General features: G+C 34.6%; 1 long non-coding RNA gene across 1 annotated transcript; it reads left to right on the top strand.

Moving 5' to 3' along the window:
* Nucleotides 1-28,165: 28,165 nt before the first annotated feature.
* Nucleotides 28,166-36,520, top strand: LOC105376085 (uncharacterized). The gene is made up of 3 exons (NR_188607.1): nt 28,166-28,465; nt 32,490-32,573; nt 33,810-36,520. It is a non-coding gene; the product is annotated as an uncharacterized LOC105376085 (long non-coding RNA).
* The last annotated feature ends 35,569 nt before the right edge of the window (nt 36,521-72,089 follow it).

Raw genomic sequence — 72,089 nt, forward strand, 5'->3', positions numbered from 1 at the left:
TCTAGGCAGTGTTTACTGTAAACACACTATTTGTTGTATTAATTTCATAGAAAAAAGAAATGAAGAGATTAACCTCCAAAAAAGAATGCTTTCACAGTCTTAACTATCTTATATACAACATTTTTTAACTTAATGGGGTAGTACAAAGGAAATAATGATGTTTGCAATTTTTAGTGTGTTTATATTCAATAAATTCATTGTAAATGTATCTAAATATTTATAGCTGTATTGTTTTCGGGAAATATATTTTCCCTTAAAATTTTTAGAATTAGACATAAACAATTACGGTCAACTTTTTCTCAATCCTCAATCTTGGTTACTCATTAGCCTCACAGGGAGGATATAAAACACACACACACACACACACACACACACACACACACACACACGCACGCACACAAATGTTGTAATCCCAACCTAGGAAAATAAATCAATCTCCAAGGTGGAAATGAGTCAATGCTATTGTTTTATGCATCTTCCCCTCCCCACCAGATTAGTTTTATAATTCATGCCTTCTTCCCTTTTCTCATTGCTGACATCAAACTGTGATGTCTTTCTAGGCCTGTAAGAATATTTCCAGATACCCACCCTATGCAGCCTTTTCTTTTTTTTTTTTTCTTTCTTTTTTCTTTTTTTTTTTCTTGAGACGGAGTCTTGCTCTGTCGCCCAGGCTGGAGTGCAGTGGCGATCTCGCCTCCTGGGTTCATGCCATTCTCCTGCCTCCTGGGTTCATGCCATTCTCCTGCCTCAGCCTCCTGAGTAGCTGGGACTACAGGTGCCCACTGCCACGCCCGGCTAATTTTTTGTATTTTTTAGTAGAGACGGGGTTTCACCGTGTTAGCCAGGATGGTCTCAATCTCCTGACCTTGTGATCCGCCCACCTCGGCCTCCCAAAGTGCTGGGATTACAGGCGTGAGCCACTGCGCCCGGCCTCTTTTCTTAATAATTAATACCTTCATCTCCAGTCAAAACATTTTTCCTTCATTTGCACTTCCCTAGTCTTTGAAATCTTTCTTTATTTAGCATGCTGTTTGTTGTCCCTCTGCTATTTAATTGTAGGCTTTTTAGGTGTGATTTCCAGTTCATTTGTATATACGTTTCCTAGCATATAAAGCATTGACGAGGTCTTTAACAACTATCTGCTCGATTGAATTGAATTTAGAATTTACAAATGAATACACTATGAGCTACAATACGGAGAAAAGCAGATTTAATTTTCAAGGCATTCTTTTGTCTTTGATTCACTTAGAAAATTTTACTCACATTATTCCTTTCTTGAAATTCATTAGGTAATAAGTCTATTTTTGAAATAGTCTTTACATTTTTATATATTTTTCTTTTGATGGGGAATACCTCTCTTCTTGTATCTTAAGACCCATCTTAAGTTTACGTTCTCTATGAAGCTTTTCCTTACCCCTCTCTGCCTTCCCTTCATTTCCAAGAAAATCGATTTCTTTTGTGCTTCTGGAGCACATTGTACAAATTAGTCATTGTCTTTTTTTTTTCCCTTTTAAACAAAGAGTGTATGCTGCTTGAGGGCAAGGAGTATAGCATGCTTATTCATCTTTGTATACCAAAAACCTGAAATCTGATTGCCATTTAAAAGTGAATTATTTGAGTAAATGAATGGAAGATTCTGTGGCAAACTGTCTAGGCTGTTGATCTCATTCAATTTCATTGCTTATTTACCAATTAGAACCCAACTTTTCCCTCTGCCATGCCTTGGATTAGAACATAAACCCATAGCCAAATAGAACTAATTTAAGGCTGCCCTGCAGGGTTTCTAATCTTATGGTCAATTTTCTTTTCTTTTTTCTTTTTTTTTTTTTTTTGAGACAGAGTTTCACTCTTTATTTTCCAGGCTGGACTGCAGTGGCGTGATTTGGGCTTACTGCAACCTCCACCTTCCAGGTTCAAGCGATTCTCCTGCCTCAGCCTCCCGTGTAGCTGGGTTTGTAGGTGTCCGCCACCATGCCCGGCTAAGTTTCTTGTATTTTTAGTAGAGACGGGGTTTCACCATATTGACTAGGCTGATCTCAAACTCCTGACCTCAGGTGATCCACCCGCCTCGGTTTCCCAAAGTGCTGGGATTACAGGCGTGAGCCTGGCCAATTTTCATTTTTTAAATCAATTTTGTTTTCTGGAAAGGAGATATTTGGACATAGAAAAAAGCATATAGTCCAACGCTTAGTCCAAACAAGTAATCTTTAGAAACCTGGTTTAATGAAAGAAAACAATATGCATATGGGATAAATTATTTGTTTCAAAGAGTGGCATCCCTCTTAGAATTTTTTTTTTTTTTGCTTTTATCTTATATTTTCTAGATGCTAGGCCAAGCCCTAGATTCTACTGCTACATTTTCCTATCTCAAAAAATTACTCCTCATTGTCTCCTTTTCTTTCTGTCTCTGTTCTGTGCATAAACTTATGTGCGTTCTAAGGCATATTTTACTTTAGAAACTTTGCCAATTTTCTGCTACTTATTAAATATAATCCTACCTACTTTTCGCTATTTATTTGCATCAAACTAAAATGTAATTATTTTGCTTCATATGTGTTATTTGAAAAAGAAACTGCACTTCTATGGTTAGCTGTATCTATAGGATTGGTATCAACACAAGAAATTAATATTTTACCAACTAAACAACCATTTTTCATTTGCCACTGATTCGTTTTCTTCTTACCTGTTTGTGTCCTCCAAAATCATTACGAGAGGAGTCTTAGAAACAAAAGTGAACTGCAAACTGTGTATTTCAGAGCTTCACAAACTCACCTTTCTATTTTGTCTTGTACTGTTATGTAAAATTTGCTCCAGCATTTTGCTCAGCAAGATGGCAATTATTAACAATATATTTCTCTAAACTGTTGCTGCAAAGCTATTATTCATGCAGGGCTACAACCGAGTTAATTTTGGAAGAGAGCTGTTCAAAGAGGCCCAGAGCTGTAGCGCTTATGAACACTGCCTTTTCTCTTATTTCTAATTAGTGTGAAATGGTTCCAAACAGGAGTCAGCCCCACAGAAGTCTGTGTAGCACAAAGCCAGGCTTGTTAACGGACACAGGAAACAGTTTTGTTTTGCTGAATAAACAAATGCGTCATAAAAGCTTTTCAAAAGGAACACAATCTGATTTACCACACTCTTTAAATGTTGAATGTTGTTTATATGCCTCTGAGTCCTTTTTATTAAAATTCGAAAGGCCTACTCTTATGAGTCAATATAGATGATATGTTTGTGATGTTTCCCCGCAGTAGAGCAGTAGACTTACCTAGTAATACATTTTCCCTTCGCTTTTCATTTTATAAATTAACTTTTATCTTTTGTTTTGTGTGTTTTTGATGCATGACTGCATCAAAATTTCACACTATACCATTAAAACAATTTTGTTATCAATAATTACAATATTGTAAGAAAATCTGTTAATTACTTTACAGGATTTAGCTTGTTTTATCAGTGTTTTCTTCCAATATAAATTCCCCACCCATGTTGCTGATAATTTGTTTGTGTAAATACTTAAAATGGTGTAAAGTATAGTTTACTGCAGGAGATCTTCTGATATCTGCATTAGATGAATAAATTGGACAATTTCATCTAATCTAAATTGTAGCTCAAATTTCTCACTTAGTTTTCACTATTGTCAAACCCAGAGATCTAACTAGTCAAATTTGACTTAATCAAATCACACAAATCCTGGTCTTGAATTTGCACAAGATCACTCAGTAATGATGTGTAAAATTATGCTAAATTTCTGTCTCGTCTTAAGAAATTAAATATGTCTTAAGTTGTTTGCACCCTTCCAAAATGCCTATTATATTTTAAGTGCCCAGAGTGGGTCCTTAAATAATGTTATCTGAGCAATACTGCTTTCTTCATGCAAAGTAATATGAAAAGTTAAATCTCCTTTAAATGAAAGTCTTTGAAACATATTCACATGAAGTTATAACCATATTATTATATGATGTTTAACTTCATCATATGGCATATCATTTATTGTGCTCTCAGATACAGATCTGATAGTAATGGCATATAATTTATTGTTGTACTATCAGATACAAGGACATTTCAGATGCAGAGATTAGAGAATACTTGAAAGATTATAAAATCATAATCCCTATTGCCTTGATGTTGCAATTTTGCATTTATATTTAAGCAGGAATGATAAAATTTAATTCTAAATGTGTTTTTTATTCTGAAATCTGTGAAAGAAATTACTTACCCCATGAAACACTAACTGCTGTGGAGAGTAAGGCTCACTGAAGTGGTGTAGATAAAAGAAAAAAAATACCCAAGAAAACGTTAATTTCTATGGCCAGATGAAAATGAACATTCAGAAACTCATGAGCAGGTTTAATACGTTTTGCTCTACTCTGCTTTAACTTATGTGATCCTTAACTATAAAATATGTTCTTTTTCTGTCTTTGCTAGCATTACCATAACCTTTTCCTTTCTGCATAGTCACAAAAACTAGAGAAATGTTTTAAGGAGATAGGTAGATAGAAGATAGGCAGGTAGACTGCTATAAATAACTAGAGATACATTTTAAGAATATATACACACACATGCATATACACACGTACAAACATGCACAAACACACATACGTTATAAATAATAAATTTGGAATATGGTTTAACATTAATTTGTAATAATTATTTACCCTAGTAATCTTGAAATACAGTTTTTTATTCCTGTTTTTCAGCTGTATATACTGAAGAAAGAAATCAAATGTTGCTTAAAGAGCAGAGTATCCTCAAAAACATGACCTGAGAGTTTTTCACCTTTCATGTTGATTTTATAGTTATTTCCCTCAGCAAAATTTCCTCACTTCCTGCAGTGTTTTGTTTCTCTGTCTCTGGATTCTCAGTAATGTCAACACTCCACTCAGATCTACAAAAGAATGTCCACCTATTAAAATGTGTCACGTTAATGATGGGCAGATCAATTCTTTTTTAAAAAAATACTTGAATTAAAAACTTTAATGTAAACAGAAACTACTAAAGAGAAACAATACATTTTTCCCAAATCTTAAGGTTTTTCTGTATTTGCTTAACCCTAGCCTCTCAACTTATTTCAGGTAAAAATAACCCATATTCTAACCTAACTTTGACTTCATTTGCAGTTAGTTCTTTCATGTTTTGCATTCATAAACATTTATGTATGTATATTTGGCATTCATGAACATACACAAATATGCATATATTATGTATATTTGTATATATATGTATATTTGTGTGTATATATTAATGAATGAGAAAGCAAGAAAATTAACAGAAATTTTACCTATATATATATATATGTATTGGCTGGGCTAGAAGATTTTTTTGTTTTTAAATTTTTTAGTTGTCTGACCTCTTTTGGAGTTTTCTCATTGCTTAATTACTAAAATCAATATGTTAGGGGAGAAAGAAACAAAGAAGATCCAGTTTAGATCAAACATGTCTTATTAAAACCCTGAAAGTGGAGCAAATTAATAAGCCAGGGTTGCAGCTATACAACCATACAGAACAGAAAAATAAGGTCTTCTTTCTACTGTATGATTTCATTTTCAGCAGTATATTGAAGATTAGCTCTTGACACTGCATGATTAATGTGTAGAACATCTTTCTTTTTATTAACACAGGTAACACACAGATTTTTGAAATATATCAATGTACTAAAGCTGATATTAGACATAAATGTGCACAATCTAGTGATAATCTGGAAAAATCATTAAAGGAGCAAGTAATTTGTTACTGCTTGTACAGCATTGAGATACTCCTGGAGCTCACTTTCTAGTAATGTGAAAGTGTTAATTCATTTAAATTCCACATTAAAAGGGCAATCTTAGGTGAAAGTCAAGCACCACATATCTTTAACATTGTCACAGTGGAGAGGTCATAGATGAAAGAGATACAGTGAGAATTCACCACCTAATGCTCCTCCCTGTACCATAGGATTCCCTTACCTGTAGTTAGCCTAATTAAACCGGATAGGGGACTGTTCTTAATTGGTTCCCTGCTCTATTAAGTAACGCAGATTTTTTTTTCCTAGTTGTATAAGGTATCTTTTCTCTTTGGTCATACTCTGTATACCTGGAAATTATGCATTTCTGCAGTTCCATGGGTTTTTTTAAATTCACTTCCCTTGAAATTAATGAATATTTTCATTAGTTGTATTTCACGTTAAACAATGTCTCAAAATCACATAACTTAGATGAAATTTAAATTTATACATAATTTATCTGAGAACATTGTTTGGATTATTTAATTTCCAGATTGTTTTGTTGTTAGCTTTTAAAAATGGCAATGATACTATTGGAGTGTTAATGTTTAAATGCTTGCTTTCGCCATTTATTGTGCTAAGCTTTTCCTTATCAGTTTCCTCAATTGGTTAACCCACTATTTCTGATGGTAGACAATACCATACACATTTTATACCTGAGACATCCAAGATCCACTGAAATTAGATATACAATGTTTTAATCTGGGCCTGTAGAACTTCATGGAATCTCTCTGGCACCATGTTGCTTACATAAAACAAACTGTTAAAATACGTTTCCCCAAAAGTCAAGCCAAAGATCCATCCTGAACCAAATACCAGTTGTTAATGAATACAAAAAAAGTTTTAAATTTATAATTTGTCATTGTTTATCACATTGTATTTATTTATTTATTTATTTTAGAGATAGAGTCTCACCCTGTGGCCCAGGCTGGAGTGCAGTGACACGATCATAGCTCACTACAGCCTTAAACTCCTGGGCTCAAATGATCCACTTGGCTCAGCCTCCTGAGTAGCTAGGACTGCAGGTGCACAACATCACGTGCAGCTAATTTTCTTATTTATTTTTATTTTGTATTTTATTTTTTTATTATACTTTAAGTTTTAGGGTACATGTGCACAATGTGCAGGTTAGTTACATATGTATACATGTGCCATGCTGGTGCGCTGCACCCACTAACTCGTCATCTAGCATTAGGTATATCTCCCAATGCTATCCCTCCCCCCTCCCCTCACCCCACAACAGTCCCCAGAGTGTGATGTTCCCCTTCCTGTGTCCATATGTTCTCATTGTTCAATTCCCACCTATGAGTGAGAATATGCGGTGTTTGGTTTTTTGTTCTTGCGATAGTTTACTGAGAATGATGGTTTCCAGCTTCATCCATGTCCCTACAAAGGACATGAACTCATCATTTTTTATGGCTGCATAGTATTCCACGGTGTATATGTGCCACATTTTCTTAATCCAGTCTATCATTGTTGGACATTTGGGTTGGTTCCAAGTCTTTGCTATTGTGAATAGTGCCGCAATAAATATACGTGTGCATGTGTCTTTATAGCATCATGATTTATAGTCCTTTGGGTATATACCCAGTAATGGGATGGCTGGGTCAAATCATATTTCTAGTTCAAGATCCCTGAGGAATCACCACACTGACTTCCACAACAGGGGTCTTGCCATGTTGCTGAGGACCTCAAGCTATTCTTCCACCTTCGCCTCCTAAAGTTCTGGGATTACAGATGTGAGCCACTGCACGCAGCCTGTTTATCACACTTTTAAGAGATTATGCACATTAACTCATTTGTTTCATATATGTCATTGTTTGGGGGAATTTAGTTTATGTTGCTTTCATTAGAAACTGAGGTTGTTGTGTTATTTTGCTCTTTTTATTTTTTATTTTTCTACTTTTGTCTGTCTACTTTTGGTAGCCCAAAGACTCTTGATGATCTGGCCTGTAACAAAATACTCTGGTAATTTGGCCTTCAATATACTTCTCTCTCTCTCTCCCCTTTCCTTTGCTCTTGCTCCTCGTCTTCCTTCTCTCCCTTCTCTCCCTCCCTCCCTGCTTGCTTCCTTCCTTCCTTCCTTTCTTCCTTCCTCCCTCCCTCCCTCCCTCCTTCCTTCCTTCCTTCCTCCTTCCTTCCATCCATCTATCAAGTCAAAGACAATTATTACTGGAAAATCTATAGTGATGATCCAATCCAATTCCCTGCTTCGGGTAGTAGGTGAAATTTTTTATTGGGACTGAAACTAGAACCTGAATCTTCTGATTCTGGGGCAAGTACTCAATCTACCTAACGTGTTTTGTTCTGTATTTTTGTTTGCTTTGCTTTGGTTATTGCAGTTGTTTGTTCTGTTTTATTTATTTTTCAGAGCACAGAGATTATCTTTTAAAGATCAATTTATGTAGAACTGACAGTTGGCATAGATCGTAAACTGTCCTTTCATGTAAGTCCAATTCTTCTAGTCTCTCAGACTCTAAAGAAATTGCTGTATTTTAATATCATTATGTGCCTTGGGAAAATATTCAGCTCTATGTATATACTACAGAACTTAAAGTCAAACTAGTAACATTAATCAATAATTTCTCTCTTACCTTTACAGAATGGCGATCCATTTGTTCTCAAATGCGCTGACATTTTGTCATATGGAACATTTTCATTTTGGCTACAAAATAAGTGGAAATTTTAGTTTGCAGCAATAAGCTTCCATCTCCCATTATTAAAAAGATTATTTTATAGTTGCATGCATCTTTATTATTTTATATATATATAGTATAGGATCAAAATTCATAAATGATGTGATGAATAGTACTGTTGCCTGGCTTAGGTAGCTATGGTACTGATGTGATAAATGATACAGCAAAAATAAAAAGCAAATTCAGGATTCAGTTCACTTTCCACATTTCTTCACTAACTTAAAAAAGTTAGAACACATGGCTTTCAAATAATTTTTCAATCTATTGATAGTGCAACGATGTTATATATTATTATTGATGACTACCACTACAAACAGAAACAAAATACCTTGATTGGTAGTTAAGCAAAAGAAGAGTATTAAATCTCATTATATTGTAAAAGTAATGAATAAAATTTTGGAGATGCTGGAAAAGAATAGATTTACCTATGTTGCACTTTATTTTTAAAGGTCATATTTTTAAAAGTCCATTCTATGCCTTCAAATTTGAAGTCGTCAGCTAATATGCTATTATTTACAAAAGATGTGCAAAACACTTTTGACAATAGAAAGGTTTAATATAGTTGTTGCTCATCAGGGTCTATTGGTTTCAATATCTGATATTCTGGATAAATCGAATATTTCTAAAAGCTCTTTTTCATTGTATTGTTTGCATTTCTGAAGCAGCTCATTATGATATACATCACAGGTTTTTATTGTTTATAATTAGAAAACAAAACTCCACTAACATAATTACTTTATTTTGCTTCCAAAGTATTATTTTTAAATCTCAGAACCCTATTTTCCTAAAAATATTGGCACAAGTAATTAGAAGTGAAGATATAAACTTAATCCCTGCAATCGGACCCATTAACCACCACAAATATTGTCTTATTTAAGCTGATCTTGGTAAACCGGTTGCCTGTTATACCCACTTGCTGTTTCTTTAGGCTAACCTATGTGGCAACAAGTATATTTGGGAAACGAGTTTTCATCAAAAACAAGAAACTGTTTATCTTGGAAATACCATTCTCCCTAAAGTTGTAGGCATCAAGAAGAAAACACAACTGAATTGTTTAACGTCATTGTGTGGGATATGGTGAGGAAACTACTTCCATTTGTCTTTGAGGTCAGATTGACAAGTAGCATTTCACTTTCAATTAGTGAAAAAAGGAAGTAAGACAAAGCTTCCAAAAGTCAACTAATGGCCAAATATTGAGAATGATTGGAGCATTACTTAGCAATATGATGTAAAAAAATATGATGATAATTATAACCGATATTTGAGTGCCTACATGCACCAGGCACTTCATATTAAGTGTTTTATTTGATTTTCCATACTGATTTCTTAAATCTATGAGGTAAGTACATTACTATAGTTTCCACAGGAAGAAATTATGGTTCAAAATTTGGATAGCTATTTCAATATCCATTCCTTTTGGATATTGGACATCTTTATTTTTTAAGCATAACTTTATAATTATGCTCACAGTACATAAGCCCACATCAATTAATATCTATTAAGTACCACAAACACTAAGTTAGTACTTAATATGTGCTAAGAAATGTGCTGAATCAATTCTTTAAAATCTTTAATCAGAGAAGTTTTGTTATTGCTAGATGAAGAAAATGCAATCACCACCTGTTAGGAGGCTTGGTTTTTCCAGAGAGTTGCTAAAGTCTCAGAAAGTCTGTAATTTTACCTTGACATTTACTTTATTAACCAGAATACGGGTGCTTATTTGGTCAAATATTTTGTAAATAAAAAGTGAAATGAATAAAGATTGCCTGTTTTAATATAAAATATAATACATACTTTGTTCAAAAGATATGTAACCGGAAAATCACTAAAAGTAAATTGCAAATTTGGACAAAACAGAGCATGTACTTTGTTTTCTAGACACCATGTTACCTGCTCCCTCTAATAAAAATAACACAAAAAATAGGTGGCAGAATACAAAACATAATTTTAAAAAAGAATCAACTAATGAAAAAACTCTGCTTTGTTAGGAAAATTTACTTCTGATACAATTTAAGCATAAAATTCAATGGCACTAAAAATTCAAGTTAAGTGTAAAGTGTAAACACAAATTTGATGCTGGATAAACATCGTGTCAAATCAACTTAAAACTAGGAAGGGAATTATTAACATGATTTTAAATAGTCATCTAAATGGTTATTTGCCAATTATATTTTATTCAGTTTTAAATGCCTTAATGCCAGATGTGAATTAAGGAAGACTTTTTTTTGTGATGTTATTTGCTTGATTATTTGTTTTTGACCTGGTCAAGACTCTCAGACCTCCCAATAAACTGTTAGTTAAAGGTTAATTTCTATTGTGCCAATAGGGAAAAATAGAAAGAGAAGGGATGTAACTTCTGAGTCATGAGTTACTAAGCTGCAGAATGTGATTTCAGAGAAATAAAAAATTGAAGGGACTCCAGGAGGTTCAACCTCGTCTCTAATATATATATGTTTGCCATGGGTTGCTAATTTGCAATAGCTGTCATAATGAGAATAGCCAAAGTTGGATAAATGTGACAAAAGATTAACAAAGTGTTTCACACCCTTAAATTATACCACATCAAGAATGAGGAAAAAGCATTGCCAAAGGAAACTACTGCAATGCTACTTGCATTCTTGCAATAAATCCAGCATAGCATCCAAATTAAGAGAGTTACCATCTGACTTCTAACTTTTTCCCCTTAAGAACAATTTGAATCTCTGGCATCCACCTCGTCGGTACTTTAAAACCTGTATTTCCCACCCAAAGTCCAATTAGTCTCCGGTTGATGAGTACTCTGATATTGCTTTCTCTTGTCCATATTTCTTGGTTTGGGATTATTCTAGATCAATAGGAGGGTAAACTATCAGTACCAAGTTTGTTCTAGATGAAACACATCAGGATAACCTTCCATCCAAATACTGTGTTGATGTCACAGGGGGAAACAGTTGAGCTAATTGCGCACCATAATCTGAAGTTACATTGCAAGTGTCAGGTGTTAGACTGCAGTGAATTGGTTATACCACAGGGAACGTTATTGCAAGAGATTTGGAGGACACTAAAATAGATTAATGTTACACATCTCCCTCAAAAATAAGAACACATTTAACTCTTTATTTAAAAAAAACATTATGGCAAAATAAAATGAAACCATTTAATGGCATATTTTCTGAAGGGATTACTTTTTACATTAGTGTAGGGTGAAAATCACTTAATGTACTTGATCTCTAGTGTCCCTTTCACCTTTTCCTCCCTTGAGAACTCTTTTTCCCCCTTCTCCCCTGCACTTCTTTAATTTACAATATCGCTGTATGTGCAGTTCTTAAGAAATGAAGCAAGAGACTGTAACAGGGGAGAGAAGAAATCTAACAGCTAAACAGGTGTACATGGAAAATAAATAAAAAATTGAAAAATTGGGCCTCTTGGGTGTTATAAAAGGAACATTTGCTGAATAACTACTTTGGTAGCCCTTGTGCCCTGTGAATTATCATTCTGATTTACCCAATCACACTGTCTAGCAAACTCAAATTGCTTAACACTCTAATTATTCTGTATGCGACATGAAAGGAGAGCAATTTCTTACTGGCCAATTATTATAGAAAATACGTGGTTCTATTTTTATTTGTTTTTAATGTTGAATGATAAAAAAGCAATATATTAGATAAGATGGCAAATTAAAAAGACTTTTTGTGTAAATACTGTATTATATTTGTTTATATTGCTTTGGTTTCCCTCTATAATGGAGGACATATTCAGGCTTAAAGAATACCTGATTCATGTATTTTTAATGGTACCAAATATGGTATCAAATAATTAAATGCAGTATGACAATTGCTTAAAAGTTAACTGATTATTATTTAGATAATAATAATCAGCATAGTATTGTCCTCTTTATTCAGTTACTAAAGATTTATTGAACACCTGCTACGTGTATCCCTGCCTACTATGACTGTGCCAGTTAGGGTCCCAGACATTTGGAAATGTATACAGTATTTTAGACCAGTCATTTTATATAATGTGTTCTCCATATAATGTATCATTTTTTCCCCTAGCATCCTATACTATCATTTCAGTATTCACTTTCTAAACACATGAGGCTTGTATAGTTAAACCAAGGTAAAATTTAACAATATGCAATTTTGTTTCAGAGTTACTGCCAAATTTTGTGCTAAGTGCATTCTATCTTTTACTTATCATGAAAATCTCATTAGTTATCTACTATTATTATGCCCAATTTAGAGATAATGAGATGGAATTCATTTAAGTAACTTGCCTAATGTCACATTACTAGTATGTGTATTCAAACTTAACCAACTTCAAAGAATAATCTGTTGACCATGATTTTATATATGATCTAGATGTCAAGTTCATTGACTTTTTATATATAAACAAATATAATACAGTATTTACACAAAAAGACTTCTTAATTTGCCAACTTATCTGTTACTTTTTTTATCCTTCAAAATTTTCAAGAGAAAAGGGATAAAATAAAATAATCTTATAATTTTTTTCTTTAAATATGATTCTTTTCCATAAATTTCCTAAGAAGATAATCACTATGGATAGCAAAACTCACAACCAAATGACCTACGCATCAAATTCATTTCAGAGTATTTACTTAGCTATTTAATTATATGGAGTTATGTTGCTTGTTTTCCTTTAAATAATTCAACTTCCCTTCTCCAGCAGGTTCTTTTATTTTTATTTGGTTTCTTTACTTTTTCTCTATTCATAATAGAGTCTACAGTGAATTGGGTCATTACAGTAATACCAATGCCCTGAACACTTTTTTTTTTTAACTGTCCTTTAATCTTATGGATCTGGCAAAACTTAATTAGAAAATGAGCCTCACTGTCCATTTTCCCAGCTTGCATGAAACAGCCTAGAATTGTCTGTGGGGAGTCTCAAAATACATTAGGCATGTATTCCTAATCACTAATCTCAAATATGCTATAATTACTGTCAATTCTACTGCCTTTCTGTGATCAACACATATTCCAAATTTTCCCAACTATTTCAAATTCTGTGTTCTTAAATATCTTGCTTTTTTTTTTTTAAAGAAACACCTTATTCATGCTCACTCTAGGCCAGACACTCTGATATATCATTTAACTCTCATAATCACTTTGAAACATTTACTCTGAAATGTTTCAGAGCTTCTTAACCCTTAAACTGCTGAAATCCAAACTCACCATCAGCCACTAAACAATCGGTCCTCTTTTGATATTCTTTATCTCAGTAATTGGTAGATCCTTGATTTAATTCAGCTAACTAGAAATTTTGGAGAAAACCTTAACACCCCTCCTTCACATTTAACATCCAATACACTGCCAAGTGCTGATGATTCTATCTTCCGAATCTTTCTCAAGCATGTCTAATTCTCTCCAACGCTGCCACCATGCTTAGCCATGCTACCATCATCTTCCATCAGGTCTATTATAAGAAGTGCTGTAATAGTTTTCCATGTTGTATAACCAATTACCACAGAATTAGCAGCTTAAACATGATGCATTATTATCTTACAGTTTCTGTAGAACAGAAGTTCAGAGAGGGTCCCCTGCTTGGTGGCTTAAGGTTTAAATCCAGGTGTTGATTAGGCTGCTTTCTCATCTGGAGTTCTGGGCCTTCTTCCTAGCTTATTCAGAGTGTTGGCAGAACTCAGTTACTTGTGGATATAAAAATGAGGACTGTTTTCTTGCTAACTGTTGGCCAGGGAATGCTCTCAGCCCCTAGAGTCTTACCCTTAAGTCCTTCCATATGGCTCTATCCATAGGTAGTTCACAATATGTATGCTTATTTTTTTCAAGGCCAGCAGCAGAACCTCCCCTGTTTTGAATCTCTTCTTTAGGAAAGGACTGAATTCTTTTTGAAGGACTCACTTGATTAGTTCATGTCCATGATAATCTCCCTTTGTTGATCTAAAGTCTTTAATTACATCTTCAAAATTCCTTCACCTTTGCCATATAACATAGCCTTATCATGAATGTGAAATCCCACCATATCCATAAGTCTTACTCATATTCAAGGAGAATGGATTATATAGGGTATATACATAGGAAGTAGGACTTTGGGAACTATCTTAGAATTCTGCATGTCACAATTGCCAGGCAGTACCTGGCATCCATCTTTGTTCCCTTCTCTAATGCTGGAAGGATTTTCTCAAACACAAATTTGATCATTTTATTCCCTAAATTAAACTCTATTTTGTTTCCCATTGCTCTTAACAATTAAAATACATTTTTACAAAGAATACAGTAGCTAGCATGTCTTGGCCCTAACTACCTCTCTAGCTGTATCTTCTACCAGATTCTTTTCAGTCTCTACATTCAAGTTAAATGATTTTTAAAAATTCCTTTTATTTACCACGCTTCTTCTTGCCACTGGGACTTTGTACACCCTGATGTCCATCCCTGGTCCTTTCTTCCCTCTCTTTTCATCCAGTAGTTTTAATGCATTTTCTAGATCCCAGATTAAGCATCACTTCCATAGACTAACTCCTCCTTTTAAGGGCATTCTTTGCACTGTGCAGTTTTTTCAGCTTTCCAAGCTGAAATTTCTCGTCTTATGAAATAAATATTACTGTCTCCTCTACTAAGCTGCTTAGGGAAGAGACCAGTTTGAATTTTTATACCCTTGTGTGTTCCTAGCATTAGGAATAGTAGCTAGCATAAGTTCAATCAATATATGATGACTGACTAAATGAAATAAAATTTCTCACATGGTATCTTTCATATTTGGTTCTGAAAAGAAATGTGGTCTTCTTTCTAAAGCAATTAATTATATTCGTGAATATTTGCTTATAGTTTATGTTTTTGAAGCAGTAATTAATGGTGTGAACCCTTTAATAGAGTGTATATGGACCTAATGTGAAAGTGACATATTTGAAAATTGCCTTTCTATGAAAAGGCTCAGATTTTGAACAATTTAGAACAAATTGATTAATCTCTTACTGTCATAAGGAACACCATCATTTAAAGGAATATTAAAATATTTGCCGAGAGGTTTTAATTGTAAGATTTTTGAAAAGAAAAACTATATTCTGACACATGAAAATTTGAAAGACATTTTAGTATTAAAATTGTAGACATAACAAAATCTAATAGAACATACAATAGCAAAATATAGTTGTAGACATAACAAAATCTAATTGAACATATAATAGCACAATATAAAACTGCAAACACTTAGACCTGTAGGAATCTTAGTAAAAAAGTAATTAACCAAGTTGATTATACTTTTAATCTGATTAACTCCGTATAAGGAATCTCCCATGTTAAAATTAGAATATTAATTTGAATAAGAGAAGGAATGTGTAGGAGAAAGAAATCCTGCCAAACCTAATGCCTACCAAACAGAGATGTGTATTATTGAAAAAGACTGATCTACTAAATTGCCACATTTTCCAGAGTTCATTTTCTTATGTCTGCCTAGGTTTTCAGATTCAATATTCTAAAAAAAAAAAAAAATTCAAGACTCGCCTCTGCACCCAAGTATTCTAGAAGATAGGACCCTGAACATCTTCTGATCTCAAAGTTGTCAAACTATCAAACCAGTGGAGGACAAGGAATTCTCAATGGTTATCCATATTTCTTTCTTTCCTTTTTTTTTTTTTTTTTTTTTGAGACAAAGTTTTGTTCTATTGCCCAGGATAGAGTGCAATGGCGCGATCTCGGCTCACTGCAACCTCCACCTCCTGGGTTCAATTGATTCTTCTGCCTCAGCCTCCCAAGTATGTAGGATTACAGGTGGCTGCCACCATGCCTGGCTAATTTTTGTATTTTTTGTAGAGGCATGGTTTCACCATGTTGTCCAGGCTGGTCTCGAACTACTGGCCTCAAGTGATCCACCAACCTTGGCCTCCAAAAGCGCTGGGATTACAGGCGTGAGCCACCACACCAGGCCTCATATTATTTCTTAATATATCTTAGAGATGTATATTACCAGTTATAAACTAAGAAAATTACCTTTGCAAATTGATGTATGACATGATATGACTATTTCTTGAAGAATAAACAATATTTTAAAAACAAGTATGTATAAGAACAATCTCTCAAACAGGATCATTCTTAGTACATATCTAGTTCAAATTTGGAAGCCTACTATTAGATGCATACACATTTATGATTGTTATATAATTTTAATGAATTGATCCTTTATCATTATATAATGTTTCTCATTATTCCTGACAATATGACTTGTTGTAATGTTTACTTTGTCTAATCTCAACATAGCCACTAAAACTTTATTTTGATTAGAATTTGCATAGTATATCTGATTTCTGTCTTTTACTTTTAACCTATCTATATCTTTATATTTAAAGTGGATTTATTATAGACAATACATAAATGAGTTTTGCTGTTCTATCAAATCTATCAATCTTTACTTTTAATTAGGGTGTTTACCCGATGAATGTTTAAGGCAATTTGTATCATCCGATTTACATTTGCCACCTTGCTAGTTGTTTTCTACTGTCTAATCTTTTATTTTGTTTCCTTTCCTTCTTTGGGGATACTTGAGCATTTGAAAGTGACTTTATTTTATCTTCCTGATAAGCTTATTTTTTACACCTCATTTTAATTTTTAAATTGCCATTCAAGGTTTTACAATATACACTTTTTTTTGACATGGATTTTTACCAAAGAGAAAAACCACATGATTATCTCAATAGATGAAGAAAAGGCCTTTGATAAAATTCAACATCCCTTCATGTTAAAAACTCTCAATAAAATAGGTATTAATGGAACATATCTCAAAATAGTAAGAGCTATTTATGACAAATCCACAGCCAATATAATAATGAATGAGCAAAAGCTGGAAGCATTCCGTTTGAAAACAGACACAAGACAAGGATGCCCTCTCTCACCACTCCTATTCAACATAGTATTGGAAGTTCTGGCCAGGGCAATCAGGTAAGAGAAATAAATAAAGAGTATTCAAATAGGAAGAAAGGAAGTCAAATTGTCTCTGTTTGCAGACAACATGATTTTACATTTAGAAAACCTCATCATCTCAGCCCCAAAACTCCATGAACTGATAAGCAACTTTAGCAAAGTCTTAGGATACAAAATCAATGTGCAAAAATCACAAGCATTCCTTTACACAAACAATAGGTAAGCAGAGATCCAAATCATGAATGAATTTCCATTCACAATTGCTTTAAGGAGAATAAAATACCTAAGAATACAGCTAACAAGGGAGGCTGAAGGACCTCTTCAAGGAGAACTACAAATCCCTGCTCAAGGAAATAAGAGGGACACAAACAAATGGAAAAACATTCTATCCTCATGGATAGGAAGAATCAATACCATGAAAATGGCCATACTGCCCAAAGTAATTTATAGATTCAATACTATTCCCATGAAACTACCATTGACATTCTTCACAGAATTAGAAAAAAAACTATTTTAAATTTCATATGGAATGAAAGAAGACCCTGTATAGCCAAGACAATCTTAAGAAAAAAAATTGTAGGCATCACACTACCTGACTTCAAACTATGCTACAAGCCTACAGTAACCAAAACAGCATGGTACTGGTACCAAAACAGATATACAGACAAATGGAGCAGAATGGAGACCTCAGAAATGCCACCACTCATCTCAACCATTTGATCTTCAACAAACCTGACAAAAACAAGCAATGGGAAAAGGATCTCCTATTTAGTAAATGTGCTAGGAAAACTGGCTAGCCATATGCAGAAAACTGAAACTGGACCATTTACTTACACCTTATACAAAAATTAACTCAAGATGGATCAAAGACCTAAATGTAAAACCCAAAACCATAAAAACCCTAGAAGAAAACCTAGGCAATACCATTAAGGACATAGGCATGGGCAAAGACTTCATGACTAAAACACCAAAAGCAATGACAACAAAAGCCAAAATTGACAAATGGGATCTAATTAAACTAAAGAGCTTCTGCACAGCAAAAGAAACTATCATGAGAGTAAAAAGGCAACCTACAGAATGGGAGAAAATTTTTGCAATCTGCCCATCTGACAAAGGTCTAATATCCAGAATGCACAAGGAGCTTAAGCGTATTTACAAGAAAAAAACAACCCTATCAAAAAGTGGGCAAAGGATATGAACAGACACTTCTCAAAAGAAGACATTTACATGGCCAACAAACATATGAAAAAAAGCTCAACATCACTGATATTCAGAGAAATGCAAATCAAAACCACAATGAGATATCATCTTACACCAGTCAGAATTATGATTATTAAAAAGTCAGGAAACAATAGATGATGGCAAAGCTGTGGAGAAATAGGAACACTTTTACACCACTGGTGGTATGTAAATTAGTTCAGCTGTTGTGGAAGACAGTGTGGCGATTCCTTAAGGATCTAGAACCAGAAATACTATTTGACCAAGCAATCCAATTACTGAGTAAATACCCAAAGGAATATAAATCAGTCTACTATAAAGACACATGCACACATACGTTTATTACAGCACTATTTACAATAGCAAAGAAATGGAACCAACCCAATTCCCCATCAATGATAGGCTGGATAAAGACAATGTGGTACATATACATCATGGAATATTATGCAGCCATAAAAAGGAAGGAGATCTTGTCCTTTGCAGGGACATGGATGAAATTGGAAGCCATCATCTTCAGCAAGCTAACACAGGAACAGAAAACCAAACACCACATGTTCTCACTCATAAATGGGAGCTGAACATTGAGAACACATGGACACAGAGAGGGGAATAGCACACACCAGGGCCTGTTGCTGGGGTAGGGGGTGAGGGGAAGGCACTTAGAGGACAGATCAATAGGTGCAGCAAACCACCATGGAACACATATACCTATGTAACAAACCTGCACGTGTATCCCATTTTTTGGAATAAATTAAAAATATATATACACTTTTAAGCTATTGAAGCATGTCATCAAATATTATTCTCCTTCACAATGTAGTATTAATTTCTTCCCTCTCATCCTTTGCTATTACTTTTGCAGATTATATATATATATATATATATATATGCAAGTGATATATTGTTAGCATTTTGCTCTGGAGATAATTATATTTTACAGAAATTAAAAACAAAATGCATCATATATTTACTCTGACTTTGCAAAGACTAAATTCTTCATGTCTTGTGTAGATCAAAATTTCTTGCTGGTATCATATTCCAGCCTGCAAGACTTTCTTCAATATTTTTTTGTAATGCAGGTCTGTTGTTAATGAATTCTCTCAAGTTTTGTTTGTTTATAAAAATATTAATGTTACCTTCAGTTTGTCTTTACATAAAAGAAGTTCAGAAGCATCATGGTTCCAGGGATGGTTAAACCAGTGATTCAACAGCACCATTCAGCATTGTTTTTTAAAATATTTATTCTCTGCCGCCCTAGGAATGTTGGCTCTTGTCTTAACCTTCATAACCACAGTATGACTGGATCAGCCCAAAGAATCTTATAGTTTGGTGCATGAACGCCTGAAAAGAGAATGCCTCTTTGTTCTTCTCCCAGAACACAAAGAGCATGTTTTCCCCATTGCCCATTGGCTTGAATAATATTACGTACATACTTTTAAAATACTCTTTATCAAGGAGATTGCTACTAACATTTTCCCCGAAGGTTGTACAGAGGTCCAGATCCTCCTAACATAGAAGACTGCTCCGATACAATTGCAGTTCTGTAAGTGTAGGAATTGACTGTTGGGTAGACAACCAAGAGAGGTAGCCTAGACCTGCTCTCACTTTTATTATTTCAACTTGGTAAGAAATAGATGTTGTCAAATGTGTTGGTTTTTCATTTCATAAAATGAGAATTATGAGAGGAAATTGACCTTAAGCCACTTTTATCTTCAGTCATTTAAGGAAGTTATTTCTTCTACATATCAATGATGTGTTTAGGCACTCGCACACAATGTCTTACATACATCTGGGGAGGTTTTCTGAGATGCCTTCCCTCAAGAAGCCACAGGAAAACAAGTAAAAGATGTCATCTCTAGTTATTTACTATGTTTAGTTTACATGTCTTAACTCATATTTAAACATCATAGAATCATAAACCATTGCATGAGATTAAAATAAAACTTTCTTCTTACTTTCCATTTAGTTACTTAGTGTACTCATCAAGTGCATACACAGCTTCTGGTAAACATGTTCTCAGAAAAGGAATTTACCACAGTCTGAGGAAATCAGTTTAAATCATAAGGTTTCTTACAGTAAACCATGTTTTTTCTCTAGAGAGAGTTTCAAGCTGCATGTGTCACTTCTGCCCTCTGGCTGCAGTGGTGTGCTGGAGCTGGGCTTGATGGGTTTGAAAGGCAATTGTGTGTATCTCTTCTCAGCTCTACATTCAATGGCTTCACATTGGTAGCCTGAAATTAACTGCAGTGGAAACATTTACACTACAAAAATCAGCAAATACCACAAATCAGGATTTTTTACTTCAAAAAATTAGTTTACCAACATATCACTGCCTCTGGGGTAACATACATTAAACTCCACCTTTCACAAAAATTACTAAAATATTTTAGATTATTTCCCTCTACCTCCTCCACTACCTTCCTATCTCTTCTTTTCCATGTTAAAATAAACATCCTTGTTCAACTGTTTTTTCTAAACATATTGTTTTGTGTATTTTCATCATGTTAGTCTTACAGGAAAACAAAACAAAAGAAAGCACCAATATGTTAATAACTCTATTAAAATGTGATATCCAAAATAGTCTAATGTCCTTTGGAGGTCCCTTGTACACAGGTACCATCATACTATTATTCTTAGTTTTTTATTTGTATAAAATAACAATAACTTGTTTTGTAGATACTTGGTTATATTAGTTCATGTTAAACTTACAGTTTTAGCTTCTTGAAGAATGTGAACTATTCTCTATATTTATACCACACATTTAGGCCAGTGGGTGGCAAGCTGCTTTCTGTAAAAGGCCACATAATAATTATTGCAGGCTTTGGGCATATGGTCTTTGTTGCAGCTACTAACGATGCAGTTGTAGCACAAAAACAGCCAGAGATAATATATAAATGGACAGGCAGGATTGTGTCTCAATAAAACTTTATTTATAAAAATAGATGGCAGCATGACATGACTTGAGGACCATAGTTTGCACACCTCTTATTTTGTCCAACAGAGTAAGGCAAGAACTGCACTATTTGTATTAAAAATCAGTGCAATAAGGTGTATAACCCTCTTTAGGTTAAGTGCTCTTAATCTGAGTTCCATTAATTGTAGATAGATTTCACTGGGTCTGTGAACCCTGAAGTTTCTAAGTAAAATGTTTTGGGCATATATATTTATGAAGAAGAGGATACATAATTGAAATTAGATTCTCAAAGCAGCCAATAACCTACTTCTTACCCACACCCTCAAAGAAGGGGGTGAACCTCTGCCTTGGATGACTATAATAATGTAAGAGTAGTTAAGACGTCCAAGCTGTGGGAGCAATTGTCAGTAGTAATTAGCAAACACAGGGAAATAGCAGCAAAGACACATAGAATAACAATATAATCAACAAAACCTATATTAAAATAAACGTATCATAAAAACACATATTAAAATAAAATTCTGGATGGCTCTGACTGATTTTTCTTTTCCTTTTTTTTTCTATTTTATTTTACTTTTTTGAGACAGAATCTCACTCTGTCACCCAGGCTGGAGTGCAGTGTCACTATCTCGGCTCACTGCAACCTCCACCTCCTGGGTTCAAGTGATCTCCTGCCTCAGCCTCTTGAGTAGCTAGGATTATAGGCATGCACCAGCATACCTGGCAAATTTTTATATTTTTAGTAGAGACAGGTTTTCACTATGTTGCCTAAGGTGGTCTCGAACTTTTGGCCTCAAGTGATCCGTTTACCTTGGCCTCCCAAAATCCTGGAATTACAAACAAAAGCCACCACACTGGGCTCTGTGACTGCTTTTGATGGTAATATCTACCTAGGAACAATAAAGCAAGTAGGTGCATTCAACAGGAAATAGTAAGAGCTGGTTATGAGCCAGGATCCATTCTGTGGTAAAGAATTAGAAAAATGGTATACAGAAGATCAAAGATACATAAACTGAAACAACACGTATTGTCACTGATCACTCATTACACACACGACTCTTTTCTGTCAAATCCATATGCATTTTTTTTAAGTTGATTTACTTTTCATTATCACCAGGAGCTGGCAATTCTAAATAAGATCAGCAATAAAATACTCATTCCCCAAAAATCTTTTATTTTTTTCAATCAGTGGAAACATTTTTATTTATTTATTTGCATCAATAGTAGAGACCAGTTTAATTCCACATAGTATATATGGTATGTTAATTGAACACAAGGTTTTTGAATTCATTTACATATATGTTTTCTATAGGTCATAATGTAGAAAAATATATTTGACAAAGGTTGTACACTGTTAGAACTCAGCTACGGAGCTATATAACTACTAAAGTATAAAACAAAAATGGAAATTATATCTGTCTCTCTAATCACAAAAGATGTATTACTATGAAATTGTTAGCAGCCAAATTCTTAACTTTGATGAGTGTCAGGGCACACACAATATCTAATAGCTGGTGTTTTAATAAAAATATTTAATAATAATAATATTACATAGCCTTCTGCAATGTAATACTATTCATTTTTAAGACTTCAAAGTCAATGTTTAAAGAAAAAAATACCTATTCTTATTAAATTTTCCACTCTGCAGCCAGTGGCAATTATTCAATCTCCTATTGAAAATTTATTGTTCTCGTAAAATATTTGTTTTTTCTGCCCCTTATTCTTAGATTTTTTTATTGCTGTCTGCTCAGAGAAACAAAAGCACTATGACAATAAAGATATTCATTTTTTTAATTTGTATTTTTTTGTTATTGTTAAAATCTAGCATAAAATTGTAATTTCTGACATTGCTTGGGGGTTTTATCTTCAATCATGAAATCTACAAAAACAGATGGCAATACAAATGACAAAACATTCTTTCAGATTTTGGAGAATTCAAAAATTTGTGTGTCTGTAAATGTAAAATATCCATAACCACTTTTACACACAGTCCTTACCAAATATAAATGTTTGTAGTGAAGGCTACATCAAGTCAAGTGGCCAAATATGTTTAATCCTGTTATGATCCAAGTATGAAAATGAGTGACTAAATGAATGTAATTTCTTTGTTTTTATTCAGCTGTAGTATGTCTATGAAAAGTACTGTATTTTCTTTTAAAGTAACTTAGTCTCCACACTTGGGGAAAGAAGTGTTGAATATATATGCACACCAAAAGGCATTTTATCTGACCTAATAACCTCCAAAAACAGCACTGGCAAATAAGAGTTATGGTACAGTTGTAGGTATTTTTCCACATGGTTTTGGGCGAATGGAGAGTACCGAAGAAATGCTTCAGATAAATATATGTGCTATATATGAATATGTACCCTCCCGGTAACTGGAAGGAAAGTTTTAATTCCCACCACATAATGGCCCATTTGCCTCGAGTGTTTCAGAATGGTTCAATAATCACTAGCCATGTGTGTAGTTTGTTGAATTATTTAAGCTTATTTCCAGGGGGAAAAAAGACAGGGAGGAAGGCAACTGATTCAATGCAAATGAAAAGCTTTTGAAGCTCCCTATGGTGAAGATGTGATTACAGTCAGACAGTTAATAACCTAGACTTAGAAAAATCTGAAGGTTTTAAAACTGTCTGGCCAGTCAGTAAATGAGGTTTTTCCACACTATCGACCAACTGCCATGCATTGTAATGGTTTCAGATCTGTTTGGAGTTGGAGTGGACCCACAAATGAAGCAAGAATACCACCCCTGTACTTTTGATGATTAAGAAAAGTAGTTTGTAAACCTCCACGGTTTTCCTTTAGATTTGGGATTGAGTCTTTAGTGCAAACAGCTTATAGAGCCATGTATGGTGAGCACTGCTCTCTGAAAAACAAGGAGATAGAACTTGAATTGTTAATTTGCAAAGTACCTATATTTTGGGGTGAGGTGTCTCCTCTTAAACTAACCACTGTTCCTCTACCATGGATATTCAATTCGTGTATAACTGGAGAAAACTGCTGCTGCTAGACGAATTTCTGGGCAGCAGTATTCTTTCCGGATATTAGATCAAATTAAAATAGGAATTAGAAGACCTAAAAATTTATTTTAATAAAAATTATAATACTTATCAAATAGGAATATAAAGTTGGAGACCTAAGATTTTATTTTAACCGCTACCAATAATCCGTTTGATACATGTATGAAAAATATAATTTTATTCTTGTAAATGTTCATCGAATATCTGTGTGGTACAAAATTCTCATCTACAAATCTCTTTGCAGAAATGATAGAAGGACACTTTTTATGGGTTTCATGAAGATTCTTTGTAATTAGACAAGTGTTATATATTTGATTCAGGTAAAACTTTTATATCGTTTATGCAGTAGTCATGAGAAGTTTGAACTTGCTTTGAAAACATGAAGGTAATGGCAAGTGTTTTTTCTGATTTGAGTAAAAACAACTCAAAATCTGTTATGAGCTCTGTGGATAAAATTTTCTCTTTAGACACAAAGTCTAGTTCAAGTGTTTTCTGCTTCCCTTAAATTTTAAGTGTTGGTTATTTTATTGTTGGCTAGGAGTATGAGACAAGAAACACTTTTTAAACATTTTACCTTATAAGGGATTTTGATGCCCTTCTGTAATAATTTTCTTATTAGAATTGTTTTAGTTATTAAAACTATCCAGGATTTGTCCTCAGGGCCAACAGGAGCCTGTTATGCAGCTGCAGTAACCTGGGGTGTGTGTGTGTGTGTATGTGTGTGTGTGTGTGTATGTGTTTGTATGTGTGTGTGTGTGTATGTGTGTCTTTCATTAAAAAAAAGTAGAGGCAAAAGGGATATTAATGTTTCTGATCATCTGAGGGAAATTTCTTACCTCCAGACCTAAGCACTGAAATTTCTTCTGCATCAGCAAAGGTGTATGATTTAGGTAGTTTATATTCATCCACACAGAAACTTTTTTTTATTCAATTCTCTTTTAAACCTGTAAAATCCCATAAATCATGAAAAAAATCCTTAAAGTAGAAGATGATCAGTTGTATAGCAAATGTAGTATTTTAAATTATTCTATCTCATAATCCCCCAACCAGATTAATTAACAGTAAGATACTTATCTTGGGGGGAAAAAAGACCCACCTACCCTTTCAAAACTCTTTTGTTATAACTCAATTATTGAGGGAGTTTACTCTTTGAATTTCATCAGCAGTTTTTGCTCTATGCTGCATTACAGAATGAAATACTGGAGTTTCTCATTATGAATGAAGATGACTTTTTGTCAAATAAGACATAAAATGGTCACTTTTCTTATTTATTTATTTTTGCTTTCTCTCTGAAGAAAAAATTATGTAAAGAACAGAGAAAAAAGTAAGAATGCAATAACATTGGGAATTATATGAAGCTTGATTCATCTTACATTCAAAATGCTAGAATTAAATTTTTAATTAAATTATTTTTTCTTGAGAAACCACACAAGAAAGAAAACATTTGTATGTTATCTGGAAAAATTTAGACATAGTAATATTAGTTCCAAAAAAAATATTGTTTTGCAAACTTAAAAATAAATTTTATCTTCACAATATATGGTGAATTCTACTCCCTATTTTTAACATTTGGTTTCAAATCATCAAGTTTTATATCAGGAGTCAAACTGTTTAATTGGCATAAAAGCTCAAATTGTTCAACTTGGCATAGCTACTATTTCATTTTAGAAACTGCCACGTAAATAGCCTTTCCTTCTCCAAGATTACCAATATTTGATCTATATTTACACAAGTAAACTAAAGAAAGAGATCATTCACAAAATTATACACTTGCATTCTGTTCCAAAGTAATAAAATATTCCAAAGCAAACAGGCAACAGCCTCCATACTCACAAATGGAAAATAAAACCTCCGTCCATACAAATCAAAGGTCTACATTAATGAGGGTCATTGGATAAAAATGTATTTCCCTACATGACTGCAAGGGAAAACATTAAAATGTGTGGAAGAGGTCAGGATTTAGCTTTGGAAAAACATAAGTGAAAACTTTTAAAATAAAATTATGTTGTTGTCATTTGTGAGGTATTTGTTTCTATTTTATATATACCTAAATCAGCTGGATGTGATAATGTCTCAGGAAAACAAAAATGTAAAGTATAAAAAATTTAGACAGTCTAGCATTATCATACGAACTGTTTTCTGATAATATCCAAATTAGTGAATTGGCTACCTTTAAAAGAAAGCCACAGGTTTCAAAGTTTTATCAGCCTACATGTGGATATAGCAAAATAAGGGTACTTTAAAAATGATATAAGCTAAAAATGATTAAACTAAACATACGGACTATATAATACAGAGTGTTTTCTTCTCTATCTCAGATTTTGGCACAAATATAACATGTTTTCTAAAGGATGATATGTGTTTATCTGTGATATGTTTGTTGAAAAATTTGCATGAATGATATAAACTACTATATGTTATAGATACTATATGTTAAGAATAATCCTTCAGCAAAGTTGGGTAAGGAAAATATAAGCTGTAGCCAAAAAAAAGAAAATACAAGAAACATTACCAATATAATTGTTACATATTATATATTGAAGGGAATAAAAAATTAAATAATCTTATTGCTATATATTTAATATGTGGACAGAACCCTTCTACTTAAATATTTTCAGTGAGCATGCAACTTTAATATACTATGTGAGTAGAATTAAACCCAAACCCAAAACCCAATCACTTTTTTGCCTTGACTGTTTTCCCAATAAAAGAAAGGAATGAAAACAATACTTTAGAAATGATTCTAAAAAGTACTATAATTTGGAAATGAATAATAGACTTGCATTTCAGATTTTAAAGTTGCATTTCCCCAGTAGGACAACAAATTCTGTGTAGAAGGTCGATTGCTGACAAAAATCAGCGTCAGCACATCCAGAAATTGCATCCGATCAAAAAACAAAATGAAACTACGTCTATTTAACTCAGCATCCTATTGGTGTGAAAACTGAAGTGGGAAGGAGAGAGTGGAGGGTTCTAATTGATTTTTAGAATCCAGAGAGTTAAAAAGGTTGGTGTCCAGAGTATTCAGAAATATGCACACCATATCCTAAACCAGTGAAAGAAATAAGTCTGGGCAATACTAGCTCAAGGTTTTCTTTTGTGGCTGTTGTTGTTGTTGTTTGTTTGTTTGTTTGTTTGTTTTTGTGGGGTGAAAAGAGTAACTTCTATATGTGAAAAAATTAAGCATTTCAGAATCATACATGCTTGGGTATTAAAATGGATTATTTGCCTTGTTCATTTGGGAAAGTCCCTATCAATAACAGGTGTGGCTCAATCACATCGCATTAAAAGACTAGATTGTTCCATTAATAAAGAAAAGAAGAAGCTAGAACTGTAAATCAACAGGGACTCCTAGTGAGTTATATATTAAGCAGTAATTAAATAATAGTTCATGTTGCTTTCTTTCACTGGGAATTACATCCTTTTCACCTCCTCTCTGCTAAAGCAGAGACATCCATTACGATGAGTAGCTTCAACACTTGTCAGATCGAATCAGCTCCAAACAGCTGAAGGCCAACTGACGTGTACTCTCTTAAAGCAGGGTTTCTTCTCCCCCCAAAGCCCACTGTCCTTTCACGTGCATGCAACAGTCAAAAGGGATCACATCACCTAATGAAGAAAAACAGAAGCATATGGTTGGAAGGGGCCCCAGCAGGAGATGGCTGAAATGCCAAGGCTTGCACATAAACAAAATATATGCAAAAATGTGTGCTCATAGAACCTGTCAGCCACAGCTTCAGGAAATAATAAGCCTGCAAAGGAAGATAGAGTTGTACTGTGACCACGGTTACCTAGGAGTCTGTATTTTTAGTTTAATTTTTTATTGATCTATAAAGTGGTGCACCAGAGCAGGCTAGTCCCAGGTAGTTAACTATGCATAAGCAGTTGCAAAGTTCGATTTTGCTGTATAATATTGAGCCACATATTCTTCACAGTATATTTTGCTCATACCTACTGCAGACTTCCACATGACAGCTGAATTGCAAACTGTAAGTGACTTCATTGCTGCCTTCCTTTTCGCACCCCATCGCTATGCAGGGTGAATGTTGAACTAAGTTCATGAATGCACCCTGTCTTTGTAACTGGAACATAAGGGCTCATCTTTCCAGAGGTGTATTAATTAATATTTTAGAGGTGCATTGGGCACATTCCCTCTTACTGTTTCTTTCAAATTTGCCTCTGTGCAAAATTAGCAGTCTTTATCAAAGCTCTTTCTTCCAGTAATGGCTCTGATCATGAGAATATGGCTGTCCTGATGCACAGAACCTTTATTATTTGTTAGTGAAAATGCACATTATCCCTGCTTTTGACTTGTCAGCTTTTATGTTGGGACAACCTTAGTGTTATCATTTTGTATAATCAGTTTGACTGGAACTTTCAAACTTTTGTGTCCCTTTGCTGTGAACATTTTAATATTTTGTAATGATATTGTTAGAATTGGGAGATTTGTAATGACAGAACTTGAAGATGAACCCTGTGTGATTTATAAAATATGACTACAAGCATTTTTCATACCAATGTTGACAACAGACAAAACAAGATATTGTTCTAAAAATCAAAAAGTGACATGGGATCTCCTGTGCATGACTGCAGTCATGAAAAAAAATACTATCTTCAAGTTGAATAAAAATGCTTTCATTTGAGTTTTAAGCTTCAGTTGCATAAATAAGATCTTTGTTCCATTTAGATATTTTGCATTTTATATGAGGAATAATCATATTTCTAACATTATATTAAAAATGCTTTTTTTAACCTCTAACCATCTGTTCTCAATGGCACCATTTTAACCTAAGAAAGTAAACATATTTATATATTCATTTATTTTATTTAGGGGATAATATGAAAATGAGTTATCTACTTTTAATTCTTAAAAATAATTCTGTGTTGAAAAGTGCCTGAAATTATGGGACTGTCTTTGAAATTTAGCACCTGTTTGAAATTAGGAATGCAGTTAGTTATACAACAAAAAATTGGTGCAATGAAGTTTGGTTTCTCAATGCTTCAACTGCTTCATATACATTTATTGATTTGTTTGCTTCATTGTACACGTATAAATGAATAAATGGCATTTGTGAGCAATTTTCTTTTCTTCGGAAGTGATATGAAGACACTTCGCTAGGCATTAACAAAATCAGAATAGCAGGGCTTCTGTATTAATCTTTACCTTGAGCTAGCCTTTCCCGATGGATATTCTCACTGTTGACAGCAACATGGGGTAAAAAACACATTCATGGATCATTTTTAAAGGCTTATTTTGTTCTTTCTCTCTTGTCATTTCATCCCAAAATTTCCACTTTGAGTAACTAAAGAAATCAGAAACTACAACTCAGGAATTTGCATCCTAATGAAACAGAGACTCCAAAACTAACACTGACTGAATCAAAAGGATGGCAGAGCTCCAACAGGTAGCTAGTTATTGGAGTCTATTCAGGAACAACTAATTGAGCCTCAATGCCAGTAAGTGAGGCCATGCCTTACCATGCATTTTCTTCTCTATGGACAGGTATAAAGAATTGGCTTGAGATATTTCTCAGAATCACTTTTTCTTTTGGCTATGATTTTTTAGGTGGATCTAAAACAGCTCTGCTTGGCCCAGGATTGTCCCAAATGTCCTTTTAGCTACTTTATTACAGGCAATGGGAGAGTCAGAGCGAGCAACTTCAGGCAAAATGTTGACTCCTCGTGATGTGCCTTTGATTCCAGTGCAAAGATACTCTCAGCATTCTGTTACGCCCTTGATTCATCTCTTAATGCTCAGTGTGTTAGCAAAAGCTTGGCCCTGAAGTGCTTTTTTTTTTCTTTTTTTTTTTTTTCCTGAAGTACAGCCTTTCAGACACTTCTGGCAATTTGGTTTTAAAATGTGAAATAAAGAGACTAGGTCCTTAGTGCCAGGGGGAAAAGCTGTGCTACACAATTACTAGAATAATTCAGAAAAGAAGAAAAAAAAGAAAAAAATTTGCCTGAATACTGTGGTCATTACGTATTCTGGTTGGAAAAGACCTTACTTGGCAAATATTTTGCAAGAGAATATAAATATTTCTGCACAGTCTCTAAGATAGTTTTGAGTGGTTGCTTATTTTCTTCTCTAACCCTTTGAAAAAGTCTCCAAGAATAAAGTAAAGCAGATATCTAATATCTTAACACAATAAAAAGCAAGCAAGACTATTGCACATGTTGACAAATATAATCAATTTCTTAAAGCTTTTATTATTAGCCTCTTAGAGCATTTAAAAATTATTCCCAGTTATCATGATCATGTGCAATTTGTAACAAATAATTTAATTCATACTTTACTAGACAAAATATTTGAAAGAACTGACAAAATTTTATACAGAAAAATATTTATGGCCCTGATAATTTTGAATTAAAGTGGAATAATTGCTACTTCATAAACATGCAGTTCTTCCTTTTTAGTTATAAGTATTTACATTTAAAGAAGTATGGTTGGTGTTATAAAATATTTTACGTTAAATGTATATTGAGAACAAAGATAGCATGATTTTAAGGAGTACATTATTTAAATATAAACTTACATTTTCAACCTCATCAAAGGTAATGTGAGTGCAAATTAAACCCATCTTTTTTCTTATATTACTAGGATTGTACTATATCCTATGGAATTTGCAAACACTGAATATTTTCATATCTTATTTGATCTCATGAAAATGAAAAAACTACTAATATCTAACTAGAGGCAAGTGGCAGAATCCAGCTAAACATATTTCATCAATTCCACAAAATTAAGGACTTTCCTATTGGCCAAGAAATGATGTCTCATATTTAGCTGTCGGCAGAAATCATTTCTCTTCTCAAAATTATATTCTAACGAAGGCAACTCTTACCATGGTGTTCCAGTGCAGACACTTATCTTAGAACATAGAAAGACACATTGGATCTGTGAATGGAATCTTTTTCACCTGGAAAAACTGCAACCCTTAGAGGGTTTTTACTTTGTTTGTTTGTTTTACTTTTATTTTAAGTTATAAATGAAATAATGGGGAAAAAAAGCAAAGCATGTAGAAGAGATGGAAAATATAAAACAGTATGCCTGTAGGAGAATAGCAGAACTGGGTAAATTAGAAATTGAACAAGCACATTGATGATGTTTGGTATGACTGGATTGTTGAAGCACCTCTGATAATATCCATTTGACTTTTGGAACATTTAGACCTTTCTTTGAATTATTTTTAAACAGGACAAAGAAAAAATAGCTACTGAAAGCATTCTCTTGCCTTCCCTAGTCCCTTTGATATTCCTAGATGCTAACCAAGCTTGCTTTTAAATATTGTTATTTTACTAACATCAGTGCACCCTGCTGCTCCCTAATGAGTTATTTATTTTAGTGTTGAAAGTTTGTGTAAAGGCTTTAATGTCCAAAGTATGAAAATACAAAATGCAACTGAACCTGTGGATCAGATCCCAATAAGCAAAAAGAGGAAACCAAATAGTACATATCCTTTAAGAACATGTTGTTTGAATACAAAATCAGAATAAACATCATTATTTGATTCATGGAGTCATTTAATATATTTTTATATGAAAGTGCCAAAGCTGGATGTATAAATGTGTTCAAGTACAAAGACGCAAAGACCACGTGGTATCAGAAACAATATGAGACATGGAATTTTACTTTGCATTTTAGCAGCACTGTCAAAACATTTAGGGCTTCATGTATTTTTAAACATAGGTGTTTAACAGTGACGAATTTGCAAAGCTCTAAATATTAGCTCCTGGAGGTTATGCTTTTTATATTCGCTAATAGCATATATTATTTGACTAATTGACAGATATTTCAGCTAAGAGAGCCAAAGTTAAATATTGTTTTGATGGAGTAGCTCCAAGGATTGACAATTTGGCACTGCCTTTCAAAGGCTTGGCATGTAGCTTTCAAAACATACTAAATCACCCACATAATCAATAATGCTGTAATAATAATAATAATAAATGGCCCTCGCACAATTAATTTTCTGTATGAATTGTGATTTCACACCCCCTACTCATTGTCTTTGACAGGTAAATGGCTGAAGACAGAAGACTTATTATAGATTTTATATCCAGCCCATGAGGATTTTGACTGATTCCATTGAGCAAGCTCAGGTCAGCTAAGTCCTTTCCTTCAAAGCATCATGGGTGTCTCCGAGCATCATTGCAAGCTTGTCCTGGCAGTAAGCCAGGCTTCAAAAGCCTTTCACTGCAGTCACTGACTCACTAATGGGCAACTGCAGGCTTTCTGATTTTCCTTTCGTTTCATGTGTTCATTTGACATAAATTTAATTAAACCAAATCTGGTGTTAAAGCAAGACGAGATAAAAGTGATATGTTTCAAATTAAAGAACTGTGAAAGATACAGGAAATAGAATTATGCTTTTTTAAAAAAAAATCTGTTTCTGTAAAATATTGTCAGTTTTTGTAAGCTCATGACTTAAAGTTGGCCAAAAAAAAAAAAAGATACCGGTATGCATTATTAAGAATAATGTGTATCCAGGGTTAGATGAAGGTCTTGGCCCTATATTCTCTGTAGTAAAACCTTTCATAGAATTCTTATTTTTTCTTTCATTCTCACACTTCAGGTAGTCACCTCTTCACAGGATATAAGACAAGTCTGCCCTTCTGCTGGCTACATAGCTATAGTTGTTAGACAGCTCAAAAGCACACAACAGCAGAAACATGAAAAGATCATATATTAAATATAAAAAAATCATCATTTTTCAAAGATCTCTTTTGCTTTTTACTTAAGGCTAAAGAGGAGATTGTGAGAGTGAAAAAGAGCACATTGCTTAAAAAGCTCCATTTAATTGCTTTGAATGTTGCTTTAGGAAACATCCAAGTTTCTCCTTTTTTAAAAAATCTCTTTTTGCCCATTAAAAGAAGTCTTGGACTAGAAATACACTACATGAACTAAAAGCAGTTTTGCAATCTTCTTCAAGAATGCTCAGACTGATCCTCTTCCTTTCTGCAGCTGAAATGCTGCCACTTCCTAGGACCACACTCTAAGTCGCTGGATGTAAAATGATTACTCTGAGCACATACACACCAACCAGTAAGTGATTGCAGTGTCCTGTGGATAAGAATCAGAAAAACCAAAAGAACTGAGCTGGCGAGTTATGCAGTAGAAGGGAGATTCCTCGAAGCATGAAACAATGTGTGTCATATTGACCCTCCACCTTTGTTGCACCCCATCTTTTGATGGCCAACTTCTTCTCTTGCAAACAGAACTCAGGTGCCTTCTTCATACTCCCCTGACTTGATTCGACTTTCTGTAGAATCCATTAGGGCTAAAACTCTCAGGGTTTACAATAATCAAATGCATCTGTGACTTCTTTCATTTAACAGGTGAAAAACGGAAGGGCCAAGACAAATTAAGTGACTTGTCCAGGATCACACAACCAGTTATTAGCTCTACTGAGAAAAAAATACACATCTCTTGACGCCCAGATGAGTGTTTTGTTTTCGTTATTTAGCATTTCGAGTGCTTCTGTACAACATACCATTTGTATTCTTTGAAACAAACTCTTCGGATATTTCCAGGTGTTTTTCACATTTCTGACCTGAGAGAAAGTATACCTAATGGTATAAGTAGACTTAAAATCTATTTAAAATTCTCAAAAGTTTCTAATTCTGTTCTTTTAGTAACTACTTAAAAATGTTAATTGTCTGTCAGTCCTTTGGTTTGGAGAACTGCTTATGGGACCACTTTTAGGTTATGATAGGGAGAAGACATTACACATGAAAGCCATCCGGCTGTCTAATATTACAGAATAAGCCTACATTTCACCAGCATCCGCTCAGAGTGATAGCCCTGAATACAATGGGTATTTAATGTTCCTTAAGAAATTTCACTTGAAATGTTACTCTGAATCCAAATTATCATCAAAATGGAAAAGATAGAGATTGTTATATTTCCTGTTAGACATAGAGCCTTAAATAAACCTTCTGATTCTTTTATGCATAAACCTAAATTTACTTACAGAGTTATTACTTACTTTTTATACCTAATTATGTCTATCCGTATACACATTTCTAATATAGACTCAGGTTTTAATGAAGACTGTTTTAAAATGCTTAATGAGACTGTCAAGGTTCACATTGATAGCCTGTGTTAACATGGCTTTATCAGTGTTTGTTCAATCTACCGAGTTTATTTATTCAGCAAATATTTATCAAAAAAGAACTCTGTGCAATTCACTGCATACACACAGAAAAATGCTGAGCCAACCACTGAGCACTTAATAATCACTCTACATAGCAAAGATGCCATGCATTTCTTAAGGTAAATATTATGCCTTTGAGTAATTTTACAATGTTAAACTTGACATATTATCAAATTTTTATAATATTGAAATTCTAGAATTCCTTAAGTATTTTATTTTAGTAAAGGTGAAATTGCTGGCGACACACCTCAAAGGTAAAAGTTTTATAAGGTACTAGATGATCTAACCATACTACGTAATTGAATTGATTGATCGGTATGTAATTTAGAATGTTTACAAAGCTTGCCACTCTGAACAGCTGATAGGTAAATAAACTATTTAAAATCACAAATATATGTAAAGTCCTTCAGTGTTTACCATAGTGGCAAAAATAAAACGTCATTTTTTTTTGAGACAGGGTCTCACTACATTGCCCAGGATGGAGCGCAGTGGCTAGTTAAAGGCATGATTGTAGTGTGATACAGTCTTGAATTTGTGGGTTCAAGTGATCCTCCTGCCTCAGCCTCCCAAGTAGCTGGAACTACAGGTGCATGCCACTGCGTCCAGCTAAATGTCAGTTATATATAGTAATACGATGACAATACAAAAATTTTCATTCCTTAATTTGTTGCAAATCTGTAGAATTAAACATTTTTGTTAACAAAACTAGAATACGATTTTAAAATAGCATGCTTAATTACCACTTCCATTTCAGGAAAAAAAATATTATGCAATCTTCCTGTTTTTAGAAAAGCAGGTAAAACATAACTTTGCCTTGGTAACAAGCACATGAATCCTTGTTACAGAACAGAATCTTCCTAAAGCAGAATGACTCCCAAGGTACAGGGAATCCTGAGTGTGTTTTCCAGGAAATTTTTTTTTCAAGTTTCTCAACAGTAATAAAAGACTTCTGACAAACTGGTATCAAAGATTTCTTTGAGCAAATATGAGAAACTGTCAGCTTGCCACTTCTTAATAGCAATAAGAAGCAAATTATTTATAAAAACTGATGTGTGAAAAAATTAGAGTTCAGAGAAACAAGAAAGAATTTCCAAAGTAATCTTTAGAAATCAGGTTTTTAGAAAGTTCCCTCTGATATTTAAGCATATTACAGGGTATGAAGTATCTCCAATAGTCAGCATTAGGTTTAATGTCCAAACAACTGTCATCAGGTAACTAGTTCTTGAAAATAAATAAGAAGTGTAGCCTGAGGCTTGGCAGAGTCTATTCCTCTGTTGTTAAGAATTTAGATAATATCTAAGGCTTGGTGCCTCACATCTTTAACTTCCTCAGGGTGAGATTATGGTGGAGAATACTCAATACAGAACATTAAAGGAAAAGTAATTTTTTTTAGAACAACCATTGTTTGGTAAATATGGGTGAGTGATGGTCTTTATAAGCCTCTATGGCCTCCCACGCTTGTATCTTATTTGGTATCATATTAGATAAAATCAATCCTTCCCACAGAATGTCTTCTAGGTCATGCAGCCTAAGACTTCCTTCTTCTCCCCTCCTGCTCCTCCTTTTTCTCCTCCTTCTTTTAAGAAAACCACAGTAAGAATAAAAAGAGTTCTGCCGGGTGCGGTGGCTCACGCCTGTAATCTCAGCACTTTAGAAGGCCGAAGCGGGCGGATCACCAGGTCAGGAGATCGAGACCAGCCTGGCTAACACGGTGAAACCCCGTCTCTACTAAAAATATAAAAAATTAGCCGAGCGTGATGGTGGGCGCCTGTAGTCCCAGCTACTCGGGAGGCTGAGGCAGGAGAATGGGGTGAACCCGGAAGTCGGAGGTTGCAGTGAGCCGAGATGGCGCCACTGTACTCCAGCCTGGGCGACAGAGCGAGACTCCATCTCAAGAAAAAAAAATAATAATAATAAATAAATAAAGAGTTCATGCTTGCCATATTATTGTCCACATACATTTTATTTTATTTATTTTCTGATTGACAGAGTCTTTGGCAAGGAATATTTTGTCAAACAAAACTTTACTAATCTACGTTATATGCTAACGTAGAAACTGTTAAGAGGAAATATGAAAATAACTCTAAGGCCTAAATGCTGTAGAGTAAGAGTTAGCAAGTAAACTAAATATAGTTAATATTTTAGGTTTTGCAGGTGATACACTCTTGGCCACAACTGCTCAGTTCTGCTGTTGCAGAACTTATGCTGTCTTTAATAATATCTAGATATTTTGCTTATAACTTGTTGTGGATTAATTTTGATTTTTAACATATTGCATTAAATATGGCTTATCTTCATGACTGAACTTTTTGCACCCCTCCCCACCCTTAGGTTCTGTGCCTGAGGTGAGTACCTAAATTGCCTTAGCCTAGTTTCAGCCCTATGTAGCACAAAAGCAGCCACAGACAATACATGTATAGATCAGCATGCCTGTATTTCAAAAAGTTATATTTATAACACACTGAAACTTAAATTTCATATTATTTTCACATGACATGAAATATTATTATTTTCAATTTTCAGTATTTAACATCATAAAAATCATTCTTAGCTCACTGGTCAAAAGTTAGAGGCCATTAGGTCATAGTAGGTGGAGCTTTATAGAAATTCAGGTCTGTTTTACTTTGTACGAGACTACTTTGCAAAAGTTGCATTCACATTTAAAAGGCTGTAAAACGATAATAGTTGTCTTAGGGGAATGAAATTATGGGTAACTATTTCCTCTGTACTGTGGTTGTGTTGCTTTCATAATTACAACCACTCAAAATATTAATTGATAGCTTATTTTATAATAAATTGAATAACTTCTGTTAGATTGCATCAGAATCTCAAAACTATGTGAGTTCATTTTTTTTATTGATTTTCAGTGAGCAGTTATTCTTAACAGAAGATTTCAAACTAACCATTACTTATCCCTTAAGTCAAGTTTTTTATGATCTGTGGACAAAAGCAGACATTTCACAGGCACTTGAGCTCATAATTCATTGTCATTAAATGTTAAATGGTAAATAAAAATACCACTTATAAATCTACCATTTGAACATTCAAATCCTTGAGTATTTAAAAAATGATTATAACCACCCTTTAAACATAGACTATCCATCTCCTTCATAGGATAAGTATTCTAAAGAAAGGTGGTAAGGTGCAATGGAAAAACAAACAAAAAATCCCTATAGATTTGGGGGTCATAAATAATCTGGGTCTTTACCACAAATTTGTTTCTCGAATGGGTAATAGATAACTAGCACTTCTTTTCTGTTATTAGATTCTAGGAAAAGAAGAGGATTTTCTCATCATTACTTGGGTGCAGTGAGGAGCTAAATTTGTGGAATCAGAGTCAAATTTGAAACAAATTTGTCCATGAAAAAGTCATAAAAATTGGTTAAGACCTCTAGCATTAGTAGTTCCATGTGGCAATCAAATAGCTTGTGTGGGGCTGACTGTTTAATTTACTACACTATCTCTAATAACTTTTCTTATCCAATAATGTGTTTCATATTGTAAACTGCTTACATCCCATCATAAGTTTGCTTCACAAATTGTGAGTTTAGCTTTATAAGTGCACATAAAGTTATGCATGGCTTAAGTGATACTATAAATAAATAAAACATAAAAGATACTGCCTATCTGGCTGCAGAAGTAAACTACCACCAGATTTCAGCCCAGTTGGCACAAGAATAATGCTTTGGAGCAATTCAAGTCTGAAACAGCTTCAGTGATACCATTTAAGCTTGAGGTATATTGGCAGAGCAAGGATATGACTAAACTAAATTTGGCTTAAGCCACCTATTACTCATACCCTCTTTCTACTGCATTCACACTTCAATTAACAAACTGTATATGATACACACACATATATTTATAGTTTATATTTTTCCTGTGTTGGCAATGAAACTTTTTAAATTACCTTCTGTAAGCTGTGAGAATCTTCTATTTGAATCTATTTGACAAGATAAGACTTAGCTTCAAAAGTGGTGGGGTACATGGGTTTTTCCTGTTCATCTTTAAAAAAGAGTTAACATTTGTGCACTTTAACTTACCTCATTACCACTCCTTACTCCTCTTGCTAAGTGGGATATGATCATCACATCCTTTTTATAATAACTAACACTTACTCAGAAGGAGGCTGTATGTCAAGCATTTTGTATGTGCTACTATTATTTTCAATAGTGTGATAGATACACCGAGATTTCAAAGTTAGAAAAATCCACCCAAGTTACAAGGTCAGCATCTTCTTTAGTCAAGGCATCATTCTCTACTCTTTTAAAGGTGAAGTTTATTGAGGTATAATTTACATACATGAGGAGGCACCATTTTCTATGAGTTTTGACAAATATTCTAAGTGTGTAACCACCACCACAGTCAACAGAAAAATATTTTCATGACTCTTGATGGTCAATCCACTTTCCCTACCTGGCTGGCTGCTACTGACATTACTGTCATTATATGTTTGTCTTTACTAGAATGTCATAAAATTGTAATCACATAGTATGTGGCCTTTCGTGTGAACTTCTTTTCTTGGCATGCTACTTTAAGATGTATCTTCATTTTTGCATGTTAATTCCTCTTTAGTGATAAGTTGTATTACATTGAATGGAAGTACTTTGTTTATTCATTCACTAGTTAACGGACATTTGTGTTGTGTCCAGTTTTTAACAGTTAACGAATAAAGTCACTATAACCATTCATGTACATATATTTGTATGGGCATGTATTTTCATTTATCTGGGTAAATACGTAGTGGGTCATAAATATGTTTGTTGTTTGTATGTTTCACTTAAGCAGAAACTACCAGACTGTTTTCCAAAGGGACTACTTTTTTTTTGCATTCCTATAAGCAATGTCTGAGATTTCCAGTTGCTCTACATCCTCATGAGCTATTTTAAGCTCTGTGTAGTGAAATTTTATTGTAATTTCTATTTCCCCAGTCAATAATGATGTTGAGCATCTTTTTGTGTTGCCTGTTTGTCACTTGTCTTTTTTCTTTGGTAAAGTGTCTTTTCGAATCTTTTGCTCTTTTTGAAAATTTGATTGTTTTCTTACTACTGAGTTCTAAGATTATTAAAATATATTGGAGGAACAAATACTGTGTCAACTCTGTTATGCAAATATTCTCTCCCTGTCTGTGACTTGTTTAAACCTTTAAAAACAGTTACTTTAAGAAGAGTAAATGCTTTTAATTCTAATGAAGTCCAATTTATCATTTCTTCTTTTATAATTTGTGCATTTTTTCCTAAGAATTTTTTCTGAGCCCAAGATCACAAAGAGTTTCTTCTATATTATATTCTAGAAATTTATAGGTTTAGCTTAATTTGTATCTACGATTCATTTTAAGTTAATTTTTGTGTATGGTTCAAGGTATAGATAGAGGTTCAATTATTTGCAATTGTTGAAAAGACTATCTTTCCCCCACTGAAGTATATTTACACCTTTTCCAAAAACAATTGCCCAAATATTGATAGGTATAACCTGGTTTCCTATCATGATGCATTTATCTCTATGTCTATAATTATGCCAGTATATACTGTCTTGATATTGGAGCCATATTGCAAGTCTTAGTCATATAATGTAATTAGTCAACTTTGCTCTTCTTTTTCATTGTTTTCTTTTAAGCAGTGCTTTGTAACAGAGCTTTATACTAATATTCTAAAGACACTAGTTAATAACCTCTAAAATCCTGCTATGGTGTATGTTTTAATGTGTTTACTACTTAGAGATGTATTACTCTCTCTTACACCTCTAAGGAGAAAGTTTAAGTTCTTCAAAAAATGGGACTCTTTATTCAGTAGGTGACATCATTAATCAATTTAATATTTATAACAGTCCCACACCCTGCAGTTGAAAATTTTAAGACTGTGGCAGACGAATCACATTTTTAATAGATCATCAAAATGTACTATTAAAATATCTATCTTATATTAAAAATTTGTTTAGGGTAACAAGAATCTGAAGAAAATCTTAAATCTGAAATAAAAATTATACTAGTTTATTTTTAAAGAATTATCATAAAAATATTCAGGTGCTGTTATATTTATTCTGATCCTTGGTGAAATAATTCCAAAATACGTTTTGAAGAATAAACTTGTCTAAAAGGCAAAGAATTTCTTGAAAATAAATTACAGTGTTAAAGATGTTGCACCAAGATCAAATCATTAAAGTGTCAAGTATCACACTAAAACCAGAATGGACACGTTCCTATTACAGGACAAAAAATACAAAGCAGATCAAAGTGTGTTGTGTTCGTGCATGTGTCTATGCATGCATGTAAGTGCATGTGTGGGGAAGGAGAAATGTATGTAGTCTATCATGAAGTTACATTTTAAATAACTTGGAAAAATATAATTTACTTAAGAATGATTCTGGAGTACTGTGCATTATGAATAAAATAAGTTTACATAAATAATGTTTTACCATATAAAAAAGGCAAATTCTATTCTAATTAAGACTTAAAATATAAACAAGAACCACTAAAGCATTGAAAGATAAGTTTAAATAAATACATAACTTTGATGAAGAAGCATTATTAAAAAGTAGCTCAGTAATTATTGACTGAGACTTTACAAATTTCTAAGCACTGAAATTCAAACCCTTTGCAGGCATTATCTAATTTAACCTTAATCGATTGACCATGAACGTGGAAGCTGAGAGGTGATAATATGAAGATCTAATAAATTCACACCTGGAGCTCCCTGAATCTGTGCTAAAAATGATAAATGTATTTGACTTTACAAAATTGTAAAAATGTATACTTACATTATTTAATTATAATAATGATATAAATTTGTGAAATGTTTGCTCTCTCTATAAAACAAAGTATTAATATTCTTACATATAAAGAGTAATTATCAAAACAATCACAGAAATAAAAGGGTGCAAATAATAAGATTTGGCAAATCACCAAAGAAGAAATACATAATAAATGAACTTGTCAAACAATGTTCACATTTCTAACAATCAGAAATGCAAATAAATAAATTTTTCTATTATTGGAAAACATTTAAAAAATTATTATAATTAATATCACTAATGATTTGTCACAATTAAATCTAAGCAAGATAGGAAGTCACATTTACTGCTGGAGGGCCTATAATTTGTATGAGCTCTTTGGAGGACAGTTTGGCAATATGTATCAGGAGCCTTAAATGTGCATTTACTTTGATCCCCAAATTTCACTTCTAGGAGATTTTCCTTAAGTAGTAACAATAAAATAATGTAAAACCCAAAACTATAAATACCCTAGAAGAAAACCATTCAGGACATAGGCATGGGCAAAGACTTCATGACTAAAAAACCAAAAACAGTTGCAACAAAAGCCAAAATTGACAAATGGGAGCTAATTAAACCAAAGAGCTTCTGCACAGCAAAAGAAACTATTATCAGAGTGAACAGGCAACCTACAGAATGAGAGAAAATTTTTGCAATCTACCCTTCTGACAAAGGTCTAATATCCAGAATGTACAAGGAACTTAAATGTATTTACAAGAAAAAAACAAACAACCCCATCAAAAAGTGGGCAAAGGATATGAACAGACACTTCTCAAAAGAAGACATTTACGTGGCTAACAAACATATGAAAAAGAGCTCAACATCACTGTTCATCAGAGAAATGCAAATCAAAACCACAATGAGATACCATCTCACACCAGTCAAAATGACAATTATTAAAAAGTCAGGAAACAAGATACTGACACAGCTGTGGAGAAATAGGAACACTTTTACACTATTGGTCAGAATATAAATTAGTTCAACCATTGTGGAAGATAGTGTGGCAATTCCTCAAGGATCTAGAACCAGAAATACCATTTGGCCCAGGCGTTTTACTACTGGGTGTATACCCAAAGGAATATAAATTATTGTACTATAAAGACACGTTCACACATATGTTTATTACAGCACTTTTTACAATAGCAAAGAAATGGAACCAACCCAAATACTCATCAATGATAGACTGGATAAAGAAAATGTGGTACATACACATCATGGAATACTATGCCGCCATAAAAAGGAATGAGATCATGTCCTTTGCAGGGACATGGATGAAGCTGGAAGCCATCATCCTCAGCAAACTAACACAGGAACAGAAAACCAAACACCGCATATTCTCACCCATAAATGGGAGCTGAACATTGAGAACACATGGACACAGAGAGGGAAACATCACACACCAGGGCCTGTTGCGGGAGTGGGGAGTGATGGGAGGGAACTTAGAGGTGGATCGATAGGTGCAGTAAACCACCATGGAACATGTATATCTATGTAACAAACCTGCACGTTCTGCAGCACAGGTATCTCGTTTTTTGTTGTTTTTTTTTTTTTTTTTTTTGGAGCAATAATGACAAAAAAAAGAAAATAATATAAAGAAATTTGTAGAAATGCCATCATTAAAATATTTTTGGAACAGTAAAAATTAATGTACTAATAAATTATGTTATAGTAATATAGTGGACTATATTATTATCAAGAAAGTAATGCTATACATATTCTTACTATATCACTGATGAAAATTCACCAATATATTATTGAATAAAACTTATAAAACATTGTTGTGGTATTAGAATCCAGCTGCCATTTATTCCAGCTATTCCAGGAAGCACTGAAACATATTTGTTCTAGGAGGACAACCATCCCATCTTTTGGATAAGTCAGTTAAGATGAGTATGAAATAAAATGGTTCTAAATAATAAAGAGTAAGAGTGATTGCTTGCTTGGTCTTTCAATGTCATTTATGGTGCCTGTAATGGAAAAGAGAGAGCAGAGATGGAAGAGTGGACCCCAACTTTAAGATGAGATATCAAAAATAGTGATGGCCACTAAACAGGGGAACTACAAAATTTACCAACCAAACCAAGATATGCTTGACAGTGAAGAGTCTCTGTTTATAATTACACCCAGTGAGCAGGAATATACTCAATTGGCTATATAAACTAGAAAATTGCTCTTATCTGTTAGTAGTCTCTCTGATGATGGTCATTTTTTGTTATAAGGACCCCTCATATCTAGTTTTAGGTCACATTATATTTGCAGTGAAATTCTCTCCTATTATCTCCAAACTATCCATGATGATTACCATGTAACAGAGCTCTGTGCTTGTGAAACTGTAGAGGTCTGAAGGTAAGGGAGGCTGAGTAATTATCTGTGTGCAATAGTACAGAGAACAGTGTGTAAGAAGGAGTTATCTGGAAAGTTCAAATAGTCTTGGAAATCCACAGGTGTCTACTGTTTAACTTAAAGATAGGAAAACTATCATTTCTTTATATCCATGTACATAGCAATGGGTTTAAAATGTAGAAGATGCTGAATAAAAATAGATTTGTTAAATAAATAAAATAAAAATACCTAAATATGAATACTGACATTCCATGAGGCATTTTGACTGTGTTTGAAAGTAATGATGGCTTCAATTTTCTATAAGCCAGATGCTGTTTTAAATGCAAACTATGCATTAATCAATTTAATATTTATAACAGTCCCACACCCTGCAGCCAAAGATTAAGAGAAATACACCCCAAGTCATGAAAAATTGGGCTCATTGACTCGTTACAGTGAAGAAAACTAAAAACCTAAAAAAAGTCAACAAGTTAAAAAAAAGTCCTGTGGAGTAAGAAGGTGTTGAAAGGGACTTAGGGAATTTAGTCTTGGGTGATTTCAGTGAGAACTCAAGGAAGCAAGCTTTTCCTCTGGATGGGACATTGCCAGGAAGCCTGGGGAATTCTCCAATTTGACATATTAATTTTTATGTAGAACGTGGTAGGAATGAAGAGGGGCTAAGATGTAATTGATGAAGAAGCGGATGTTTTTCATGTTAGCTGGGAGAGGGTTGTAGTTTGTGCAATCACAATATTTTTGTCTCTGCTCAGATTTGATCATGAAGTAATGTTGATGTTGTTTCACTTTATCTCAGTCACAGACCGACTGTCTGATGGTGGCGATGTCTGACATTATGTGTTCAATGGGAGAACACCACAGCCTAACTGTGAGGCAGGTTTAACAACAAGGCCTAGCTCTGTGCCAGGCTAGCTACTAACTGTCTGATGCCACTTCTCTGTTTCTCAGTACCATTTTGTCCCCATTTTGTAGGTAGAAAAACAAAGAAGCTGAATAATTTAAACACAGTCATAGTAACTGGTGGAGGTAAGATTCTGGGATTTTTGGTTCTAGAGTTCATATGAATTACTATGCTGGAAATAGTTTTCTATAACATTCAGAATTTCTTTTGCAATTGTTATGGAGGAAAGATGCATTTCTTCTTGTTGAACATGAAGCTGTTTGTCTCCTGAAATAAAAAATATTGCTGTTCTTTAATATATGTGATTCAATGTAGAGGCATAAGTGAATTCCTTTCGCTCTTACATATTTTCTGACTAATATATTTAATACATACACATTATTTTTTTATCTCAGTGAATTTGGCTCTGTATTTCTCAAGAACAAGAAGTCTCTCATTTAATAACTTCTGACTTTAGACTTATATACATTAAGAGATATAACAGTTGGCTGTGCAGATGTTAAGCCTATTGAGACTATTTTTCTCAATCCAACATCTCAATAGAGGACATCCAGTCAAAATGAGAGTATGACTGTGGGAACATTCAAGTCTCATAATTCTCATTATATGCTGGTTATTGTCCTAGAAGATGACTTGATTTTAAATCCTACTGAAAGGCAAGAAAAGGGTGAGCATAAGAAAAAAATGTTTGCAATGTACCCTGTCTCTCTGGGAGTTTACTGAGGAATAAAATAAAGCCTGATAAGTACTGACAATGGGAGTAGAAGCTCAGGAAGAAGGCGGTAGAGAGAATCCGCCTGTGCTTGATGCTCACGTCTCAATAACAGCATCTATATTTTACCACTTCTCTTCACTAGGGAGGAGCCTAATATCCTCTCCTTTGACCCAGCCATAGTCATAATTACATTTATTGAGTGCTTACTCTACATGAAGCATAGTACTACTTGCCTCATAATACACAGTATTTCTAATTTGTGATGGTTAATATTATGAGTCAACTTAGGGAGGTAGAAATGATACCCAAGTGTTTGGTCAAATGCTAAACACAGTGGCTGATGCCATTGTGATGTATTTATTAGATGAGATTAACATTTAAATCAGTAGGCTTTGAGTAAAGCAGAATCCGCTCATAATATGGGCAGACCTCATCCAGTCAGTGGAAGAAGACAGAATTCTGCTCCCAGATTGTTTTCAGGTTTGAGCTGTAACATTAAGTTTTCTGTGGATCTCCAGTCTGACAGCCTACCCTAAAGATTTTGAACTTCCCAGCCTCCACAATCATAGGAACCAATTTCTTAAAATAAGTTGATCTTTGTATGTATCATCTTTCTGTGTCTGTCTATCTATCTATCTATCTATCTATCTATCTATCTATCTATCATCTATCTATCTATCTATCTATCTATCTATCTATCTATCTATCTATATCTATCTATTCATTCATCCTATTAGTTCTGTTTCTCTGGAGAATCCTATTAAGATCTCAACCCTTTTTAATTTTTTGCTGAAAACTCTCAACAACCTCTTTCTTCATTATTCTAATCTCTGCTGCTGAAGACTTGGGATTCCCATACCTCTTCCTCCAACACTTACAAAAGGTCTTTAGAATTCATTGTTCTTTTACATAACCATTGCTACTGACCAAGTCCAGGCCATCATCATCTCTCTCCTAAATTCATACAACTTTCTAACTAGTTTACCTTCTCCTTTCTTTCCCTTTTTCTGCTACACTCTACAAAATGTATTTCCACTTTTAGTTTTCTCTCCTGAACAGCACGGTAGTTCTCTCTCTAACTCCTCTGCTTCCCTTTACCTATTTGCTCATTTTTTCTTTCTCAGTTGGTTTACTTTGCTGGTTTACAATTCTTGCTTCCTTATAACTTCCGTTTATTCTTGGTGGTGGTGTTTTTTTGTTTTTTTGTTTTTTTTTTTTTTTTTTTGACAGGGTCTTTCTCTCTTCTCCAGGCTAGAGTGCAGTGGTGCAATCACAGCTCACTGCAGCCTCAACCCCCTTTGCTTAAGGAATCCACTTGCCTCAGTCTCCCAAGTAGCTGGGACTACAGGTGCACACCCCTGTGTCTGGCTAATTTTCCTTTTGTTTTTGTAGAGACAGATTCTCTCCATCTTAACCAGGTTGGTCTTGATCTCCTGGGCTCAAGTGATTCTTCTGTCTCGGCCTCCTAAATTGCCTGAATTACAGGTGCAAGCCACCTCGGCTGGACTTTAATTTGTTTTAATTCCTCTTGCCCTAACTCTACTTCATGTCACTTTTTTTCTATTCACTCTTTTTAAATTTCTTGGTAACAGAATTCCAGATGTGAGAAACATCATTTGGGGCCACATAACAATTATAGGTCTCCCCTGGTATCAGGTGTTGAGCTTTGATATGAGATGTGGCCAAGGGATCACAAGTTACAAAACATGACTGCTGATCCCTCAGTAGAATTCTGAGCTGTAGTTTTCCTTACAAAGTATAATAATGAAATAAAAATCATGAAGTCCCTAGCACATTTTTTTTTGCCTAGTTAAATATTTTCTTAATTGTCTTTCTTATGCAATTTGATACATGGTCACTTTAAAGTTCATTTATACAGATATATGAGTTTGAATCAATGCTTTTCTTAACTTTGAATCTCTTAATGGCTCTTCCTCTTTCTTTTTACTGATAATTACTTTAGCTAGAGTTGGATGATGCATTATTTCTTAATATTTTGTTAGTGCTATTTTTCTTTCCTGCTTTTGGTTACATGATTGACTACACACTAGGGAGTTTTCACTAAATTTACTCATTAAATATTTTTTAATTGGTTTATTGCTTTGCTAATTTGTAGAAGGCGCATGCAAATTATCTACAAACATCGCATTCTCTTTCTTCACATACAAATATGACAACAGTCTACAACGGTGATTCTTTCTTTTTTTTTTTTTTTTTGGATTTTTTTAGTAGAGACGGGGTTTCACCGTGTTAGCCAGGATGGTCTTGATCTCCTGACCTCGTGATCTGCCTGCCTCGGCCTCCCAAAGTGCTGGGATTACAGGCATGAGCCACCGTGCCCGGCCAACTGTGATTCTTAAACATTAGTATACTTCGGAATTCCCTGGAGAGCTTCTAAAATCAGATTGCTGGGTCCCAAACCCAGGGTTTTTGATTCAATAACTCTGGGTTGGGATCTGAGAATCTGCATTTATAACAAGTTTTCAGGACACGTTGATTTTATAGTTCAAGAACCACACTTTGAGAAACACTGCCTTGCACAATTGAGATTTCAATATGTTTTGAAGCCAATCAGATCTGAATTCAATCCCCATTTAAGTTAAGTGATTTTGATAAAGGGACCTAAATTATAAGAGTCCCTGTTTATTCTGTTGAAAAATAAGGATATTAAGAGTCTTAATATAATCAACAGAGCCTAGCACTTGCTAAGCAGTCAGTAAATGTTACTGCTACTTCTAAATGCAAATTTATAATATTTGTGTATTATCAGGCATTTAAAGTTTTTGTATCGTCAGGCATTTAAGGTTCCCTAGCAATTTATGTCTGCAGGCAACAGTGGTAGACTTTAAAATATCAACAGAGAAATCTATTAAATTTCTCTTACATTTACCTTGTGACTTCATCTGAGTCTTTCAGGATTTTGCTGACAATCTGTGCATTTGGGTTAGTGCTTTTACATAATGAAACCATTCAAAGATAACAATATTTCATAGTTCTTCTGATTTAGTTAAAGTTTTTAGCATACACAGTCCTAAATAATTGTTCCTGAACTAACATTCTCTGTGAGTTGCTCTCTGGCTCTGATTTGCTCCTGCCTCAAGGCGTTGGGGAGTCGTAGTCTACTTTGCAAGTGGAGACATTCGCATATACGTGGGTGGTTCTTCAATTCAGGACCCCATAATGAAGATAAGCTAATTAACTAAAAAAGATGAAACCCATCTATATATGCAGTTAAATATATATTTTATATATGTGTGTGTATATATATGCAGTTAAATACATATTTGTATATATATGTGTGTGTACATACACACACATGTATATGCTACATACATATATGTGTGTGGGTTTGTGTGTGTGTGTGTGTATATATATATATCTTCCAATGAATCATTGGTAAGAAAATGGTAATAGCACAAATCCCTCTCTCTTACAGACTCTTCTGGTGTATATTCCTCTTCTCCAAGGTCCTGAGATCCCTTTATGCCACAAAGTTTCTAGGCAGTAGGTCTGCTTCTACTTAGGCTGATTTCTAAGCTTTGAATTTTTGCGCAATAAAAGCAGAATGTCGAAGCTCCTTAACTGTTTAGAACAAAAGTCCCTGCTCAACAAGTTGCAGAATGAAAAGTAAGTGAAAGTAATCAGGTGAAGAAAAAAATTGTGGAATGAATTAAATGTCAACTTCTTTAGCTCATCTCCAGCTTTTACCTGTCTTTAAAATTGTTCCCAACTTTTTTCTTTAAACCCAGAAGAATTGTTTGTGGGAAAAAGTGACAATGACTCAGTTCAGTTTTGTAAAGTACCAACAGTTCTCAAGAGGAAATATGCTATATTGAGTAAGCGCAAAGTATGATTATTAAACTTAATACGATATTTTTAAACTGCTGACAGATGGTGAATACAATGAAATATTTTGATAACTGCTTGTTATATTTTCAGAGACTTGGAGGCTTAGTGAAAATATGAAGTTCTAAATATTTGAACATCCAGATGTCATTTCAGATCAGTGTGACCAAATAATATTTTTGTAAATAACATGGTGGAGTTTAAAAAGGAAGGTGGAGCTAAGAGAAAAGAAAGAAAAAAAATGCATACAAATGTAGGATTCCTGGAAGAATTCTAGTGGAACATCAGACATTACACCTCCGGGGCAATCTATGTATCTTTTAAACAGAAACTCCCTCCGATGAGCTTGTCTAGGATCACTAAAAGAACTTGGGCCAAGTATGTCAGCATTAAAAATACCGAATTGGCTAGAAATACTATTGTGTGTCAACCTTTATTTGTCCTTTAAGCCAAGAAAAAAGAATAAAAGTATGCCTGTAGGCAAAATAAAGGCCTCCTTTTTTCTTTCCCCTCCCTTTCATTCCTCTTGCTCTCTTCAACTTATATGAGATTTGTAAAATGAATTGTAATAGAAAGTTCAGATGACAAAAATTACAGTGGTGTGGCCAAGAAAACACCCAGGGGGCCTTTAGCTTCCGTTGTGCCAGGACTGAACTATCAGATCAGCCTTCTGGACTCAAATGCGACACTGTCAATAAGAATACATCATCTTTTTTGTGGTGTAGAAGAGCTGTCGGTTATAATTCCCATTATTCCAAAGCCAGGATTTTCCATTAGTACAGCCACCTGCTGGGTTGCTCTACTCAGGTTTAATGGAGTCTGAATTTGAATTTATCACCATCTGTGGGAAGACAGGAAATGAGAGAGCATCACTAATTCCATTCTTCATTTGCTAAGCCTAAGTATAATCTTCATAAGGAGGCAGCAAAAGCAGCAGAGATTGGGGATAGATGGAAGAATATTTTAGCTCATATTGACATCAGAGCTCCAGACCAAGGGGAAAGAATGCTGTCTGTTCTATGGCCAATTCCAGCAACAAAAAGAATGTTTTAATTTCCTATGTAATATGGTAACAAAATCATGCAGATTCAGAATACTGTTCCTCTTCAGCTTCCAAAAAGATCTCAGAAGATTTAATATGATTTCTGGTGAAGATGAAAGACTTGCATACATATCAAGTTCACAAAAAAGAGTTCAAGATTCCTAATTGCCACATTAGCTTATAAATAGAACAGTATAGACTACTGGTGTCTGTTTTATGCAATTTCTTCTTTTCCTCCAGAAATTTTTTTTAAAAGCCTTTGTAGAACTCAAGAAGAGAAAAACATCAGGGAACATCAAAACCTTGAAGATGATCTCTAGAATCAAAGTGTAATGCCTTAAATTCATGTGCATATGTCTCAGTGGTTCCGACTTACACAGAGTCAGGAAGGGTGCATCATTATCATTTCCAAAATTTAAAAACAAACATTAAATGAGTTTACAGGAGGGGTAAGCAATTTGCAATTAAATTCTTGCATTGGCTAGTTGCAAAACTTGCACTTCTGATCTGCCAATCTTTTACACCGCTCCATCAGAATGTTGCCATCTGGATTCTGCCGTCCAGGCAAAAACTCAGAGAAAAGCTAAGCCAACCTAACACACCATTTGTAATAAGTGTTGCTACTCACCCAAATGAAGAACAAGCCAGAAGATAATGGCAGTTGAAAAGATGAGGGGAAAAAAAATCCTTGCAGGAAAAAGGAAGGATTTAAAATCAAAATACACACCTACACACATATACACACAAAGCCTCTGGGAAAACACTGCATGCCATTGTCTTTCTTCAGGAACCATGAGTTCATCCCTTTCTCATGAATCTCCCTCCATGTTTATAATCTTGGATTAATGACTCTAAACAGCGAGTCTTTTCTAAAGTCATGGGGGTCAGCTCTGCAGACTTGAGGAGCTTGGATAATTGGAAGGAATGTTACTTATTACAGTGAAGCAACAATTCCAGGGGAGGAGAGGAAGAAGCACAACAAATAACTGCACTGTTGTTCTTTAAGGCTACCAAGAGAGTTAGCACTCCTATCAGGGTGGCTGTGAATACTGTATTGTGACAAAGCAAAATGCCTCCTGGGTGCCTGCTTCTAGTGGAAAGCTTTTGATGTTTGATCTGTAATGAGATGGAAGAGGAAAACAGTTCCCTTGGTTAACTAATACATACTAGATATGAACAGATTCAAAGATTTAAGTTTCAGTTCTGGGACAAGATCCCCCATCCCACTAATTTATTATTTAGAAAGTTCTGTAAGTTCTTTTTTTTTTTTTTGTACAGAATGCATGATGCGTTTAAGATACTTCTGCTTTCATATTTGACTTGAATAGTAATCCTAATGATTACTATGCCATAGTTCACTTTTGCTAGGTTGGCTCTTTTTTCAGTGTGAATGTCATGTGGCTTTATCTAATTCCTTTTGGCAAATATGAGTGATCAGAACCTGGATGCATCTCGGGCCTAAGTACTTTGTACAGGAAAACGTCCTGGGCAGTGAGCTAGGAAAAGAGTAAAGGGCTACATAGAATGCAGAGCTCAGGAGGAAGACAGAATTAAAAACAGAAACAAAATAGGATGCATAAGCAGTTAATTTTATTCCACATGGCACGTTACGGATGATGTCACACATATGGTTATTCATACTAGGCGCAGCAACTTTAGAGATGAAGACAAACCCTAGAAAATCTGTCAGTTTGGGTTAATGGAACATTGTTATTACCTCAGGTCAAGCAGATGGAGGGCAAACTTCTCTGCTGGATTCTGCTGCTCTTTAATTAATGTCCACATTTGTTATGTCAATATAATGCATTACATTTGGTCTAAAGGTTGTTTTACTATTTTTTTAGAAAAACAAGAATGATCATTTTATTTATTTTCAACATTGGAATAGTTGCACAGAATTTTAGAGGTATATGTAGATACCTGAAAACTAATGTTTAAATTACTGTATAAGAGGGAGAGAAAAAGAGAAGGAGCTAGGCTGGTTTTACATATTTCATTCTTGATGTAGAGATGGATTTGATACTTCTTTTATGAGCATTTCCAAATGAGGGATTTTGATTGCATGCATATGACTATCTCAGAAAAATAGGAATCTCAGAGATGATAAAGCAAGGCAGGTCTTATTACAGTGTTATTCCTTCATAAAGAAATTAATAGCTGCAATTCATTTAGTGTTCTGTTTACTCTTGTCAGGGAAGAATGGCAAGTGAAAAAATAGCACAATAGAGACATCTTATCTTCCTTCGTAAACTTTCATTATCTTAGGCATGTTCAGAAGGCACAAGGAATCCCTGGTGTCTGATATTATGCGTGTGAAGCTGTGGCGTTGAATCTTCAGCACAATTCAAAGAATCAGCCTATTATGTAACAACTAAGGAGGATGTATGCCATAACTGTGAACATTCTTTCTTATAGATGACAGGTTTACATTGTTCATTTTGGGAAAATATGTTTGCTTTGTTGGCTCCAGCCTCTAATTATTTAAGCTAGTCAAATCCAAAATCGTTAAAATGTGCAAATATTACCTGGAATCACTCCAAGAGGAAACAGTAGGCAGTGATCTGGCCCTTGGATTGAGCACTCAATTGCTGCTTAGTTTCTTTTCAAATTTCAGAACAGATATGCTCTTTAAAGCCAGTATGTACTCCCTTTGGCAACTGGTAAAATATGCTTGGTAGTTACACACAAGGTTTCTGAGTGGCTAGACCACACCCAGTCCATTCTGTTCTAATTTATGGAAGATGAGCACTAAATATTTTTATGAATATAATTTTTCACATTAGTCACTTCATACTTGCCCCCCAATAGACACATACACATGCACATGTGTGCATCCTGGAGAGGAGAGGCTGTATATTCTGCATTTGTTTCTGTATACCACCCTTCTGGATTACTATGTCCCTTATAATTCTAAGATCTTGTATGCTCATAGATTCACTGTAGTAATGGGCATTTGAAGAATACACTTGAAGACACTACTGTTAGTGCCACACTTTTAAAAATTGACAATTTAGGCCAGTGGTTCTCAAACAGAGGCAATTTTCTCCCCTCAGGGTACCTGTAACTGGAGGAGAGGAATACTCTATTAAAATCTAGTCAGGGAAAGGCCAAGAATGCTGCTAAAACTTTTGAAATGCCTAAGATAGACCCCCAAACAAAGAATTATCTGGCCCAAAATGTTAATAGGGCTGAGATTTAGAAATCCAAGTCTGTGTCAATGAAACCACCTTGTTATCTCTAAATAAATAAAACGTCGCCACACAAGTAGGTAAAAAAAAAGAATAGTTTACAACCCAAAGAATTGTTTCCACAATAGGTGCTATAACTAGTGATGAGATATGTAATATCGACCTTGGTTGTCTTACATGTCAATGAATTTTATTAGTACATATGACAGTAACATATATAATTACAAAACATATAATTATGGTTATTCTATTCATTGGTTCTTTCTCTCCATCACTTCATCATACATTTTTACCAATCTGTCTTTACATTTCTAGAAAAAACTCTCTCAAGAAATGTACCAAATGACATGTTAGCCATGTACCAATGACACATGTCTGTGTCTAGAATCCTTTTTAATTTTCAGTCCTTCAAAATCTGAGGTAAAACACATCAATTGAGAAACTTTTCCTATCCTTTTAAGTAATGTTTTTTTTTTTTTTTTTTTTTTTTGAGATGGAACCTTGCTCTGTCGCCCATGCTGGAGTGCAATGGCGCAATCTCAGTTGACTGCAACCTCTGCCTCCTGGATTCAAGCAATCCTCCTGCCTCAGCCTCCCAAGTAGCTGGGATTACAGGCATGTGCCACCATGCCCGGCTAATTTTTTTGTATTTTTAGTAGAGATGAGGTTTCACCATATTGGCCAGGCTGGTCTCGAACTCCTGACCTTGTGATCCACCCACCTCGACCTCCCAAAGTGCTGGGATTACAGGCGTGAGCCACCGCGCCCGGCCAGCAATGGTTTGTTTTTTAATTCTACATGTTTTTTCCATTTAAGTGTTTGGTTTTCCCATATGATTTTACATGGTTTTTTTTTAAAGAATCTTTGAGTCTAACATCTCTACATGTTTCCCATCTTTCATAAAACAGCAATATTCTTAGAGTTTTTTTTTTTTCCTTTATAATGTTCCTTTCTTTGTTACCCATCTCTAAGGTGCCTTCTCAAACACTTTCTTTCCCTCCTCTCCACACACAGCCCTGGATAGAATTTGGGGTGCAGGACGAGTTCAGGAAACAATGTTGTTTTTCTCAAAGAAACAGCTAGGCTGGGAGACTCCTCATTTTTGTAAAACTATAAAAATTGAGGCCGGGCGCAGTGGCTTACGCCTGTAATCCCAGCACTTTGGGAGGCCGAGGCGGGCGGATCACGAGGTCAGGAGATTGAGACCATCCTGGCTAACAAGGTGAAATCCCGTCTCTACTAAAAACACAAAAAAATTAGCCAGGCGTGGTGGCGGGCGCCTGTAGTCCCAGCTACTCGGGAGGCCGAGGCAGGAGAATGGCGAGAACATGGGAGGTGGAGCTTGCAGTGAGCCAAGATCGCGCCACTGCACTCCAGCCTGGGGGACAGAGCGAGACTCTGCCTCAAAAAGAAAAAAAAGACCAAAAAAAAAAAAATTGATGATAGCCCTAACATGAAAATGCTACCTTAGTTTTTTTATTTCTATTTGCCCTGAGGTCATTGATGTTTGATCTAAAATAAGCCACACAAACTGAAAGTATCTTAACACATTGGAAGAGAGCATAAAGCAGACCAGGATGAAATTTAAGGCTATGTGAAGTATATTCACACTATGAAATATACAACAATGAAATTAACAAACTATAGGTATATATATAATCATGAATGCATCATATACACATAATATTAAATGAAATAAATGAGATCCAACCTAATGCATGCCTCTGATTCCATTAATATAATGTTGAAAAATAAGAAAACTAATCTCTACTGTTAGCAGTAAAGGTGATGGTTACATTTGGGGAGTGAAGGGTGGTTAGCGATTGGAGCAGGTTTTATTTCTTCGTTTGGATAGTGGCTATATCAGTGTATTTATTGTGTAATAATTCTTTGAACCTGGATTATTTTTCTATTGCTGCAGTAACAAATTAGCACAAACTTAGTGGCTTTAGGTGACATCCATTCATTATCTCACTGTTTCTAATAGTCAGAAGTCCATGCTTAGCTGTTTCCCTGCTCAGTCTCCCAAGGCTGAAATCAAGGTGTTGGCCAGCCTACATTTCTGGAGGCTCTAGGGCAAAATCTATTTCCATCCTCATTCAGGTTGTTAACACAGTTCAATTCCATGTGGTGGTAGGACTGACGTCTCCATTTCCTTGCAGTTAGCCAGGGGTTGTTCTCAGTTTCTGAAAGCTACACACATTCCCTGGTCGTTTACTCCCCCTTCACGTACAAAGCCAACAATGGAGGTTGAGCACCTCTCCCATTTCAAATGTCACTCATCTTCTCTTCTAACTGATTTCTCCATTCTCACCTTCTTCTCTGCAGCTCTGTGACTCCAGCTGGAGAAATTTATCTGCTTTGAAGTGTTAAGGTGTTTAGATTGGGCCCACATAGATAATCCAAAATAATCTCACTACTTTAAGGTCCATAACATCAATTAGCTCTGCAAATTCCCTTTGCAGCAGTACCTAGATGCATATTTGGTTGAAAAACAAGACGGCAAGAATCTTGGGTGAATATCTTTAGAATTCTGCCCATCACAATACATACATATTATTGTATGCTTCTCTGTACATGTTATAATCTAATAAAATGTTTTTTGATTACGTAAAAATATACTGCAGAATATCCTTTTTAATTCAATCAACACATATTTATTGACTGCTTACTATTGCTGGGGCTTGGAAACTAATACCCTGAATATGGTGCTTTGACAGGCTAGACTAAAGCAGCAGCTTCCAGGTCTCTCTGACCTTCCCCACCCTCCTATCTCTCAGTCTCTCCCAAAGCTCTGGATGAAACCCTTCTCTGAAGTTCTCATCTGCCTGAAGTCCAGACCACCCCAAAAAGAAAACAATTACCTCTGATCCCTTCCCTGAGTTTTCATTTTCTTAACTCCTATTTCAAGAAGAAAGACTGAAGCCTGTCAGCCCACCCAGACAGACTTTTGTCATAAACCACTGTCTTCTATGTTGGTCCCATTTAATATATATATATATATATATATATATATATATATATATATATATATATTTTTTTTTTTTTTTTTTTTTTTTTTTAGACAGGTTCTCACTCTGCCACCCAGGCTGGAGTGCAATGGCACAATCACAGCTCACTACATCCTCAACTTCCCAGGCTAAGGCAATTCTCCCATGTCAGACTCCTGAGTAACTAGGACTACAGGCATGCACCATGGCACCCAACTAATTTTTGTATTTTTTGTAAAGATGAAGCCTATTCCATATTTCAGAGAATCATTTACCAGCCATTGTCTGCTCTGTAGGTCCAACAAACTTTGTCTCAGGCCATTGTATGTTCCCCAAGTCCATTCATTTTCCCCTAAAAAACATTTACTATCTTTCGAACTGCCACTTTTCCTGCATCTCCCTTCCCCTATGAAGAAGGGTATATAAACATCTGTACCCAGGGGTTATTGGGTAATTATTCTCATAGAGTTTCCATGTGCTATGCATATTAAAATAAATTGTGTATGCTTTTCTCCTGTTAACCTGCTTTTTGATGGTTGATTTTTAGAGAACCTTCAGATTTAAAGGGAAAATTTCTTCTTGCCCCTATGTTATAAACCATAAAGACAACAATTCCTGCCTTTATAGGCTATATAATTTATGCATATTTAAAAAATTCACGAAAAAATTACCTACTCTCTGTGAACATAAATAAATGTATTAAAAAATTTGAAATGACAGGACTTCTATAAAGCAACTTATGGCTTTTGATATGTCCACAGAGTATTATTTCTATCAAATAAAATAAATATTATAAAATGATTAAAAATTTAAATCATTTCTGTATGTTTATTTACCATAACACTGTGGTTTTTCTGTTTCTTTGAAATCTTCCAGAAAAGAAAACATGCTGTGAAGTGTAATAGGGGATTTTTAAGATAAATTTAGCCATTTATTACATATTCTTTTAAATTTTAACAGTCTTTCTTTTAGGTCTATGATCTAAAACAAAATAAAGATGCTATATTTTGACCACAATGACAGATATTTAATAGCTATCCTCAAACACTGTTTTGCAGATGAAAATAATGAGTATTTAGGATAATAATATTTTCTTATTCATGGACTGGTTTTCAAATTCATGAGGGCAAGATTTTGTCTTTCATGTTTACTAATGCACCCCTGATGCCTAGATTACTGTCTATCACATATTAGACACTCAATACATACTTGTCAACTACATGAATGAACGCATCTTGGGTATGAATGAAAATGTTGGAAGTAGCAACGGAGAACTAGTATGCAAATATGAGAGCCCCTTCCTATTACCTCTTTTATTTTTTCTGTTGTTATGAAAATACATATGACATGTGCCACAGAAAAAAATGGTATTTGTCCAACTACTATTTTTCTTTTTTTCTGGAACATAAAGAAATATTACATTGCCTCCCTTGTTGCTAGTTTGGAACCATGTAATTGAGTTCTTGCCAATGGGAATGTGGGAGGTAGTGAAGTGATGTGCTACTTCTAGTTTGAGGCAAGTAAGAATGCTATGGTGTCTCTATTTTCCTCTCTCTTGTCTTTGAGGTAGAAGAAAAGAAGTGTGAAATTATGGATGTATAAGATGGACAAGTAGAACGCAACTCAGATCCTGACTCACTTTTAGAACGATCACCAACAAAGAGCCACTCAATTAGCAGACTGTAATATGAGAGATAAATAAAACTTTTGGAGGTAAATCCATGGATATTCCAGGATTTAGGTGTTGCAGAAGTGGAGTCAGTAAGTTTGTGACTAATATATTATTAGACACTTTTCAAAGGATTTTTCTTTTGCAAATGTGTTGACATTTGGAGATGTGGAAGATAATATTGAGCAAATTGTGCTCCAAGAGGTGTTATATATATGTGTGTGTCTGTGTGTGTGTGTGAGTGTGTATGTGTGCGTGTATGAATGATATTAATTGATATATAGAAAAGTCCATATTCAAATAATCATTTGTAAATAATGGGTTTAAGCAAAATTAAATTATGTTTACTGCAAGACTTTTCAGAATCTCTAATATACTCAAATGCATTGTAAATTCAAGAAAGGGAGATTTAGTAACTATATTTTCCAATGTTATTGGATCACAGAACTTTTTTTTCACGAACTTATAATTAACATCCTATGAAATTGGTGGTCTGAAAAATATGCTATGGCCAATCTCATGAGTTATCTGGAATGTCCTTTCCCTGTTGCTGAGAACCTCTCATTTACAATTCCACAATTTTACATTAATAATTCTGAAGCCACTAGGAATCTAGGGATCCAACTTCTGGTAGAGGGTAGGCACCTCTACTGGGCAGAATGTAATGCGACTCCCTTGCTAATCATCTATTGCTTGTAGTCCACTTCTGGTCCAAAGGAAACACTAATATAGGCTTTGGCTAAACAAAATCTGAAAATGCATACCAAGCCCATTGCAACTGCCACTCCTCTGGCTTGTAAGTTAGTTGCTGGCCAACCTGTCTCCAGCTCTTCAGACTTCTCAATGTGAGACAAACATTAGTTGCCTGTGTCCCCTATATTATAGAAGGTATAGATTAAATTATTTTAGTAATCCCATTGAAGATTATTTACTAACTGAGTACCATCCCCCATTCTGAGTGTTGAGAATCACAGTGTGGCCGCTTCCCGCTTCCACAATGAAGCCTTCTTTGGAATTTTCTAATTTCCACTCTGGAGTCTATGATCACTTCAATACAATACTTCAGTGAAGCATCATATTATATTTTTGTTTATTTCTCTATCTAATTTTTTGCCAGCTTATAGGCTAGCCAGTCCCATAATTCACTCTGAAATTTCGTATCTACTAAACATTGATGCTTCAATATAAAGTTCTAGCACAGAATCAAATATACTGTACTGCACTTTGTAGATCCTTTAGAGAAATTTCAAAATAATTTCATCAGTACTCAGTTTTCACCAAATATGTGAACATTAGAGCTAGAGTTAATGGTGAGTGTGGTGGCTCACACTTGTAATCCCAGCACTTTGGGAAGATGAGGTAGGAGGATATCTTAAGGCCACCAGCCTGGTCAACGTAGGTGGACCCAGACTCTACAAAAACTGTACAAGAACACCAAGAACAAAAATTAGCCAAGCACAGCTGTGTCTGCCTGTAGTCCCTGTTACTCAGGGTATGAGGCAAGAGGATTGCTTGAGCCCAGGACTTTGAGGCTGCAGTGGCTAAGATCTTGACATTGCATTCCAGCCTGGGCAACAGAGTGAAACCCCTTCTCAAAGAAAAAAAGAAAAAAAAACAGTAGACTCCAAGTGTAATATTTGACTGCTCTCTGTAAAAAAAGACTGGAGAACTGAGAGGTTGGAGCCTTGCTTTCTAATTCTATTTCTTTGACCGAATTGCTAAGTGAGCTGATTAACTTCTTCACTTATTTGGACTTATTTTTCCCCTGTGAAATATAGACAGTTCCCTGTCTTACTCTTTAGAAACATTATGAAAGCACAATGATAAGTGATGATAAAATCATGCTCTCAAATGTAAGATTTCCTTAATATAATACATTTATATTAAAATCAGTAAATCTGTTTCTGAATTTTGAAATTTTGGTTCATGTTCTATTTAAAAAATACATGGAAAGATGTATAGCTTTGTTTACAGAGATAAATTTTAAAAATCATAAGTGAACAATATTTATGTTAACATTTCATTGACATAATGAAGGAAATAGTGAAATGTTCTTGGGTAGGACAAGAAACAACCTTAAAAAATACTATGTTTCCAAAATTTGGATATTCCATGTGACTTCAGTCAGGAGAAAAGAGAGGATAAAGAGGGAGCAGAGGAAATTTCTCTAACTTAGATACATTAAGAATTTTTTTTCTACTTTAATTTGTTCAGAAACACCAAAATAGGGGAATATATTATCTTTGTGAATAATTATTATATAAAATACAGGAATGTATTCATGTCAAGATATTCTTATGATCTGAAACGAAAATATTGGATGTCTATACCATTCCCTAACAGAATTTGAATCTCAGTAATTGACTTACATTGAGGTAAAAAATTCCATTCTGGAGGTAAAAATAGTCACTGTATCAGTGATAATATGAACTTATCTAGACATTTCAGTTATTTAAAGCTCATAGAAAGCTCAAGAATGTCTCATATACTGATTTTTAAAAATATTTATTAAAGTAGTAAAAATGATTATATTAAAAATATACCTTTTCTCAATCACAAAAAAGTATATACATTACCAATTTATCACTCAGAATATTTATTCATAAGTGTTTATTCCACATAGTAACCTTGCAAACTGACACCAGACTTTGTGTGTGTGTGTGTGTGTGTGTGTGTGTGTGTGTGAGAGAGAGAGAGAGAGAGAGAGAGCGAGAGAGAGAAAGAGAAAGAGAGAGATGAATTAACATATTGGGGGCTTATAGTGCTAAGCACTGATCATGTATTTTGACTCAGATCTTAAAGAGGAAACTTGTGATGTCCATTTGGTTGTAAATTATCATTGTGGTAAATGTCCATCTTCAATGATTTTAGACAGTTCTTTTTAAAAATATTTAGTTAATTGTCTAACAAGACATTCCAGTGTTTATTTCAGTAAATAAGGTTGACATTGGAGTCATGTGGGTTTCTAACATATTTTTAATCTGGATTTATAGAGTGAAGCACTTGTTCCTGAAGTGATGTCAAAAGAGAGTGACCAGCCGGATAATGTATAAAGAAGATATAGTATTTTATAAGGCCATTATGGCTCTAGACACTGTCTTTCATTTGTGCAGGTTCAAGCTCAGAGGCACCAACAAAACATCCATGCACAAACTTATAATGTAAGATATTGATTTATTAGCTTCTAATGAAATATGTTTTTATTAACTAAGAGATTGATACATAAAACAAATCTTGATACTTTAAGCAAGAAATTTCCTTGTAGTGAATAGCTTTACTAGAAATAAATTTATTATTCAAGATAGTGGTTTGTGAACATAGGATTGTAAGTGAGAAGATGTCAATTAAGTTAGTTGTCTCTATTAATTGACTGTGCTGGTGTTGCAGTAGTTTTTCAGAATTAACATAACTAATTGAAAGCAAAAACATCTCTCCAAACATCTCTGAGAAAATGATACATTACTGTCTAATTTTCCACCTTCTTTTCTATGTTTCCTCCAGTTTATATTATTATTTCAGTTAGGTACAATACAACTGATTGATGTAGAACTTCTTTTGTACTGTTTATAATCTTCTCCTTGGAACATAAACTGCTATTGCTTTTATCAGAAGAAGCCTTACTCCTACAAGTAACACACAAACCACACACCTAGGTAATTCTTTTATGTAAAAAGTTAATCTGATGTATTGAATGTTCTCTTTAAATTTCAATTCCAGACATCTATTTTCCTGATATATTTTACCAATTTTGGGGAGTGTGCTCTATACTAATTGTTTTTAAGTATAATGATGATCAGCATAAGAGTTATTATTAATATCCGCTAGCTGTGAGATTTGTCTTGGAAAATAATACTTCTCATTTGTAGATCAGTTTTTCCCAGAACACATTATGTTGCATATTAGATAAGAAAACAGTGCCTCTGCAGCAAATTACAAAAGTCAGAGCAAGAGAGCTAGGGGAGTTGAGAATCAGTACCTCAGAAAGAAACTTTGCTAGAATTGTACCTTATTTGTTTGAAGACCTATTTCTTATGTTGGGGATGGGGATGAGGATGGGAAGCATAAATAGACACCGCTTGACATCAGTGTCTGTAATCTCAAAACTGAAAAACTAAAGTATCAGTGAAAAAATTTCTTCAGTTATTCATGGTGTTAGAGTATTTGAAAAGCAATAGAAATAAAAATGTTAAGGTATTGGTTTTAGATTTGTTGGGAGGTGATTCTTCCTGAATAGAGAGGCATTGATATCCTTTGTTCTGAACCATCTTTTCGAGAATATTTGTGTAGTACTTACTATACTTTTATTTAAACATTCTCTCCACTATGATAATAAAGATAATGTCTCCCTCAAGAGCAAAGGTTGAAAACCAAAGGAGAAAAAAAGAAATGTTTATTATGTATCCTTAAGGTTCTGTTTTTTATTTTTGTGTTTATTGTTATCAGGTTTCCATGTAACAGAGTATTTTCGAGTGTGAGGCTTGACAATGGCTCCATGGATTTAATGTATGCATTCTCCTCTGCCTGGCTATCACACACTAGAGAGAGGGAACACAATGATATGCTCCCTCAGTTTTATAAGTTTCTAAGCATTGCCACAGCATAATTATAAAGTATATGCTGATACTCTTTAGGGGAACCATGGTGGTGTCATGACCATGTGAACTCCCCATGCAGGTATTCAGTTCCCCTTCTTTCAACTCCCAGCTTTAACTTACCCTCCTGGCTTTAGAAAGCAGAACTTAAAAACTGATGAGTAGGTAATGCAAAATTACAATCATTACATTTTAGATTTGAAAGACATCATGGAGAGCTTCTAATCTTATCACTCCATTTTATAAAGAGGGAGTAAATTGATCAGAATTGCTAAGAAGATGCTAGTCAGTTGTGAAATCTCTTCTACCCAGAATAGGACAGGAGTCTATGATTTACTCTACTTTCTTCCTATGTAAAATAACTTTACCCAGATCATCTACTTTCGTACTATAATATAGACTCCCCAAAGGCAATAATGACGTTTTGTTCAACATCTACCAATTCCACAGCTCCCTGGCATGTAACTGAATTCATAGCTAATACATTTGATTTTACCTACTTGAGCAAAATCTCCAGGGAATAATGGTGAGTACCTGAGTAATGGAGGTAAATGTCATGAGTAAAAGTATAGATTCACTAGATTCAAATACTACATTAATGTCTACTGTGTGACATTAAGTAAATTATTTAAATTCTCTAAATCTTCAGTTTTATTATTTTTAACTTTGAAATAGTAATAGCTAAAAAGTAGATATGACCAACATGAAATAATTAGGGTAAAATGCTGACTTACTACCAAGTATGGAGCATAGTAAATGCTCAGTGAATTATAGTTATATTTTTCCATAAAAGGTACAATAACTTACGAAGTTCTTAAAAGGCATTATATTTTAAATCTACTTGAACATCTTCTTCCTGGATTACTGAGCAACCAGACATAATTCTTTTTTCCTTTTTTGAGTCAGCCTCTTCCGTTTAGTTCTTCCAAAAACATCTTCCACTCAAGGCTACCTAAAATAAACCCTTCTGCTGGATCTACTGTTAGGTTACTCTTCCCATCTCAGTTGCTGTGTTATATTTTTATACTTGAGGGATTATATTTCCTGCAGTTGAGTCTAATTTACACCCTTAGGTTAGATGAATAGTTTGTAATTTGAAGTTTGGAACTGATAAGATGGAAGCACAACTAATATACAATACAAAGTAAAACCATTTAAATCATCACATGCCTCATACAAGTATCTATTGACTACTTATTATACACCAGGCATCTTTCTAACAGTACAGTAATTAATAAGTCTCCAATAATGGTTTATGGTATTTAACTGCTTGAAATTATTAACATTTAAAGTAATAATCATAGCTAACATTTATTAGATATTTATTAGGTGCCAAGCTTTTTCCAAGTGTTTTATAAACTGTTAATTCATTTACTCCTTGCAAAAAACCCTTGAGATAAATATTATTATCTCCTATAAACAAAAGTAAAAGAAGCAAAATGTGTCTAAGTAATTTATTGCACGTCAAACAGTTAGGAAATGGTAAAACTGGGCCAAAAAACTGAAATAGTCTGGCTCCAAAGCCCTTGCTATTAATCACTATGTAGAAAGACAATAGAGGCATACAGGCAGTAAAATGCAATGAAAAAGAAAACTCAAAGCCACAAGAGATATTGTATTAAGGTTAGGTTTTTATTTGAAGAATTTTGATCTAGGTTAGCTTATAATATAGTACTTTCTCAATTATATCAGCTAATTTTTTATGTGTCAAAATGCTCTACAGAGACCCCAATGGGGATGGGGTGATGTTAGTTTTACCATCATCATCACTTACTATTAACTTTCTGGCTGTTAAGTTTCTCAGCTAAAATAAGGTGCTCACTTGTCTTGTAGATACCATGCACTATATATTTTCTAAGAAATTCCAAGGTTTTAGTAATTGTGCTTCATGAACATATTATGTTTTATGTGTGTGAGTGTGCATGTGTGTGTATTCAGTGAAGTTGGAGACTATGTTTTAATTTCTGTGTTTTACATGCTTCCCTAATTCTTTCTACCTGACAGATCCATAATTAGTATGTTTTTAAATGCCACCTGAATAAATCTCCCAACTTGATAATAATCCTGTTGGTTAACAGACTAAAAGAAGGAATTTAAACTCTTTTAGGGTGTGACCTAAGCCCATTACTCATAAGTTGTTCGAAATCTTTTCTATTTGATTCTGTGATGCTGTGATTATTCAGAATGGTTAACTAATCTTGGAAATTACTGAACCTGATGATAACTTTAATTTCAAGACTTTGAAGTACTCTCCTTGATGCCTCACCGCTTTTATGGTTGTCTTCAAAGTTCACACTGTCTCATTTGCAGAAATTTCTATGTAGATCTATTGCAAATTGTATATAATGTTTCTTGTGCTCATCATATCCTCATCAACATATTTTGAGGTTATTAATAGCATGATAATTTTGAAGTGTTATGTAAAAGAAGAAGCCTTTTATGTAAAGGAGATCACATTAATCCAAACTGAAGTATATGCAGTATAGGCTTGAGGGAAAAGAAATTTGAATGCAAATCAAATTGGATTTTTTTCTGGAAATGTTCTGTTTAAGTCTGTGAGGAAGTCACTGCAGCTGTGATTAAAACTTATTTTCTTATATTTGATCAGAAATAAAAGTCCCTCTCCTTTTCAAAAGGGGTTTGTTATGAAGGAACTTTACAACACTTCCAATCCCATTTAGTTATTCATTCAAGAGCCATTGCCTTTCACCAGGGCAATATTAGCAGAATTGGAAGTGTAACAAATACATAAAATAATCAGTGGGTCGAATGAGAGGGAGATCACAGAGACAATGAGGGAAGACAGCTCTTTATACAAGATTTCTAGTAAAGAAAAGGAGGATCCAAATCATGAGCTGAAGAATCCCTGGCAGCCTCAATGGGTGAAGAGAGGTTTTAATGAAGCATCAAAGCAAGGGATGGGGCATCTTTTGCCTTTTGAGGAAAAGGGCATTTAATATTCATGTGTTTCTCAGTGAGCAGGTCTATGCAAACCTACCTCCAAAGTCAGAGGAAGCTGAGAGGCCTAAGAAAGAGGCTGACAAATCCCATTTTTTAGAATCAAACATTTCGCAGGGATTTAGGAACAGAAGCCATGTCTGTGTCTCAAGCAGTGTTGAGATAAGATACTGGATCCCCATGCCATTGTCCCTCAGACCTAGGGCTTATATAACATAGGGAAGTGGTGACTCAGAAGGCATGTGTAGGACAACTGCAGTACAATAATATCAAGGTTAATTTGACCTAAGGGCAGGATTTATGGTAAGCACCTGCTCTTACATAAGAAACAATAGATGAACTGAAAATCGTAGCAGCTTCCCAGAGCAGGAATTAATCAGAAGTCAACATGTTGAATTAGCATCCACAGTGGAGCTGCCTTGGCCTGCACATCATCTTTGCAAGAGAGCTATTCTTGTATTGACTTCATGATCTCTTGTTTTGCCTTCAAGCTTCCTTAAAATCCATGGTTTTTGTCATTTAAAAAAACAAGCAGGGTAAGGAGTTATGGAGGAAAGGTGGAGAAATGTTATTTTAGATAGCAGTCAGAAAAAGCTTGTGCGAGGGGAGATACTTCAGCAGTAATCATAATGAAATGAGGGAACAAGACATGCAGATGACTAATAAGAGCACTCCACCTCTGGGCACAGTAGCTCATGCCTGTAATACCAGCACTTTGGGAGGGCGAGGTGGGCCAATCACCTGAGGTCAGGAGTTCGAGGCCAGCCCTACCAACATGCTGAAACCCTGTCTCTACTAAAAATACAAAATTTAGCTGAGCATGGTGGCACATGCCTGTAATCCCAACGTCTCGAGAGGCTGAGGCCAGATAATCTCTTGAACCTGAGAGACAGAGGTTGCAGTGAGACAAGATCATGGCACTGCACTCCAGCCTGGGCAGCACAGTGAGACTTCATCTCAAAAAAATAATAATAAAGATAAATAAAAATAAAAATAAAATAAGAGCACTCCAGATTAATTCCAGCAAAGGCAATGGAATTAATGTCAGAAAGTTTATGGGAAGTTTGAAAAGCAGTAAAAAAGTTAATAAAATTCATTATGGTCAATGAAGTAGACAATGGTAAAATGATGCCATAAAGAACACTACGGACAAGATAACAGGGAAATTTAACACCATGTTGAGAACTTTGGATTTCATCTGTGTAGGATGGGATGCCATCTGAGTGCACTGAAAGGGGATGTTTCATGATAAGAAATACATTTTAAAAGGATCATTCTAGCCACTGGACATTGAACAGATTTTTAGTAGGTATTGAATAATTGAGGACCTGAAAGACCCTGGTAAGGAGTTTGACATTTAATATAAATGTGACTGAAAGCCATTTGAGTGATATAAATAAAGTATGAAATGATCAAGTGTATGACTTTCAGGGATGTTTTAGTTGCTGTATAGATAATAATTTTTAGGAGAACCAGGAAGATAATTAGGAGACCATTTTAGTGGTCCAAGTAAAACAAAGTAGTGATTTGGACTAAACAGTTGGTAGGAAATGGTAAAAAGTAGTTGGTTTTGGATATTGTAAAGGTTCAGATAAAGGAACTTGATGTTAGATTGAATATGTGATTTATAAGAAATGGGAGATGGCCGGGCACGGTGGCTCATGCCTGTAATCCCAGCACTTTGGAAGGCCGAGGTGGGTGGATCACCTGAGGTCTGGAGTTCAAGACCAGCCTGGCCAACATTTAGAAACTCTGTCTCTACTAAAAATACAAACATTAGCCAGGTGTGGTGGTGTGTGGCTGTAGTCCCAGCTACTCAGAAGGCTGAGGCAGGAGAATCGCTTTAACCTGGGAGATGGTGGTTGCAGTGAGCCGAGATCGCGCCACTGCACTCCAGCCTGGGTGACAGAGAGAGACTCCACCTCAAGAAAAAAATAAGAAAGTGGAGAGTAAAAAACAACTTCATGTTTGGTGCCTGAGCAAATTAGAAGTTACGAATTAATTTGCTGAGACAGGGAAGCTTGGAGGAGAAATGCTTGTACACATGGGGAATCAAGTATTCTTTGGACATGCTGAGTTTGAGATGCGCTTAAGCTTTCAAATTGGAATGTGGATTTAGAAGTTGGATATATGAATGTGGGGTTCAGTAGAGGGTATATTCTCAGGATTAAAAGTATGGAGTCATCAGAAAGAAATAGATAATGTGGTGTGAGATTTTTCAGTCCTCTGCTTTTCAGGTATTTGCTAAGATGGCATTTCTTAGCTCTCTGTGGTTATGTGGAGCCTTGAAAATAGCTATGAGAGGAAGCTATTTTAGGCTGGACCATTTAACTTCAGTTCAGTATGAGAACTTCAAGATATCTTTTTGTTGTTGTTCCTGTGGTTGTCTCCTGACAGTTCTCCAGATGGTGGCTGCTCCATCTGTCTGGGTCCCAGATTAAGGACAACTTATAGCATAACTCCCAGCTGACTCACAATGATATAGCATGAGTGAGAAATCGACCTTGCCATCTTGGTTTCCTGAAATACGGGAGTTATTTGTTATTGCATCATAGCCTAGCCCATCCTGAAAAATACCAGAAATAAATAACGCTGTAGGACTGAGTGAGATCACCCAAGGAGTGAATATGGAAAGAAGAAAGAAGAATTCCAAGGATTGAGCCATGGCATACTCTGACAGTCACTAATCAGAAAATGAAGAGGATGAAGATTAGGCAAAGGGACAGATTATGAATCATTTATTTATTTTCTAAAACACCATTATTACCGTTATTATTTATTTTTTGTTTCAAAATTGATAACAATTTAATAAAAGCACTTTTCCCCGGACAGCGGAAGAAAACACTTGTTTAAAAACCAAGTAGAACCAATTATAGCACGCATTTGTCTGTATAACTAAAAGAGTATTTCTGTATCAAAATAAGTCGAGTGTAAAGCCTATTTACTTTCAGTTTATACAGATTCCTCTAAAACAATTTTGACTACTGAGGCTGATGTATCCACAAGATGAAGCCTAAGTCATAAAATCTGCTTAACTTCATCATTTCTTCAATATATTTGAAGTTGTGGTAAAACTTTATGGCAAATTTTAGTATGTAGCATAGTCTAGTATATCATAGTCCAGTAACATTTAATAGCATATACCAGGTTTTTGACTGAATTTCCTATTTTACTCATTGCAGGGTCATTTTGATTTCCTTAATTTAATTATATATCTCTGAACTTCAGTTCTACATAAACTGAATCATTTGGAGCAACAGGTATTTGTTGCCCAGGTGATAGCCTGAAGAAAGACAAATTGGCCACACACACACACACACACACACACACACACGCCCCGTAACTATTTAAACTCTATAATATACACTGAGCAATGTGCACACTTGGTTAATATAATTTCATTGTGTGATACATGATAGGCAAAAATGCTGGTCCCATGTGGATTCATGACAAAATATAGCTGCCTCCGTGGCCGCCTTCCCTTGTTAGGTTCTGAAAAGCTTTACAACAAATGTGAAAATGCCATATTTCCATCAGTGACAGGTATCAGCTTCATTTATAAATGTATATTTTGAAACTATTTTACAGCTCTTCTTCCTATGCAAGAAAGTTTATTTCAAGGCTGTCATAATTTGATCTTTTTGAAGACAATTTAATTTACACATATGAATCCAAATTCCTATTAAGAAATTAACTGCCTGTCATAATACTAATGAAAATAACCCTCCTAAGGTGGCCACTGATGAACACATGAACATCTTTAACAAGGGTAAGCACACACAGACAGATGGTGACAATTGTGTCAAGGGTGTACTCCTTCCCAGCAAGGTGTAAGTTTTCTTTGGATGTTGATTTTAAAACCAACCCCAATTTCAAAAACATTGAAATATTTTTAATGAATAAAACTTTTGATTGTTTGAATATTCCCCATCATCTCTCTCGTCTCATTGCTAAAATGGTTTCTGGTTTTCTTTGGTTTCCTTTTCTCTGACCCCACCCATATGGGATAAACCAGCTATTGCCAGCTTAATTTGGGGGGTTTTGTGATGCTAAGTCATAAAGAGGGAAGGGTCGAAGAGCAAAGTGAAAGGGTGGAAGGAGAGGTGTACAAAGCCTAGGGACAAGAACTGGTGTGGTTGGAGGGGGATTGGTAACAGAAGAGTAATCAGCAGGTGTGAGTAAAAACTAGGTGAGATGAAAGAAGAATGACTAAATGTCAGGAATTGGATCTCCTTTCTAGACTTTTAGAAGTACAAGTGAAAAATGGAGTTCATTTTGACCTGTTTGGACATTGTCTCTTTAAAGAAAACTGAACTAGGCTGTTTATTTTTTCAATCATTTATTCACTCAACAATTTTTTATTGAGCTCCTACTATATGCCAAGCATTTTCTTTGGTTCAAGGAATATGGTAGTAAACGAAACAGCCTGGTTTTCAAGGAGCTTATGTGTAGGAAAGCATTAATTAAACAAATGAATTAGTAAAGCATATGGTAGAAAGTGATACATTGGCTAAAAAAAAAGGCAAATCAGAAAAGACAGATAGGGAGTCTTAAGAACCTTCCAGGGAGAAGGTACAAGGTGAAGGTCTTGAATTAGTTGAACCCTTTCCTGTTCCAGGATGAACAAAGGTCTATGTGGATGAGTTAAGTGAGATGGGAGGGAATTCAAAAGAGAGATTAAAGCAGCAACAGGGTCCAGGTCTTCCAGGTCCTCTTGGGTCATTGAGAAGGGCAGCTTTTGCTAAGAATGAGATAAGACTTTGGAATGTTTGGAGGTTTGCATGTGAAAGGGTCAAAGAAACATTGTTTTATTTACATCAAGATGCTGTTCATTGTTCTATGTGAGGCCACCAACTTAAATGTTAGATTCCAAAATATTTTCAAATTCAGTTGTAAATTGAAGTTTGATAGATAGAGCCATTTCATTAAAAAACACAGATATGATATTGTTTCTGGGAAATTACCTTCAGAAACTATAAAATGCTATTAAAGCAATAGTTTAATAAAAATAAATATCTAGGACACTTTGTAAAGACAACTTGGTTCTTAGCAGGTTCAAAGTAAACGATACCTATTATTGCTATCATCAAAGTTTCTCTTGATGTGAGAGCTGACTCATAGTACTAAGATATCAATTACACAAAAATATAAGATTAATGATGTTTTATGTGATGATAATTTCCTTTATGAAATACTTTTTCTTGGTGAGCTTTAAAGGAAGCATTTGCACTGTTGTAATAATATCTCCCCTCTATCATAAATTGTTCTTTAGCAGACATACAGCATGCTGGAGGGCAAAAACAAGAATTAAATGGAAACTATTAAGAGTAATGTCTAGGACAAACTGAAATAGATTGCATTTTCCATTAAACTAGGATTTGTGGTGAGAGAGTAAAACACTACTCAGAATTTAATGTTGGAAGTTCAGAAGGATAACCTAAGTCTAACCCAGAAAAGAAAAGGATAGGGGAAAGTTTGAAATGTTAACAATCTGAAGGGCTGTAAATGTTATTGACAAAAATGTCATTCTTTTCTTTTTTGCTTGGAAACTTTGGTTCCGACTTTCCTTCTTCCGGCTTTCACTCTATGAAGCAACAGAGAGAAACTCAGCCTTGGGGAACTAAGCCAAAGCACCAGCTTGGCAAAATGGCTACAGATAATCAGAATTAAATAAGAAAGCTACTGAATAATGTTCTCTGGAGGCCAATAGGTCTAGTCAATATAAGGCACTGGGATATTGGGCAGAAGACAACCATGTCTTTCCAACTATAATATTTACAGTCGCTGCAGACTTGTAAAGAAGATGCTCCAAATATAGTACCCAAGTATGTGCTTGGTGTCATTTCAAGGTAGATAGGATAGGAATGGATATCTATCTTATTCAAGCAATTTTCCAAGAAGCTAGGCCAAAGTTGATAGAAAGTTGTTGCAGAAGAGGAGAATTCTTACAACATGTCTGTACATTACTGGCTCCTGGTAGAAAGACGTTGCATTCAGAGTCTTAAATAGATCTGAATTCCAGTGAAGTCACTTATTAGAAGTGTGACCTTGTGCCAAATCTCTGCCTGCTGTATTTCATCAGTTAAAGAGAGCAATACTTATATAATGGGATTAAATATAATAATACAGTGTATGGTATACAGCATGTATTCAATGTAGTTTAAGTATTGTTAGTCTCGGTGAGTTGGCAATCAATGAAAATTGGATACTCAGAATATCTTAATGTTCACAACTATCAACCTTTCATACTCAAATCATTGAAACATTGTATTAATGTCAACAATAAATCTATAAATTTCACTCTCCCCATTCCAGGAAATATACAAATTAAACCATCTTTTAAGTAACAATTCATTTTGGTGGCAGCCTTTTTTTGGGGGAGGTATTAATTTTCTCTACCTTGGAGGAAGGTAAAAGAAATAAAATATAAAAAGAATACTTAAGGATGTGATTGCA

The sequence above is a fragment of the Homo sapiens genome, chromosome 9, assembly GCF_000001405.40.
Source record: "Homo sapiens chromosome 9, GRCh38.p14 Primary Assembly".
Classification (NCBI taxonomy): domain Eukaryota; kingdom Metazoa; phylum Chordata; class Mammalia; order Primates; family Hominidae; genus Homo; species Homo sapiens.